A 72089-nucleotide genomic window follows, 5' to 3' on the forward strand; every position below is an offset into this window, starting at 1 on the left:
ACTAACTTCAGTTAAACAATAATGAAATTAACATTTTCACATCTTCAATGAATGTTAAGACACCTGTTAATGTTTTTCGATGTGTATTATAAGCTATGCCAATTTTAGTAATTTTTAAAGACCTGTCATCCTTCAAACATAACTGTGGCAAAGAATTGATGGTTTTTTTATTTCAAATCTCTAACTTGGCTAGTGACACTAGGAATGTTCAAGTCTACAAATGTTCATACAACATTCAGTTGTGAGTGCGTTGTTTAAAATAAAGACAGAAAGCAATCTAAATGCCCAGCACCAAGGGATTCATAAATGAAGTGTGGTCTCTTCCTATTTTATTAATTAAAAACACAACTTTATAAATAAAATGAGGAAGAAAAGTAAATTCCATGGAAGCTGGCATGTAATATACTTTAAGGAAAAAAAAGAAGTTTAAAACAATATGTCTGATATAAGCTCAGCTTTGTAAATAATTCACAGATACAAACAGAAACAAGACCAGGATAACAAATCAACTGCAAGATTTCTGGGTTGGTTTGATTTGGTTTTAGTTGTTTATTTACTTGTCTGCTTCCTAGCTGGTACACAATTTTGCAAATCTCTATTTTCTAACTATCATAGCAAAAAAGAATTAAAACAAGTAAATTGTTTGACGAAGAAACCCAAATATGATTGGCATTACTTTATTTTGACACTTGGTTTCATCCCAAACTCACAATAGACATTAGCAGTTGTTTCTAGGGAGAATAAAAAGTCCTGAAGGAAGGAATAAATATGAATCTTATAAATGCTGCATGCATTCTTGTCTCGTCTTTGAGAGTCCTTAATGGTATCTACAGGTTAATATTTGTCTAGATAGTGCTAACATACTGGCAAATGTTTCCCTTCTTTAGTTAAACTTCATGTCCATCTTTAATCAACCTACTTCAGCAAGGATCACAGATTTAATCAAGACAGTCATTCTCAAAGTATCACTTTTCTGGGCCTAGAGAATATTTTTGGTCTGTCTTACCTTGTATTTTCTGTACTGGGAGTTCATTTTGCACATGAACATAGACTGACAAAGAACTTATTAGAACTCTTCCTACATCTAAGACTCTGAACTCTGGGATCACAGTGCCTGGGTTTGAATTTTAGTCCCATGAGCTGTAAACAAGCTGTGTGGCTTTGGGCAAAATAGTTACCCTCTATGTTTTGTTTTCTTCTTCTGTGGTGGGAGGATATTAGCACTTACCCAATGGGATTGTTAGGGTGGCAGAAGTTAAGACTTAGTGGCCTTGAGATAGTGGCAGAGTGTATGTGCTCTGTAAAGAACAAGCTGACAACCGTTCTCTACCCTCCAACATCCATTCACAATACTTCTTCCCTTTGCTCTACCCTCAAGGGAGCATTCCACAAGTTTGAGCCACTGGCCTCAGACAGTTTGCCAGGAGATCTAGGATAGGATTAGCTTTCTAGGCTTTGCTCCTCCTGGAATCCACCTCCTGCAAGAGACTCTACTATGGCTGGGTCCTTTCTTACACAGCTAGTGTGAACAGCTACAACACATGAGAGGCAGGCCATTCTCCTGCTGCCCATTTCATGTGGCTTCTCCAGCATCCCACCCTTCCCTTGCTTCTTAAGGCCTGACAATGATAACACCTCCGGAGCATTACTAACCATTGGCTCCTCACTATGCTTGTGCTTCCTGAGTTCCAGGATTCTCGCCTCCCACCTCTATAAATTGCTTCTTCACTAAACGCATTTTAGTTCATCCGTTTTGAGTGAGCCAAGTGCTTCCTGCTGGGACCCTGGCTGACACAGCTGAACATTATTAATATATGTGTCCTTCTGCTCGCAACAGTATTGCAGTCAGAAGAGGTTGTCAAGCATAAAGGTGATCATTTTATTGAGCATGCAAGGCACCAGACAGCTTTCAGGTTCTTCTGAATTATGAATGTCCCAGGTTTTCTACGCCATCAAAGAATCATAGTAGAGAAATTGAAAGGAAGGAATCACTAGTTACTGTTTTATGTGCATAAGAAGGTGTCTGCTGCTTGGAAATCATACTAGTCTGTGCATTGTTGTGGGTCATTTGTTTGACTGTCCTTTTAAGATTCTTGTCAATTTGAACTTTTTCTCTGTCCAAAGCATGTATGAGAAATGCCTGTCTTGGGGTTACTAAATTTCTATGAAGCTGTATTTACCAGTCAACTATCTATTCCTTTATTTAGATATGTACTAGAAGCTGAAGTCCTGCCCCGAATTAGGAAAATATTTTTGCAGAAAAAGACACTATTGGCAAGAAGCAAAGCCATCACAATTCTTGGAAAACTTAACTATATAATTGGGGGAAATAAAATTTGATCTTCTAATTATACTAACAGAGAGAGAGAGAGAGAGAGAGAGAGAGAGAGAGAGAATATGTAAAATAGTGGCTGTAACATGTACTATGAAGGGAGATGCATGGTACCAAAAGGGAGGAGAGAGAGAGAGAGAGAGAGAGAGAGAGAGAGAGAGAGAGAGAGAGAGGATTTCAGAAAAGGAGGAACTGTGTACCAGGACCTTTTTATAACTGGGGGTGGGCTTGGGGAGAGAGGAAGGACACTAGAGAGGTTCATGGGATCAGCCAAGCTTGAGAAGAAAGACAAGGGTCATGGGGTTGAAGGAAGCTAAAGAGAAGACAAAATGGGGCCAGTAGATTGCTTAGTCGCTAAGACAGGAAATGGTCGGAGGATTTTAAGTAGGTAATGACTTTATTGGGTTTGAGTTTTGAAAACCTCATTTGATCTCTGTGGGAGCTGTTCTAGGCTCCAGGATTCCAGATGTCCCAACCTCCAACCACACCCCGCATCCCCTGACTGAAGTACAAATAGGAAATATTCACTAGTTGTCTTGCAGGTGATTAGACTGGAACTGAATTAATTCCTGCTAATCAAAGGGATTCTTCTCAAGGCCCTGGCAGTGACAGGTAATTTCAAAATGAAATCACTCCTCGAGTCTGTGTCTAATCAGTCCCCGCGACTGCATTTCGGCTAGTCAACACTGCTACATATTTTTGTAACTTTCCAGTCATTTTCACATCACAGCTGTCACTGGGCTCCCCGCTGGACTCAAGTACACATAACTAATTAGTCAATCAATCAAGGAGGAGAGAAAGTCTGATGCTACCGTGAGAGGCTCTGCTGGCTAAACTCAAGGACCCAGTTTCAGCCAGAATTAAAGACAAAAACAATATCCTCTTAGTGGGAAGCAGAGCTTGCAGATTAGAGATAATTCCTAATTTGGGGGCTTGTAATTTAGAGTGTGGGCGATGTGGTTACTAGGTTAGAGGGGCGCAGATCAAGGGCTGGAACTCCGCTGTTCAGTGTCCTTATGTGGTGCTAGAAGGGGAGCTCGGGGGTAAGAAGAGCAGGTGAAGGTACAGGCTCCCCAGGGAGGAGTCAGTTCTTCTAGCTCTAGGAAAAGGCATAGTCCCACTGCCTGAGTAAGCTGGGCCAAGCACCTCTGTGTTATAGTACCTTTGCCTGTGGAAAATATTCATGAAAATAAAGAGACAGTTCTTCCTGGGAAGCACGCTAGTCACTTTTCTATCACTGAGGTAGCTGGTGTGTGTGTGTGTGTGTGTGTGTGTGTGTGTGTGTTTTAGTTGATAATGGAGTAACAGGAGGATGAAATGGATTTTTTTTTAGAACACTGTGACAAAGACATTGACGAGTTAACCATGGCTTCTGCGGGTATCTAATCAGCTTTTCAGATTGTTTGTGACTCTATGGATGTCTGTAAAGTGTAAAGTTTTGGGTGGTTGTCATCACATATAGACCTAAGAGGACCAAATGGAGAAGAGGCCGAGCTGCTTCTTGCCTGCAACCAGCATCCCCAACCCTGCTTATTCCCACTTAATCCCTGACATCCTGGTGTGCCCAGCCCAAAACCCCTGACTACAGGCCTGATGGACTCATTGCATCCTCGTTCGCAAGGCCATCTACACTTCACATGGATATCTGGCCTGTCTGTCCCAGACCTTCCAAGACCTTTGCTTCCATCTGCAGGGTCTCAAGAGAAGCCATCTAGTCCTGACATCAGGCTTGTGACCATAGACATCAGTTTTCTGCTTTATAAAACTTGTTCATCACCCCAGTATATAATTTCTCAGGCTTTTAATACTTATTCTTCTTATAGTAACAATTTTAATCCAAGTCATAGGGTACACTATCTGTAATTTCACCAAAAAAGAAGGAAGAGGAGGAAAAATGAAGAGAAAAATATTCTGGATAAACAAGGTTTTGTTGTTATATTTGTTTAAAATACACATGGAAGGGACGAGGAGATGGCACAGTTAGTAATGTGCTCCTCCTGTAAGCAAAAACAGTCTTTAACAAAAGCAAGATGGAGATATAAGAGGATCTCTGCCACTTTCTGGCCAGCCAGCCTAGCTTAGGTGAGCACCAAGCCAATCAGACTTCCTGTCTCAACAGGAGCTGTGTTCCTAAGGTTGTATTTTGGCATCCACATTCATGTGCACACACACACACACACACACACACACACACACACATGCAAATAAGCCTTGCACCTAGCAATTGTCAAATTTCCTATCCTAGAAAGTGGTAACAACTACTGAGGGAGCAGAGGTGAAATCCGGATGGATCTGACCTCAAACCAGGGATGACATTCGAACAGCTCAGCTCTAGCTCCTCTCTCAAGTCCTCTGAGACTGTGACAGGAGAACGCAGCAAGTGAACAAGTGAGAAGAGGAGTGTGGGTAAGGGGTCATCAGAGGTGTGGAGGGGCATGTAGGGTAAGGGAGCCTGGAAGAGAGATTGGGTGGAATAGTTAGGGGAAACCTCACAGTGAGGAGTCTGAGCAATGCCTTTCTCCCTAATTCTGAAGGATTTCTCTAAAATCTGAAGGGCATCAGAATGTTGGACTTGAGATTCTCTAAGAGTCTGAGTGTGGGGTGAAATACGAAGAACCAGTTTGGAGCTCTGGAGACGTAGAAGCTGAGGCAGAACCCTTGGCATGTAGAATAGGAAGATACTGCATCTCTGCACAGGAGACACCGTTATGGCCCATGAAACAGTGAAGGTAGACAGAAAGGCTGGGCTGTGGAACCGTCTATGGTCAATGTTAATGTGAACATACTTAAAGTCTCAGTACTCACTGCTGAACACTACATTACAGCACGCACTACAAACAGCCCTTGTGAATGGTGGAGATCCAAACCCGGTTTCCGTGTGTGTGTGTGTGTGTGTGTGTGTGTGTGTGTGTGTGTATTTTGGGGGGAATCACCTTCTGAATGTAGAGGTGTCCAAATCCCTGCTGAAGAATTAGGCTGCCTTCCTAATTGCCTTAGACCATTTCAGCCTGCTAGAGAAAATAGTGAAGGCTTTGTCAGAATAGAAATCTCTCTCTTGGACTAACAGAGAATCATTTTTCCCCCTTTTGCTGCAAGTTTATCTCAAGAGAAAAGAAAAAGCTGAATGAAGCGAGTTTAATAGCAAAATGAAAGGCAGTTCTTCTGAAACATGGGGGTTTTAACCCTCTAGTGTTCCCAGCCAAGGAAAACTGTGATATATGCTGTGCTTGTGGGACGCTCAGCCTAAGTGGCTACAAATTAATTGAAAAATATCCCAGATAACCCACATGGCACTGAGAGGCGGGGGCCGCTTCAGAACAAAGGCAGGAGAGCAGGAGAGTGTGTTTGTTTGGTTGCAGGTGTGGGTGACCTTGTAAGAAGCACACTATAAATTGCTGAAATTGTGGGATGATAAGCCAGGTTGATAGATTCCTGTCACTCTCCCTCAGTAACAAATGGCCTCACCTTCCTGAAGTCCACAGAGGCACATACATCAAGAAGCCCATTGCTGTGCCCAGGCTTCAGAGACATGCGCATTTACAAACCCTCAGAAGAGAGAGGCGGGCCCGCACTGCGCCTGTCCACAAGAAATCACCGTCCTCTCCACGTCCTTCTGTGGTTGTCCTCTTGGGATTTTACCCTGTTTCTCTTTCCTCTTGTTCCTGGAAGTGGCCTTTAACAGTGCTGTCTGGAAAGAGGAAGTAGTATGCGTAGGGGAAAACTCACAATTGGGAGCGTACATTCTTTCTTTGTTCCTCGGAGCAGGAGAGAGGGTGGGTGGTGAGAGATCACTCAAAAGAAAGAAACAAGGGTCACAGGAGGAGTTTCACCATGAATTGTGTGCTGCTATGACATAAAGCAGAGGTGCTCTAGACTTCTGTCAAGAGAAAAGCCATGTCAGGCTTCACAGCCCTGATTTTATACTTTCTTTGGGAAACATTTGAATTTTTCTTCATCCTCTGTATGTTCCACACAGAAACGATGCCCCATGCATCCTTCTGAGCTAGAGCTAGAGCAGAGGAAACAGCCCAGCAGCAGGGAAGCCCTCGTGCCTGAAAACTAGGAGTGACCATCTGTGACAACACACTGACATAAATTTCCTAGGAAATGCATGTTGAGGAAGTAAAAGAGAGTCAGATCAACAGGGACATAGATGCCAGCTTCACTGTAGACAAGCTATTTTTCATCCTGTAAGTCTGTTTCCCTGAGTGTCAAAAAGAAATACCTACCTGTCTTAGTTGGGGTTTCTGTTGTTGCAAAGAGATACAATGACCACAGAAAAACTCTTACAAAGTAAACTATTTAACTGGAGCAGGCTTACCGTTTCAGAGGTTTAGTCCAAGTCATGGTGAGAAGCATGGAGGCATGCAGGCAGACATGGTGCTGGACAAGAAGCTGTGGGCATCTACATGTGGATCCATGGCAGCAGGAAGAGACAGCCACATTGAACAAGGCTTGAGCACCTGAGACCTCAAAGCTGGCCCATAGAGACACACTTCCTCCAACAAGGCCACACCTCCTAATACTACCACTCCTGTGTGACTATGGGGGCCATTTTTTATTCAAATCACCACACTATCCAACATAGTTAAAATGAAGATGAGATATGCATATGGAGAGCCCACCCATACCCTCACGCAGAGTGCACACGGCATAGAAAGCTCAAAAACTCATAGCTTTCATTCACAAAGGAGGACATCAGTATATAAATGTACTTCTAGTAGAATCTATTGTATCATATGAGAAAGCATCATAGCAATATAGAAAAAGCATTCTTTAAGTAAGCATAATGTGTTTGCGTTCCGGAGACAAACAGCTTCACAGAAGAACCACATTAGTTCTACAGTTTCTAGAAAGTTCTCAACCACCTGGATCTGAAGATAAAGGATGATCTGTTTTCACAGATAGTGTTTATGAACATAAATAAAAGTTTTTCAGATTCTCCAGAGAATGGGATTGGATGGAATATATGTTACTGTCTAAGAAGGTTCATTTTAGGAAACTGGCTCTTTTGTGGTTAGGGACAGCAGCGGACAAGTCTAAAACCAGAAGTGGAGGCAGCCAGTTGGAGACACAGGGAGACCTGATATTACAGTTCAAGTCCAAAGTCTGTGACAGTGGACACTAGGAAGGTCTGGGGTTGCCGCCCTAGTCTAAAGGGCATCCGACAAAAAGGTCCGCTTTTTCGCACAAGATCTGTCTGTTGTTCTATTGGGCCTTTCAATGCCCAGTGTGAGGCACACTTATGTTAGAGGACAGTCTGCTTCACAGATGTCCTTGTACATGATAACCTACAAAAGCTGGTGCCTTCCATTGACAAAGGACTTCAGAACATCAATCTATCATGCTGTGTGCAGAGCATCACACGAGGCCAAAATAAGCCCTGATTCTATGCTGCCATTTGACTCAGGTCTGCCGACGTAAAAGCAAATGTCTTCAAACCAACCAACTGAACCCTCCCAGAAACGTCCGGAATAGTGTTTGAACATGTAACTGAACACGGTGACCCAGCCAATTTGACAGGTAAAATTAACCATCTTAAGACATCTCCAGAAGACCCCCCTTTTAAAACAATGCAAGTGGCTGATTAAACCAGCTTCCAACACTCCACCTCCCACTACAGGTAAGCCTTGGCTTTGGGTCAGATATGAACGTCTCCACCACTAGAGAAGAGCAGCCACTATGGCTCCACTGCAATGGCTCTTATTGTCCTTTCAACATGATTCCTAAAGCAATTGGGAAGTAGGCGCTGTTACCTGACTGTAGCTTAACGATTAAAGACAAGCCTAACCTTCCTGTGGTGTGACACATTCTAACGGTGAGAAGAGAAACGGACGGCATTTTCTGGTGTATTTTCAATAGCATACACTGCCTTTTGCACATGTACTGATCACTTGGAGAATGCCTATATGATACCAGTGTGAGTTGTTTCTGCAGGCTGTATACTGAGACACCCTTCTAAAAGCTCTGCTTAATTTTCCCCCCACATTGTAATTCATTGTTGGCCTTTTCTACAATGAATTGCTGGAATTAACCAATAAATCAGCTGGAAAAGGCATGCCAATTTCCTTCCCAGTTGATAAATTACAGTGTGGGGTTGCCATAACATGTTTTATTGTGTGTGCGTGTGTGCACCTGCTCACGTGTGTGTGTGTGTGTGTGTGTGTGTGTGTATGTGTGCTCAAGCTCACACATACATGTGCACATTTGCTGTATTCCTATACAAAATTTACTTTTCAAGCAATGCTGAAACTTTAAAGTTTTTCTATTACACACTAGTTTTAATGGGCTATATATAATGCTATATTTCTATCTTGTTACATAAAGATCTACTCAATCAATCATTGAGTGACAGTTATTGACAACTGGAACATAAGATTATTCTACTCACTCATAAGCATTTACTATAAAAATTAATTTGCTTTTAGTTCTTACACTAATGTGGTACTGGGCCTCAGGATTCTTTGCCTCTCGGACTTTAATATTCTTAGTAATTAATACATTAACCCTTTTAAAGATCAATGCTCCCCAGTAATGCATATTTCAATAAGTCTTAAATTATGCTGTAACACTTTTCCTTTAACAAAATATTAATGTAATAAAAAATAGTAAGAATTTCTTTAGAGTTGCAATATTTAACTATTCTAGGAGACTAGTTAAGAGAATATAAGAAATAGGATTGGTACCTAATAACTTACTTAGGCACTTAGACAAATGCAAGAGTGTGCCGCTCAGTAATGATGAAGATGGCTTTGTGTCCTCTTGGGAAGCCTGTGTGTCATCTGTACACATACATCAGGCCTCTTGCAGATTCATCTTACTAACACATTGCAGTGCAGGCAGAGAGGTCACCCAAGGTCTTCCAACAGAACTAAAGGAAAGGGAAAGGGAAAGTAGCTAAGGATAACCAGGATAGTCAAAGCAAGGCAGTTACAGGCAAGACAGACAAGGCTGTGCAAGCCAAAGACAGTGTCTCTGAGACCTCACAGAGTCTAGGACAGGAGGACCCTATATCTTCTTCTCTAAAAGTGTTTTCAAAAATAATTCGTCCTATGATCTGCCACAATTCACCACCATGTTATTACCAGGGCCAGGGCTTCTAAATGATTCAGTCTCCTGGCAAGGAGGGAAACATATGAAAAAGACCTGGCTTAATAAAATAAATAAATAAAAAACATTAAAACACATTGCAAATCCTCAGAACACACTTAAATGGTAGGAGTAGTCACACACACACACACACACACACACACACACACACACACACACACAGAGCTGTAACCCTGGTGATCTCTGAGGTGAAAACAGGGATCACTGGGGCTTGCTTTCCACCAGTAAGGACTAAGCCAGTTGGCTTCAGGTTCAGAGATACAGGGGAATAAGGTAGAGAGCAACAGAGCAGAACATCTGGCACCCTCTTCTGACATTTGCATAAGTATTGCCTATATATATTAAACATACACACACACGCACACACTATGCATCACACACATACATCACACATCTGCACACACAAATTGAAAGAAACAGCACAAAGGACACCCGGGTATGGAACCTAGGCCACTATAGGTGAAACTTCACAAAGCATCTGACCTAATAGAATAGAATCTGTCCAAATACAAAAAGCAAAACAGAGCACCAGAAGACTTAGCAACTGAGGGGAAGTCAAGGAAACAGGCGCTCCTTTTGCTTGTGAACCAGCAGAAACCCCATCAGAAAACAGAATCTACTTCACATGTCTACAAGGCTTTAATGAAGTATCTGCTCATAGAAGTATGAACAGAGTCAAGGAATTCTCTGGCTGTTAGTCACAGAAGGATATAAAAACAAGTCCCAGACACTATGAAGAAGCAAAACCCAACCCTGTAGCCTCTCCTTCATCACCCCCAAGTTCCTCTTGGTCCTTCTTGTTGACCAAACCCTACTGAGAAACAGCTGGTGAAAGACCAGTTGTTGCCACCATGGGTTTTGGCATCACAGGACCTTGAGAGGACCATAATAGATCCTGGACTGTATGGAAGAAGGGCACCCAGCACAGAAAACCCAGGCTGACCTGGAAGATAAACATACTCCAAATACATGTATGTGAAACCTTATAGGACAGCAAAGATTATCATGTCAGTGGTCACAGGGGAAAAAGCCACTGGTCCAGGACACTGAAGGACCTTCTAATGATTGGAGCTGCCCAACCACAGAAGGTGTGTGGTGTGACTGACAAGCTTCAGAGTGGAGCTGATCCGCTGTTCAATGATTGTGAGTGCAGCTATGGATAGAATCTCTGCTCAGGGTACGTCACATCCAAAGACACATTGGTCATTCACCTTCACTGTTTTCTGTATTTCTTTTAAGATCTCCCTAACGCATCATTCAACATTTGAGTCATCTATTACCTGCTTTATTTTTCTACTTGACTACTTTTAGGAGTTCTTCTGTTGGTGGCTGAACAAAGGGGAGTTGATATTTCATGCGGAACCATTACTTACGTGTCATGAATCACAGTAAATTCTCCATCTTATAAAATGAGTTATTTTTCTAGAGAGCCCTGTAACACCATTCAGTTGCCTTCCACTACTGTTCAGGCTTCTTAGAGGCTGCTGCTTATAGCTGCTGCCACCCCACCCCAACCCCAAGCTGTGCTCCTTGTCCTCAGGTTTGTCCGAGAAATGTGACTTTGGGGGGGCGTTCATCTTCAGAAAGTGCTTTCCCCACCAAATAGTCAGTGTGTCTCGGTGGCTTTATTTGTATGATTTCACTTTTTATCTTTATTTTATTTTATTATTTTACTCTTTATTTAATCATTTTACTCTTTTACATTTCAAATGGTATCCCCCTTCCCGGTTACCCCTCCACAACCTCCCTCATCCCATTCCCTCCTCTCCCCCTTCTCCTTTGCCTCTATGAAGATGCTCTTCCCCCACTCACCCACTCCCACCTCAACACTAGCATCCCCCTATGCTGGTTTTAAAAGCAAAGATGTAAGAAGGAGAAGTAAGGGAAGAAGGGGCTCCCATCCTGCCTCTGCTACGGATTAGTCTTCTTGTTCATGTCCCTAATTTTCCGGGAACATGTGGCCTCAACCCAGTGAATTGTTGATACCTGAGAAGACTAAGGTCAATTCTATTTTAGAATCTCAAACTTTCTGCATTGTTGGCTCCCCAGTTCCCCAGTCTCATCACTAGACCCCTCTTGATTCAGGGTTTTCTGGAATAAGATAAGAAAGCATCCTATTTGTATTGTCTTTACTTGACCTGCATCCACCTACCTACCCGTCTGCTTATATTGTAGGCAATAGAAATCCTTTTTTTTTTTTTTTTTTTACCTACAGAAACTCAGTTGGTTATTGAACATTATCACACAGATACTTTCTTTTTCACTTGTAACATTTGTCTTCCTAGCATTAGAATGTTGACTAGGGTGACATATTGCACATAGTGCATATCAATGTGTGATAATTGTCTCTCAGTGTATTGCCCTAGAATCCCAGAATAACTTGCTGAGTGAAACCTTGGTTTGAGAATCTGAATCAAGACCATTTCACTCTCAACCATCTCATCAAAAATTAGTTTGGATTTCCCCAAATAATGTAATACAATACAATACAAAAAAAGAGAATGCTTTCTTATCTTGTTTTAAATTGAGTTCAGATACTCAGCCTCTACATGAAGTCAGATGTGGTAGTGTGCATCTGTATTCCCAGCATTCCAGTGGTGAGATGGAGGTGTAGACAGGAGAATCCCAAGAAGCTCAAATGCTAACTAACGTGGTGTGTGCACTCATGAATAATGAAAGACTCAGTCTCAAAACAAAGGTGAGGCCCACACCCAAGGTTCATCTCTACCCTTAGCACCTGCCCTAGCATACAGGAGCCTGTGCTTACATCCCAGTGTGCACGTGCCACTTAAATAAGTGTGGGTGGAGCCTGTGACAAGGGAAATGAGAAATCAGTACAAATTGAGAGACGGGTTCATTCAAGCTGTGGGTGCTAAGGCGCACATCTCCCCTGACTTTCACCGACCGCAAGCTCCAGCCCAGAGTGGCAGCCTCTCTGGGATGTTCAGTGGTCCCCCTTTCCCATCCAGCTCTATTACAGAGTTCTGCACACACCCTGGGTCCTTGATGGCTATTTTTCACTGGCTCTAATAACCCACACCTGCAAGCTTAATTGATGCTTATAAAATCCCTCAGGATTTCAGAATGAGAAGAGCTCAATGCTCAAACAGGAGATCACAACTACTGTGATTGTGCCTTTCTTTTTCACCCAACACAGTCCTCGGTCACAGGGTATTGGTGACCTGCAGGCTCTGAGGTGCATTAACATCTGCTGGTGCATAGGAGGACCTTTTGAGGCTGTGTAAATGATCCTGGGAGCACCTCACTTCAATTTCGGTACAGTATATTATCTTAACACATTAAAAAATTATCAGTGGTGAATTCTGCTTAATTTAAATTGACTTCTTTGTAGGGGGAAAGGCAATTAAAGTTAAGATTATTTAAAAGGACTCCTAGGTGCAGGAAATTATTTCAGTGGAAAAATAAAATAGCACCTTGCCACGTAATGAGATTCTTGTTTTCTCTGACTGGGGAAACACATTCTCCCTGTAGGTTCTTCTCGACGAAGCTTTTCCCACCAGGTTGGCGGTGAGCTTGTGACAAAGGGAAACAGTTTTGAACTAACTGCTTGAAAATAATCACAAAGGCTCTTCACTTTGCTTATAAATCAACACAGGACTCAAATTGATAACTTAATAACAAATGGAGGTCATTTTTTTAATAGAGATGAAAAAACCTCTGACATAAGAACTTTACCTTACATAAGGAGATGTAGGTGACCAACGAATAGACCCAGCTTGTCTAGAAGTGCCCAGTTTTAACACTCAAAGTCCCTTATTTCCCAGAATTTCTTATTCTAGGCCAATGGAGAGGGTACAATTTTCACCTTAGAAATATGGTGACCCCTTACAGTTCAGGGTGTGAGCCTAGAGGAGCAGAAGGGGTTAGACCTTGCTTTTCTAAGCTTTCCCATACTCTGCACTTGAAAATACTGAAGTATAGAACTTTGACTTAAAAAGTTCAAACTCTCACTATTTTATCATAGTAGCTTAATAGTGTATGGTCAGAGGAGAAGTGGGGGCCAGGAAGTGCCTGCACAAATCAGCACTGGAGGAAAAGTTGAGTGGTGTGTAAAGGTGTTCATGCCGATAGCAGAGAGCCTTCCGTACCCCAGAGGACTGCTTCCTCCCACTGTCCTCCTGGTTTGGTTTTTCCTTGTTCTTCAGCACATCAGATAACTTCCTTTCCAGTCATTGCTTATTTTCAGCTTTAATTAATAAGATTTTATGTTCTCTCTCTCTCTCTATTTAAGGTTTTCGCCAATTAAGCCAGAATTTAACTTTCATTTTTTTTTCTTATTTTTTTTCTTAAGGTAGAAAACACAGTATTATTTATTTGTTTTAGGATAAGTTTGCAAGATAAAAATTTAGCATGATGAGTAGAATTTGAACATCAGATAAAGAACAATTAGCTCATACAAGCAGGTTTTTTAAAATTATTACTTACTCAAGATTTAATTTTAACTAGTGATTCTATGTTCTTATTTCTTAAATCTAGAAATCCTTATTTTTAAATGTAGGGTTCCCTCTGCAGCTCCTTACCTCAAATTATAGGTGGTATAGGGAGCGGATCAAGAAATGGAGCTGAACCAGGCTGGGTTTGTTATTGGAGCTTGTGGGTTATTTTCCCTGGTCTCAGTTTTCTCCTTTGCAATATGATCATATAGGGGCAAGTGTCCTTTCCACTGATATCCAGCTCAGTAATCCATAAATTAGATGTGTCTTGTTTGTGAATGTCCTTGACATAACCAAAGATACATCATGAGCCAGAGTTGGGAACTGTTGATCTGAGCTGACTCTCATGAAAGTGCAGGCAGAGCGGTTAGGCCAGTTTCCACCAGGGAGGTTTCTGAGAGGCTAAGAGTACAGGTCACATTTTATGGCTGTTTTGGAATTTGGCAGCAAGAGAGTCTGCACTAGACTTAAGAGGTCAAGAGTATTTCCCATCGAGTCTGTGTGCAGAGGAAAGACAAACAGAGTATCCTGTAGCACTGTGAGCCATGGGGTATGCTGGATACAACATGGTGACTGCCAGAACTATGTGCCAGGGCTCCAGATCCCAACAGAGATGACTCATCTAGCAAGACTGGCTTTGCGAGCTCCACATTTTAATGGGTAAGCAATTTCCACACATGAGCCGAATACACTGTTTTGTGTTTTTAGCTGGGAGTTGATTCCATGGGAAAAGCTTTGAATTTTGTCAGCTTGGGTTGCAAATCCTTGGTTCATCCCCACGCTGGGTGTGACCTTCAGCAATCTGCTTCGTTAGAAGGGATGCTGTAAGTTAATGAGTACTTACCATGGTCTAGAGAGACATGTTTCTTCTGATCCTACCAACAAACTGTCACATTTCTGAGTCATCACTGTATCGATTATGGTTATAATAATTCTTGTCATATAATCTTGTGTTTTGTTGTTTTAAATAAGGAAGCTAATGTTAAGAAGGGATAAAGTCTGGCCAAGGTCTCATGGCATGTAGCATAGAAGACTTAAAATCAAGTCAATATGATCACAAATGTATGATCTTTCTACTCATTGCTGCAGACCTATACATTTTCTCTTTCCTTTCAGGCCTTTCCATCTCTAAACATTTATCTTTCCAAGAGTGTGAATCCCTCAGTTACCGTATAAAGAAGACAGCGTAGAACCTGGCACATTTTATCATAAAATTGTTACTTCCTGCATTCTACACTTGGCAGTGATTAAAGTGAAAAGAGAAATCAGTAGGCTCCTGAAACTCGGGCATGTGTGGACACAGCTGCCTTCAAGGGTGGCTAGATTCAGCGTGTATAAAACAACCTGTGGCCCTTTGCACTGCTTCCCATGATCGGGTCCATCTCAGGGTGTGTGATATTTGTTCTCATCTCTGAGCACTTTGATGTGGCCATAGACCCTATCTCACAACTGCAACCCGTTCAATTACAGGAGAAAAGAAGAAGCCTTCCATCTTAGTTAGGATTCTATTGCTATGATGAAACACCATGATCAAAAAGCAAGTTGGCGAAGAAAGGATTGAATCATCTTATTCTTCCAGATTGCTGTTCATCACTAAGGAAGTCAGGACAGGAACTCACTCAGGGCAGGAATCTGGAGTTGATTGCAGAGGTCATGCAGGGGTGTTGCTTATTGGCTTGCTCAGCCTGCCTTTTTGTAGAACCTAGAACTATCAGCCCAGGGATGATACCACCTTCAGTGAGCTGGACCCTCCTCCATTGATAACTAGTTGAGAAAATGCCTTACAGCTGGATCTCATGGAAGCATTTCCTCAACTGAGTCTCCTTTCTCTCTGATGCCTTTAGCTTATATCAAGTTGACATATAAAACCAGCTACTACACCTTTTTTTTTCCTCCAGAAACGAGCCAACTTCTTCCACTGGTCAATTCAAAGCTAGGACAAGGAGATTTAGGCATACCTTTAGAGGAGAATTGGGTCACTTCCATGCAAACCATGTTGGCTGGATGTTAAGAGATGGGTTACCCAGAGGAGTTATAGAACCATTGTTTAAAACAAAGCAGGCAGAGACGAATACCTGGTGTCTGCAGTGAGCTATATTCTCTGTACTTCAGAAGCAGATTTCAAGCTCTCCGAATAGCCTTAAGTATAGAATTACACAGAACATCAAAGTCTAAAGTATGTTTCGGAATCAGACCCCCAAGAATGAAATCCCAGCTCCTGTTACTTGTTAGCATGTGATCTTAAGCAAGAGCCTTAATCTCTCTGTTTAGTATTCCTATTTTACAAAACAGATAAAAATAACACTTTACAGGGTTGTTGTGGACAGAAACAGAGTTAATATTCTTAAAGAATTTCAAACAATGGCTTATAGTAAGCTTACATATGGATATATATATCATATATATATGGGGGGGTGGGTGTGTTGTTTTCTATGATTAGGTTAACAATTGAAAACAAAGAAAATATGAACAGAGCTGCAAATATGTTTTTCTGTTTCTATACTAAGAACAACTAGTTCATTTTCTGTTGCAGTGAGTGACAAGATGACACTTAGCATAAGTCCTTTTCATATTAATCAGGATAGATTAGGATCCACTGCAATAAACAAGCAATCTCCACACCCTGGTGTGTTCATACAGTAAACTATCACATCTAATTAACACCACATGGCCACAGAAGGTCACCTAGTGACTCTAAGCTACATGGTTATTTTAACGTTGAGATACTAAATGTCAGAAAAGTCAGAATCTAGGGCACTGTTTTGTTTTGTTTTGTTTTGTTTTGTTTTGTTTTTGTGGCAGAGAGCAAGATAAGACAGTAGAGATTTACAGAGTGTTTTTATTACATTAATTATAAATAATAGTTGATTTCATTCTGAAATTTTTATACACGTACATAATTATTTCAGTCATATTTACATACTCCATTACCCTCTCTGCTCTTTCCTGTTCCAGCTGTCCAATTTCCCTTCTCACTAGCGCCCAATACCCCCTCCCCTTCCACTTTCAAATCTGTTTTTCAAAGACCCAATGAATTCCATTAGTGTTGCTTGCTTACAGGAGTGAAGGTTGTACATTCTTAAAGCTCCTTCCCTCATGTAACACACATCACTCCTTATCATTCCATTGGGTAAAACAACTTCTGCAGCTTCCTACAGCGAGAACATCAGTTCATGGCCAACGTGGAAAATGAAAGAAAACTCTGTGGACATTCCTAACCATCAGAGTATTATTCATTGATATTGATACAATGAAGCTCCATGCCTTCAATAGGCCTTTTGATGTATTTAATTCTGTGGCTTTTCCACTGTATCTACTCCTTATCTTTATTCAAAATTGAACTGCATTGACTTATTAAGTTTGGGATTATTTCGGATTTGTTTCTTATTAAGGAAGGTGAATGAGAGCAGGAAACAAAAAAGATTGATGCTATGAAAAAAGACTTGTTAATAGAAAGATGTCAATTACTTTATCTTTCATAAGAATAAATTATAATACTCTTATAAAAGGTTAAATGAGATACCATGTCCAAATTTTTAAGTTTTGTTTCTAGTGCACAGTTAATGCATGGGTGGAGCCCCATCCTCAAGGAACACATGTGTAGAACAGGAAGTCCTCACTGAGACAAAGGGTAGGAGCTTTGGATTCATCGAAGGTGGGAGGGCGTGGCTGCCTTCAGCCATAGACCATAACTAACAAAGCTTTCCTAGTTTTGACCACCTTGGAAATGTGATTCCATCTTGGAGAAAATTGTAGCATGACTGCTGACAGGCAAGAAGGAAGACAGATGTGTATGTGACATAGTACAAAGTGCTAACACTCAGCGCCTGAAGCAGATAGGTTTTTGTTTTGTTTGCTATAAGTTGTTCATCTGGGAATGTATCTATGAGATACATTTCTGTTATGGTGAAAATGATTACAAGGGTTTTTAAAAACAGAGTAGATCAGAAGCAACTTCAGGCTTCCAATTAAGGGGCCTCTGCAAGGTGTCAGAAGGGACAGAAGGGCCAAAGAGCAGATGGAAGAACCCATTTACAACTTCCAGTTCTGTGTGATATACACAGAGCTTTGGGAAAGCCACTGGATAGTTAGCATTGTAAAGCTTGACACAGGAGAGACCTCAGCAAGAGGCAGAAGACATGCCTGAATTCTTAATCCTTATGAGATAGGAAAAACATTTAGAAACATGTAGAATAGACTACAAAGAATATATTTCTAATCAGTTCAAACCTAATCAGTTCTAATAACCTCATTAGTCTTGTCTCCTCTTTTTCTTTCTCCAGAGAAAGTGGTGGTATAAAAGCTACCATTGATCTGTAAGGCGGGTGTTCATGAAGGATGCACAACATCCTACCAAGTTGAAGCTTTTACTAAGGGTCCTTCACACTTAGTGTCTTCCAATATGCTTTAAATGCATCTATGTCGACAATGAACTATTCATTTTCATTGGTAAGCAGCATCTCACTGTATGAATGAACAGACATACAATAATTCACATCTCTATATGAATATATAGTTTGCAGTTGTAGATTATTATACTTGTCATGGATAACCTTCATCCTTGGTTTTTCTTTTCCTTCTCACTTTAAATACTCTTTCAAAAAGATTAAACATTAAGTCCCATGTTTTCTAGAAGATTTTCCATGTGTATTAAGAAAAGTTATTTGAAATTTCTGGATTGGTAGCAATTTTTATTGTTTACTAATTACTTTTTTTTTAATCTAAAGAGGTGATCATTTCAATGTTCTCTCACTTTGCTGCCTTAGTGGATTCTTAGGGTCATAAGGCAGATGTTACATGTTGAATAATAATAACTCGTTGCTCTTGCAGATGAAATCCTGATTTCACCTGGGGCAGCACTGACAAGAGGTAAATGATTACACACCTTTATTTTTTTCACCTTTCCCTTCAGCTAGAAGTCCAGTAGAGTCAATGGCTTGTAAATGAACTGTTGTAAAGACGGTGGTCGGAAGCTGGGGGAACACATAGCAGGTAAAACCCTTCGCTTCTAACTGCTTCCTTGAGCTTGGGATCCAGGTTGGAGCAGGCAGCAGCTTTACATGAGAAAAAGGCTTAAAAAAAATCACTCCTAGCCACACATGGTAGTGCACACCTGTAATCTTGGCCTTTGGGAGGCTGAGATGGGAGCATTGTGAGTTTGAAACCAGCTTGTACTGTAACAGATCATCCCAGAGGAACTGGGGAATCACTACTGATGATAAATCAGTAAGCGAGGACAGCAAATGGGCCTCCAAGTTTCTTGTCTGAACAACATGAACAACTATTTAAGCCATTGTGAACAACTTTACTTTGCTTAAACATGAACACATGCCTAATAGAGTTTCAATGATTAATCTATGTGTCCTTGAGTGGGCCTTACTCCTCCACCATGCATTGAAAATACAGGATTCCGTGTACTCATCTGGCATTAAGGGTTTTGTGTCTGTATTCATTGGTGAGAGAGAGCTCTAGTCTTCTCATTAAATGAAACATTTAATGAGAATATTTCCTCTTTCCTTCTAATCTTCAGAACAGTTCATAGAAGTGAATTCCAACAAGTCAATAGCAAAGGCATTTTTGGTGAATAAAAGTCTCATTGTTGGCTTAGTTTTCTAAACAGTTTTGTGTGTATACATGTGTTTCTATACACACACAAACAAAATGCTACTATATAATCTGCCTTATTTTCTTTACATACATTCAAAGTATATTTGGGAGGCGGTCAGGAACAGGGTGAATACATCTATCTCTATTGTTAGACAGAATGAAGGTAGGGACTGGTTTTCTGAGTTTTCTCCAGAATTATGGTATGACTCAGTAGTACCAATGGTTGTCTGTAATCTCAGTGTATATGGGAGTGAGAGGAATGGGAGTTGGAGACAGGAGAATCTTTGGACACTCACAGACCAGCTTGCCTGACATATATGAAGCAGTAAGAACTGGATAGAACTGGATAGAACACAAGGACCAACATTCAATGTTGTCCTCTGACTTCCACATGCATGCCCACAGTCATGTAAGGACACATGATATGCACACACATTATACACGTATTTTTTACACATATATATCACATACATACATCATGCACAAGCATGCAGATGGATCAAGAAGTCACCAATTTTTTTGTTCCTGAAAGTTTATTTAGTCCAATGATAATATCAGTATACCAACTTCCTTTGCAAAACACATGTTCTAAATAATTACTATATAGTTTCAAACGCTCCTAGAAGATGCCGTGCATAATATTCCTGCCCATTCTTTTACTTTCTCTTTCCAGAAGAAAATTCATTCTATGTCAAATGAGCCATTACTTGTATTGTAATGCTAAATTCCATACCTGACGGTCTAGGCCCACCAGTGACTTCTCGTGTTTACAAGCTTTTGTGTAAACCTTGTTCCTTGATTTATAACTATTAGTTAAATAAATTTGGCTACAGCCAATTACTGAAGGGATTAGAGCTGCATGAGGTTGGAGTGATCTGGTTGGAGGGGGAGAGACAGGGGAAGAAGGAAAAAGAACAAGAAGAGAGGAGGAAACTGACCTAAAGGGGTATGGACGATGAGCACGTGGCCAGGAGAAACACAAGTATCTGGGGTACACCGCTGGGGAAGTAGCCAGACCAGCAGTTAAAAGAGTAGATTAGGGATTGCCCCCCCAGTAATTATCAAAGCCAAATGAAATAACCATAGTCTGAGTCTCATTTATTATTAAGCTAGTTAGGGATAAGTTTAAATTGGTTGTTCTATATTTTGGTGCACCTGAAGTTGTACATAGTACCAAACTATCTGAGACAAGCTGCCGGGTAGATAGACAAACAAACGCAGTTTTGAGGCTACACTGCTTGGGACCAGCAAAACTACAGCACCTGGGAGGAAACTCAGGCTGCCATTCTCCCAAAAGCTTCAATCTGCTCTGGAAAGCCAGCTCTCTGCTTGGTGGAACGCACAGCTTGAGGCCCCTGGAGAAGAACAGCAACCTAGTCTGGGTCCACTGAGTCCCAAGCCCGCTGTCTGGTGAAAGGTGCTGGCCCAACCAAGCATGGCAGGGAATGTGGGCCAGAGACTACTGGCAGCTGTCCGGGGATGAAGGCCTAAAGCCACGCAGTAGCTGGGCAAGTTGGAGAGACCTGGTCAGGGCTGGCAAAAGGCTGAAAAAGGAGCCCTGAGCTATCTGAACAGCTGAAGCCAGGCTAACGAAGCACAAAGTAGGAATTAAATGCCCCAAAAGTCTAAACTGGTAAGTATTGAGTTTAAAGAACAATGAGAGAAAAAGAAGCTAAGTGTAAAAATTACAGAGACATATTTGATTTAAATGTCATAAAGTCCATAGGGATAAATTTTGAAATTGTAAAAATATTCTCTACTTGGTGTGGAAGGAAACACAATGACACAACACTTCTGGATCCCTTATGATCTTGCCTCACTTATCAGCATACAAGTGGCTTTTTTTTTCTCAATGATTACAGTTTTTTTATGTCATCTTTGGAAGAAATCAAAATAAGTCAGACTTAGAGAAAGAAGAGACTGAGAAACTAGATACTAAATTAGAGGCAATAAAACAGAGGTTAGAAGAATCTTTAAATCGAAATAGGAAACCTTCAGAAGAATCCAATCTGGAACTTACAAAAACATCAAAGGATGTAGTTCCAGACAGGAAGATTCCACTGGGGCTGGAGAAATTAAAATGGCAGCCCATAGAGACGCAATATGTTGAATTAAGAATCTGGATTCTGCTTATTGATGCTAAGTTAAAGCAATGCCATACAATGGATTTTATGTTTCATTTTATAGAGTTTGGAGAAGTGAAATACGTGCACAGATTGATACATAGTACAATTGATAGTTGTTCCGAATTCCAACGGACATCTGCCTGGAGTCCGATTCTGAGATTGCACATTTATTAGAGATGATGGCTATCTTGGAGATGCCTTTGCAAGATTAAAACTGACAATGCTCAGACATACATGTCCATTAAAATACAATGATTTTATGAACATGATGGCATGAAGCCTATTCTGGATATAGCTTACAGGTCAAGCATTATAAAAAGACTTAACAGCACTTTGAAGGGAATGCTCATAGAACAGGAGGGAGGCATGATATCTCCCAAGGATGGTTTAAAATATGCCTTTTTTGAAGTTAAAATTTTTAAAAGTCAATGAGAAAAATAGCACAACTGCTAAGGTGTACTGGATTTTAGAAAAGACTGCTGAATTAGATCAGCCTATACAAGTCCTATTTCTAAAATGAAGAATGTAAATGTTATGTTGGGGAGGAGAGTCTACATTTGTTCTAACAGGAAAAGAAAAGCTATATTTTCCATCCAAATAATTGAAAATAAGACCCCCTGAAGATCTTGGCTACAGACAAAAAGAGGGAGGTTAGCAAGATCAACAAGACAGAACCAAAGTTCAGGAGGGCACCCCTGACAGGACTCACTGTCAAAGTTCAGGAGGGCACCCTGACAGGACTCACTGTCAAAGTTCAGGAGGGCACCCTGACAGGACTCACTGTCAAAGTTCAGGAGGGCACCCTGTCAGGACTCACTGTCAAAGTTCAGGAGGGCACCCCTGACAGGACTCACTGTCAAAGTTCAGGAGGGCACCCTGACAGGACTTACTGTCAAAGTTCAGGAGGGCACCCCTGACAGGACTCACTGTCAAAGTTCAGGAGGGCACCCTGACAGGACTCACTGTCAAAGTTCAGGAGGGCACCCTGTCAGGACTCACTGTCAAAGTTCAGGAGGGCACCCCTGACAGGACTCACTGACAGGACTCACTGTCAAAGTTCAGGAGGGCACCCTGACAGGACTTACTGTCAAAGTTCAGGAGGGCACCCCTGACAGGACTCACTGTCAAAGTTCAGGAGGGCACCCTGACAGGACTCACTGTCAAAGTTCAGGAGGGCACCCTGTCAGGACTCACTGTCAAAGTTCAGGAGGGCACCCCTGACAGGACTCACTGACAGGACTCACTGTCAAAGTTCAGGAGGGCACCCCTGACAGGACTCACTGTCAAAGTTCAGGAGGGCACCCTGACAGGACTCACTGTCAAAGTTCAGGAGGGCACCCTGACAGGACTCACTGTCAAAGTTCAGGAGGGCACCCCTGACAGGACTCACTGTCAGGGATGCTGAGATGCTGAGACCCAGTGTTTTGCCTCTCTGCTGGATCATACCTCAACTGCAGCAAAGCTGTTTCCTCTAAAGACATTTTCAGAACAGCTAGCTCACTTGATCCAGCCCTTCAGCCTGTACCAATCAGGTCCTCAGTTAAGCCCTGAACTTTCTCAGCACATGGAGACTGGACAACAAATGACACCAGCTAGCTTTCATTTTACTTAACCATTTTCCCAATTTCCTTTTGGGGTTGTTTAAGGCTTACTATATATATAAAGGTTGTGTGTGTGTGTGTGTGTGTGTGCCTTTTATCAGGGAACTGAATGATCAAGGTGGTATAGAAACCACAGATTGGGGTTAAAAATTTGTTTGTGTGCATGCAGGTACACATGTGTGTGAGCTAGAAGACAGCTTGGGTACAGTTTCTTTAAAGTAGTCTATCTTTTCTTTAAGGGTAGGATTTCTCACTGGCTTCATATTTGCCAAGAAAGCTCAGTTGGTTGGCCGGTGAGCCTTGGGATTTGCCTGGCTCTGCTTCCACAACACTGGAATCTCAAGCACAAGTATACTTTATAAAAGTGGGTTCTGGGGAATTGAACTCAGGTCCTTATGCTTGTTCGAAAACACTTCACTGACAGCTACCTTCCAGCCCATGTTGACAGGTTTTATGTGTGACTTTATTATTTTTTTAAGAAATATTAGTTATTTTGCTTGTTACATATGCTGCCTCTACTTTATCCATTTCATTAAAAAGTTTTATTGTGAATCCATCGTTTTTATACTTTAACTATTTTATTTTGATGGTTGAGAGTTTTATTAAGATTTGTACACTCACATTTTTAAATGATATGGGGAATATTAAAAACATAAAACATAGCACTTTACTTGAGAAGAACATCAGGAAATAAACAAATAGCACCTTGGGAAGAGGGACCAGGCACTTGAGGGAAATTTGGAACAGCCCTCTGCCTGGTTCTATAATATAAATATATTACATAAAATTATGGGCAAACTTGTTGTTAATAAACATTTTTTTTGCATGCAAGGGTGAGCACTATTATTAAAACTATCTTGAGAATGGGCATTTTAGTAAAGGAAATCATTGCTGATAGTGTGAGCTTTTTTTTTTTTTTTTTTTTTTTTTTTTTAAGGAGCTATTAGTGTGTGGTTTTGTGAATAGTACTGTGAATCCGGTGTTGAGAAGTGTCCCTAAAGAACTCATCACAGCAACAGGAAAGATTTGTGACTGCCACAATGTCAGGAGCTCCCTTACAAATCTGTCTCCAAGCTGCCCTCAGTTCAGCTGATGGATGCAGTGCCCGGTCATTTCCCATTTGAATCTTACTATTCTCAATTTCTATCCCTGTTTCTGCCTCCCTGAGCCTCCCTCAAAAAATTGAGGCCCTGGATCTAACTAAATTATAGGTGAACTGGGGAGAGCACTTGACATGGCAGCTACTTCCCCTTAGCACTTTGGATATATTCGTAGTATTCTTTGGTCTCTTGTAGAATGTATACTATAGAAAAAGTCCCAGGCAGACCATAATTCATCCTGTGTTATTGTTCTCAAATTACACATGATGAATTACTCAGAAAGTCTCTCTGAGGCTACATTTGATGAAACTATTTGCATCCAATGTACAGAATTCTAACATCTCCAGCACAGGTAGATGGCCTTTAGTTGGGAGGCAACAAAGTCTTACATCATTTAAAAAAAGAAATAGCAATGGAGCTAAAGTCTTGGTCCTTTTCAATATGTACACAAGTTATAGACACAAAGACTCTTGTTAGCTGCATGGGGACAAAGGATCTACAGACAGGAACATTATTTTGTGAGCTTCATCCATATCATCATAGGATAGATGGCAGGTTCTGAGGCTTTTCTGAACAATGCCATGGTTACTGGAGGATGTTCATAAACTCTTATCTGCTAAGAAATTTATTTATTTGACAGGCATAGGTTCTGTGATCATGCTCATAGAGACTCAACTTTGGGCTGTGACAGATTTGGGTTTATATCCCAACTCCATCACCATCACAGTTATACATATAATTTTGAGCAGAATATTATTTATTTATAATTATTTTATGGTAAAATTAGGACAGTTAGAACTCTCTCACAGATTTTTGGGACTAAAATGGTTTAAAGTCTTACTGATATTTTTAAATGAAGTTCGTGGGTTCCCAAATCCCAACCCTGCTGACCATTTATGTCAAAGCAACTTTATACTCCATATGCATATCATACAGTTAATATCAATTAGGACCATGCAACCTAGCAAGGCAGCACCTTTATCAAATGTTTTATATTTTTCCTGCTTTGCTTCTAGTTACATTCTTCTATAACTATCATATTCACATAATTTTAATGCTAAAATAAAACAATGAAGCACAGCTCTATAAATAAAACAATCATGGGGCAATATAGTTTGTGGAAGCCAGTGAATGGCATTTCCAGATGTTTCTAAATCAAAACTCTGTCTTGGGAAGTGCTTGTCAAGATCCATCTTTAGAACAGTAGAGATGTCACAGGAGTCCCACTCCTGAACCCTCGTACTCTGTGGCCAATGAAAGACTATGCCAGTCACTATAACCAACATGCATGGGGAGGAGGGCACAAAATGAGAAATCCTAGAATGTTACTCCCAATGCAGTGGGTCCACATATGCTTGGTAGACTTACATAGCACTTGCCTGGCACATGAGATGTTCAATGAACAAAGTTATCACAATTCCCTACTATGTCTTTCTCATTATTCCAGTCAAGTCTTATATTTGATTCTGAAAAAAGATAAAACCTAGATTTTTTTTCCTTAAAAAATTGTCATTTATAATTGATTTCATGTCTAAATAGCTCTTACTCAGCCTTTCTAAAGGAATTTAGATTTAGTTTGCATCTCCTCTATACAGTCCCGTTCCCATCTCTCCACAAAATGAACCTATTTGTAGAGATATATAATTGGCTTATGGCTTCAGCAGGAGCCAATATGTTATTAAGTATTCGTATTTCCAAAAGAAGATAAATTGGTATGTTAACAATGTTGTATGATATAAAAGTTGGAAGTCAAATCATTTCCTGTCTTGAATTCTTTTCGAAAGAAAAAGTCTTAAAAACTCATTAAATTTCTAACACATCCATACTTGTTGCTATATTCAAATTTCTCCCTACGTTTTCTTTAACATGATTTTCTCTTGTTTAAGTGACCTTTGTCCCAAATCTCGGAGATGGTGTATAATGAGCAGGAGACCTGTTGTCTGTGGAAACTGTGGAGACATAGCATCAGAGATTTTAATGAGAAAATAGCAAGAGAAAAAAAAATAATAGGAGAGTTCAATATTCATTTAGACTGAATTAAGGATAAATATTTACTTTAGGAGCATAGCAGGATCAAGTCTGTGGCTCCCTGGTACAGACGCTGTCCTTTAAACACGCCTCTGTCAAGTCACAGGGAATTGCGCACAGTAACTCTTTGTATTCTTCCACCTCTCCTGGGCACCAAATGGAAAACTGAAGAAGCCTTGCCTCTCCACATTAATGTACAGACTCCATTCTTCTTAAAAGAAGCAATGGGTCATGACTTCCTGTGAAGTCACCTGGTGATGATTTTGGCTGTGCGCACTGCATGGCGGCAGTGAGATTGTTGCTGCCTGGTACACACTGTCTGCCATGTCTGCCAGCAGAGCAGTCACCGGTGGCCCACTGAGTCAGCAGCATGCACCTGTGGCTATAAAGCATGTCTTCAGGATTACACTGTGCAATTCTTCTTGTGCTTAATGGTGAATCTGCAGACTCTTATAGCCTTCTAAAAGGATGCTCACAATACAGGATGCTCAGAATATAACTTGACACCGGGAGATATGGACATAAGCGTAACTGATAGGAGTGATAAACATGAAGAAATTCAGATTTGCAGGACAAAATATTCATAATCTGTGGCACATGAAATCATGGTTTAAAAAGCTCTTGATGATGTGTGCAAAAAAGTTAACATTTGTCATGTGAATATTAATACATCAAAGAGGAAACAAGCCATTCTATTGTGTTTCAGACCCAACCACGGTCTCAGCTGGATTATCCACTGAGAAGCAGGAAGCTATGTGGGGGTCGATGCTGCCAACCTGACAGTGCAATGGTGAGAAGGGAGAGTGAGCCTGGCGCTGCAATCCTGCAAGACTCTCAGTCAGATCCCAGGAGAGCAAGAGCATTCAGGGATCATACACCTCAGGATGTAAGACTGAGAATAGTATTTGGCTCCCCTCTGGATAAGCAGTTCATTAAGTATGAGAATAAGAAAATAAAGTCACACTGTGTTATGGTACACACACACACACACACACACACACACACACACACACAAGCAGGTAGCGGTACCTGGATGGCCATGCCAAGGCCTCCCCCTGAGAAATCACACCATGAGATAGACCTGGTATGAGGGTGGGGGTTATTGAGGGAAGGATGGGGAGTGAGGACCTGAAGAAGGGGTAGAGGCAGACATTCAGAAGCAGAGCCATAGGGCAGACAGGGGTGGAGGTTGGTTCAAAGAAGTACAGAAAGAAGGACAGAGAGACCGGGAATACATGAAAACACAGAGAGAGAAAAAGAGAGTGAGAAAGGGCTGAGGTAGCAAAGAATCCTTTTTATAAGGCAGCTTGTGCGCCACCACACTTGAAAGCAGGTATTGGCAGCAGGTGATGATAGAAGCATCCGCCATTGCTATACTGGGAGGAGTCTAGCGGAATCACCTGCATGCCAACATACTGACTTTTACATTTCTTTGGAATGTAAAAACAAAATTAAAGGGCCTTAACTAAATTTTACTTCTATCATTTTGTGAACATTTATCATTCACAAAATCCTTTTAAGTCCGTCACCTGGGTGGGTTGCTCTCATCACGTCCCTGGTGGGATTGCGAAAGACTATTGTTGTTCCCTCTTTATAAGTGGATTCGAAAACATGCTTCAAGGGCTGAAGTGAGTTGTTTGCAATCAGATTATCCCTGTTTAAACCGAGATGCTGACTTCCACACCCATATCCAGGGCATTTTGTCCCCAACCCCACAGCTGTTCCTTTCTTTTCCGGGCTTTTGACACAACCAACAAAACTCATCACACCCAATATCCCCACACAATCTTCACTGCAAAGGATCCATAGAGTTTCTAGCCACTCTAATGGCTGTCAGTTTGGTTTAAGTTTTACATTAACGGGATGGTGAAGACTTCTCTGCCAGGCCTGTTCTTGTCTAGAACAAGCACTTAACCAATGTCCCTGATAATTTGTGGTAGGTACACTGATCCAGCAAGATGTGCTGTCATTTTTGCACATAGAAGAGTGTCCTGAAGTCAATGTAGGACAGTTCTTTGCAGAGTGGGATAAATTTAGGCTCCCACTGTGGATTCTCTTTGGTAACATCTCCATTGCAGTCTTCATGAGCATGGAGCCAAAGTCCAGGGGCTTCTCTCAGTTTCTCTCCACTTTCCCCATCATGCTGGGAAATAGATGGCAGTTGCTCTTTTGTCCTGTTTTGTTTCATTTGTTTTACTTTAACAATGTGTTTAAATGGAAATAACCCAACAAATAGACCACTTTTCATAGCAAAAATAATAGCATTTTTTCTGCAGAGTTCATGATCCCATTAGTCAAGATGCACAAGGTTCCATGTTTTAAAAACAGAGGAACAAACACCCAGCAGAGATATAAGTACAAATGAAGGCCGAAGGACAGAGTTGTAGGAAAAGTTAAAGGCAATTTATTCCTACAGGTTTTGACTAACAAATCCCAGTTCTTATGCAAATAGAAGACAAGGTGTGTGCCCCACCCCGACCCCAACCGCAGACCTCAGACTGCTCAGCAGCCTGTCCTCTGGTGATTAGAACTGTTATGCAGTCCTGCTAGGGAAATTACAAAGAAGATTTGTCACAGAGTCTGAGGTGGTGATGTGAAAATGGAAAGAATGACAATGAACAGACCAAGAAGGGTCAGACAGCCACTGGCTCTGGGTCTAGCCCTGATCCTCCAGGGAAGCATCAGCATGAAACATTAAGGATAAAGGAGTATCCAGGTTCCTCACTTCCTGGATAAAGATACTAGAGCTAGGCAAGAGCCCTGTCCAAGGTCCCCTGGGACCCAGAAATAAATAGTGTGACCCTGTCTCAACACAGCAAAGAGCTGTAGTGGGAAACACAGACATATTAATTTCAGTAGTAGAACCTTTCTAACTCTTTGCTTTGAACTTTAGTGTTCTTACCAGTAAAATTGCAAGATTGGTATTTTCTAATTTCTATCAACTGCTAGAGACAGTGACAGGGCAAGAATTGGGCTTGAAGTTCATTGCAAGACATTCATATACAGCAATGGAAGGATGACATGGTGCATCTTGTTTGTATATGGGCAACCATGGTAGAAACATTGAGATATTGCTCAGGAAAAATGGACTACAGAGTTATTTTTGAATTCATAAACACTTTACCTTGAAACATCATTTCAAGCAGCAAACTGAAAAATAATATTACTGTCAAGCTGGGGCTACTGAAAAGTATTTTAATGTTAAAACTTAGGCATTCATATTAGTATGAGAAACTGAAAGTTATATAAATTAACAAAAAAGGGAGGTTTAGTTCAATAAACCACATTGTATCCATATGGAAATATAACTTTATTAAAGATGTGTTAAATAAACTCAATGACAATGAAAGGTGTCAAGCCAAGAAAAAGAAATAGGAACCAGGAGATGCCTTAGTTGGTCAAGTGATTGCCACACTAACACAAAAAGCTGTGCTTGCATCCCCAGCACCAGAGTATAGGGACAGCGGCTTACTTTAAAGCCAATGCTGGAGGAGGGAATGCTTAGACAGGCCTGCCAGCCCAAGTAGTCCTCAACCTCTTGCTGCTGCAAATGGACCACGTAGTAAATATGCATATGAATCAGAGTTCTTTGAGTCTGATCTAGAGAGACAGTCTGAGTATCTGTAAATTTATCAGAAATGATTCTATCATTAACTGTCAACAAATGCTCTCCCCATCTCTTACTGTCTTTGTTCACTTGGCAATCATCAATCAAATTTCTACAATATGTCATAGACGGTGCCAGATGGTTGTATTTTTTTTAAAAGACTTAGATTTGGTGTTTATTTTCCAGAAACTGTTTATCCCAAAGAGGAGAAAGACCACTTACCCAAATCATCATGGCCAAATTAATTAAAGCAGGCAATTAATAAAAGCAAGCATTTTATTTGTGAACAAGTGTTGATTCCCCCTAAGGTGGCCTTCAAGAGATCAGCATTAGACATGGAGACGGTCAAGGGGTCAGCACTGGACACGGAGAAGATACAGTTTTTATAGCTCAGGGGTAGTGGGTTTCCAAATGAGGGATTTCACGGGCAAATAGGCAGGCTTGTAGAAACTGAACATAACAAGGTGGTCATAATAAGGTGGTCAGTCATAATAACCTTTTGAAACAAAGGTAGGATTTCAAGATGGTTGTAACAACTTTAAAAACAAAGACATGGTTGCCATTTCCTGAAAGAGACAATACAGGATCATTTGTAGATAAGGGTTACATGTTGGACATAGCCCGATCCTTGAGCAATAGAGATCAATCATAAATAGGAATGAATCTAGTTTCTCTCCCTGTAAGATGGCGTTTAAGTTTAAGATACAGGGAGGATAGTTTTGTCAAAGCACAGGGGTGATATAAGCAAGCATATGGCATGAAACAGGATTCATCATTAACACCCAATGGGATGAAGGAAAGGAAGGAAGGAATGAAGGAAAGGAGGAAAGGAAGGAAAGAAGGAGGGAAGGAAGGAAGGAAGGAAGGAAGGAAGGAAGGGAGGGAGGGAGGGAGGAAAGAAATTATAAGGCAAAAATAAGAGAGACCAAAGTACAGAGGATTTGTGGAGATGAGCCGAGAAGAGGGACAGGGGTGTGTTTCACAGATAAATCATGATCCCAGAAAGTTCTCTGAGTGACTAGATGTTAGGGAAGAAAGGAAGAAAGCTCTTTAGGCAAGAAGCAGTTTTGCGACTGGTTCTGTGTCCTATTAGGTAACATTGCCTTTCAACTGTGAGAATAGAAACTAGCAAGGAATTGTAAGTATGAAGATCTTAAAATGTTTTACGTTCATATTTAAAATGAGTTGAAGCTCCAGTTACTTGAAGAAAAGTAGTTTGAATCCCACAAGCATCGTTCTGAAATGTGAAACCCAAGACTTACCTGCTCTGATCTTTCTACTTCCTTGCTCTTCACCCTCAACCCTGGCAAAAACCGTTCTGGTTGGAATTCATAACTGTCTTCCTAGCTGACATTTAATTTTTGTTTCTTCTTCAACCTATTACCCATATAAGTATCTTCTAGAATCATGAACAGAGCATGCCAATTGTCTGGTTTAAGCATCCCTCCATTGAGTGCCTTTTGATACAATCCTAAATCCTGCAAACCCAGGCAAGACGTGGGGCTTCTGATCTTCTCACTCTTCCCACTCCCCCTCTCTTTTCCTTCCCTTCTTCCATTCTTTTGTGGAAAGCAGTTCACTGTAGCTCTAGGGGAGATCTATCCTTGGTTTCTTGAGCTTCTGTAGGGTGTTCACAATTTGTGACACTATTTGAGTTGCAGATGCATCACTGTATCTCTTCATCACTGTATGTCCACATCACTGCATCTCTGCACCACTGTGTCTTTGTGTCACTGGGTCGCTGCCTCACTCTGTCTATTCTACTACATCATTGCATCTCCATACCACTGAGTCTCTGTATCACTATATCTCTGCATCACTATATCTCTGCATCACTGTGTCTCAGCATCACTTTGTCTCTGTACCACTACATCACTGTATCCCCACAAGTCTCTGCATCACTCCATCTCCACACCACTGCATCTCTGCACCACTACATTTCCACACCACTGTGTCTCTGCATCCCTTTTACACAGCTTTTGACCTGGGAATATTTGTCTGTCTTCAAATAATCTCTTCTCTCTTTCTTTTCTTTTCCTTTTTTAAAATTATTTTATATTTTTGAGATTATAATATAATTACAGTCTTTCCCCTTCCGTTTCCTCCCTCCAAACTTTCCCATACATCCCTTTTTGTTATCTTCCTAATTCATAACTTTTTTCATTAATCATTTTTACCTACAAATATTCTTAGATATAAGTCCAACTTGCTCGGCATGTATGTTACTTGTATTATGTTTTGTGGGCTGAATATTTTGTATTAGATAACAAATTGTTATGCTTGCCCCTGAGAAAGATGATTTCTCCTGCTCTCAGCATTCCTTAGTTGCCTGGAGTTGGTTGAGGTCCTGTGGGCTTTTAACATTTTTGATAGTATGTCTGTTGTTCCCTTTATTCAGCTCATGCGTAGGCAGTTGAGTTGATGAAACTTTATGGTTCTAACATTCCTAAAGACTCAACCTCACAACAAGTTCCCTGTTCCTCTGGCTCTTACAATCTTTCTTCCTTCTTTTCTGAAATGATATCTGAGCCTTAGGTGCAAAAGTTGCATTGTAGTTATATCAGTTGGAACTAGGCTCTATCATTTGATTGGTTGTGATTTCTTGTTATAGTCTCTGTTGCAAAAAGAAGTTTCCTTAATGAGAGTGAGGATCACAATTATCTCTATGTATAAGGAAATGTGTTTAGTGTATACTTAAGGATTCGCATTCTTCTACATGATAACCACCAGTTGTGCCAGCACCATTTGTTGAAAATGCTGTCTTTTTTCCACTGGATGGTTTTAGCTCCCTTGTCAAAGATCAAGTGACCATAGGTGTGTGGGTTCATCTCTGGGTCTTCAATTCTGTTCCATTAGTCTACTTGTCTGTCACTATACCAGTATCATGCAGTTTTTATCACAATTACTCTGTAGTACAGCTTTAGGTCCGGCATGGTGATTCCACCAGAGGTTCTTTTATCCTTGAGAAGAGTTTTTGCTATCCTAGGTTTTTTGTTATTCCAGATGAATCTGCTGATTGCCCTTTCTAATTCGTTGGGGTTTAGTAAAGTGACAGATGTAGGTTCCTCTTCAAGATCCACGCCTTTCCTAGCCCTAGGTGGCTGGCTAGGTTTCCAATACCAGGCATCATTGTTTTCTTGCTGAGCTGGTCAAGTCTTCTGCTCTTAAAGGGACACAGTCATTGGCCCAGATCCTTAGCGTGATTTGATTTTAAATGATGATATGATTTGGGTTATATCTATATAGTCTCTGTTTCCAAATAAGGTGGGCTCTATTCAGATACTGGCATTAGAATTTCAATGCGTTTCTTCAGGGGCAAATTGAATGTTGTCTCTTCCTACATTGTTTAAGTGTAACCAGTGCAACTAAGAGAATATGGGGGAATTCTGACATGTGATTGGTGAGTTTATGTGTCTATCTTGCCCATTTTGTAGGTTACTTGCTTAGGGAAAAAGGAAGTTATGTTGAGAAGACATTCTGACAGTCCAAAGTCGTCTGAGACCTCCTGACAACAACTCTGACCACAGCTCTGTGTTCTAGGCACCTAAAGCAAACTCATATAGACTCTTCTACCTGCCTGCATCTTGAGTGTCTGATTCTGGTTATATTGGTTCTCAGCTCTTGTTCTCAACTATCTTGAGAAGCATTGTAGTAATAATTGATGTACCAGTATCTCACTGGTGAGTTGATTTAGTATTCTTAGAATTAGTACCAGGAATAGTATAACTGGGGGTCAGGTAGTAAAGCAAATTTTAGTTTTTTGAGAAGCCTTGATACTTAGTGCTATAGTGGCTGGACTACTTCACACTCATACTACTACTGTCAAGGGCTCCCTTTAGTCTGCATCCTCACCATCACTTGTTGTTACTTGTTTTCTTAAAGAATGCAGTTCTGTCTTACACGCGTTTCGGCCGGCCAGGAAAGACGCAACAAACCGGAATCTTCTGCGGCAAAACTTTATTGCTTACATCTTCAGGAGCAAGAGTGCAAGAGTGCAAGAAAAAGAACAAGAACAAGAAAGCAAGAGAGAGCAAGAAAGCAAGAAAAAGAACAAGAACAAGAAAGCAAGAGAAAGAAAAAGAACAAGAACAAGAAAGCAAGAGAGAGAAAAAGAATGGCAAAACCCCGTCCCTTTTAAGGAGAATTATCCTCCGCCTAGGACTTATTACTCCCTGATTGGCTGCAGCCCATCGGCCCAGTTGTCATCACGGGAAAGGCAGAACACATGGCGGGAAAACTGCCCCTGCACGTGTGCAGATTATGTTTACTACTTAGAACACAGCTGTCAGCGCCATCTTGCAACGGCGAATGTGAGGGCGGCTCCCCACAGATCCCCCTTTTCTTTTAATAAGAGCAATAGGCCACCCATATTAATGAGAGTGGAGATAGAGGTCAAATCCCCAGTGTGCAGGTAAAGGAGCCATGTACAGGATTAGCTCTTAGGCTCACAGGATTTTACCCAGAGCAACCCTGACCTGCTCCCGTGTCGTTTTTCCTGGGGAGAAGGACACATGGACACTCAACCTTCTTGAAAGATGACATGTCTCCCTAGAATAGGCTCATATGTGCCGCAGAGCCCTTCTACTGCAGTGCTTAGCCGTGCAACTCTCTCGGGCTGCTGAAGCACACTCACTCTATCCCGTGCAATGAGACTAGCCTCATGGGGTGCAAGAGCTGAATGGCCAGCGACCTATTGCTTAAGCATAGATATATCAGGGGAAGCACCATGTTCTAGAGCTGCAAGCGCCTGGGCAATAACCACCTTGTCTCTCCTAGTTTGGGCCTTAAGCTTACAGACCAACCAAAGAAGCAACACTAATCCACAGCAAAGTGTATCTCCAAATAATATCAATCCCACCCATTCTTTAAAGAAGGAAAATGCTGAGGAGATCCAATTGGGTAATCCTTTGATCAGGGACAGGTCCAAGCGCGTGGAGTTGACCTGAAGTCTCAATTCCCGAAGGGTCTGTTCAAATTCAGCCGTCCAATTCTGTAACATATACTGAGAAAGACTTTTTGACAAATTAGCTGCCCTAGTAAATTTCTCATACTGAATGGAAGTAACGCATAATGAGAGGTCCCCCAAGCTCCCGACAAACCCTGAGCCAGTCTTGTAAACCTTTGTTCTTTCTTGAGGCTATGGCCGCTCTGCATTCCTGCGTGGCTTGCTCATAAATGAGCTATTCTACCAGAGGTACGGCTTGCTCCAAATCTGCAAAAATACGCTCTGCTGCCTCTGTCATTCTGGCCACAAAATCTGAGAATGACTCCTGAGGTCCCTGGACGATCTTTGTTAGTTGTCCAGTGGCTTCACCTGCGCGGGAGAGCGCCTTCCAGGCCCTAATAGCCTTTTCATCTGATTCAGAACTATTAAGAACTGGCTCCTTGAGCTCATCTAGTGATGAGTATAGGCTCCTTCTCCTAGAGACCTCTGCTAATTGATCTTTTTTCTTTTCTTTTTCCTTTTCCTTCCTTCCAATCTCTCCCCAGGTATTCTTACCTGACCTAAACTTTTCCTCAGGTTCAAGACCCTTGGAAAGGCCTGTATACTTATTTTGTGTACCATATTTCCTCTTTGCTCCTACTCTCTCTCCCCGCTTTACTTCTGATAGATTGCCCTGAATTTCATCCAGAATTTTCAGCCCTGCCTTAACCACTTGATAACATGTGAAAAGGAACAAAAAGGCTCCTAACACTAGAGAAAGTTCAAGGCCAAACATACCTTGTAAAGCTATTTCCCACTTTACTTCTGATAGACTGTCTTGAATTTCGTTAGAAAGTTCAAGGCCAGGCGTACCTTGTAAAGCTATTTCCCACTTTACTTCTGATAGACTGTCTTGAATTTCGTTAGAAAGTTCAAGACCAGACTTACCTTGTAAAGCTATACTTACGGGTACCCTGTTCCCCAGCTGAAGAGTTCTGAATTCACGCAGTTGAATCCTTCTCAACAGTCTGTGTTACAGGAACACTTCATTACCATGACCCGCAGTTCTGGTTCCGGAATGAGGGATCTTCCTTGCGCCGGTGATGGTAACCGTCCCAGGTTTTCTCGTCCCAGGTCTTCTCGTCCCGGGTCTTCTCGTCCCGGGTTTCGGCACCAACTCTTACACGCGTTTCGGCCGGCCAGGAAAGACGCAACAAACCGGAATCTTCTGCGGCAAAACTTTATTGCTTACATCTTCAGGAGCAAGAGTGCAAGAGTGCAAGAAAAAGAACAAGAACAAGAAAGCAAGAGAAAGAAAAAGAACAAGAACAAGAAAGCAAGAGAGAGAAAAAGAATGGCAAAACCCCGTCCCTTTTAAGGAGAATTATCCTCCGCCTAGGACTTATTACTCCCTGATTGGCTGCAGCCCATCGGCCCAGTTGTCATCACGGGAAAGGCAGAACACATGGCGGGAAAACTGCCCCTGCACGTGTGCAGATTATGTTTACTACTTAGAACACAGCTGTCAGCGCCATCTTGCAACGGCGAATGTGAGGGCGGCTCCCCACAGTTCTGTAGGATTTGAAAGGAAATCTCACTTCCATGTCGTATTAGATGATCAATTTTAAAGAAAGTTCCATGAGTTGCTGAAGAGGCTTTGTATTTTGTAGTCTTGGGTAGGTTGTTCTGTGGATGTTGGTGATATCATTTAATTCCTCTCTTCAATCTTTATCAGGTATGACAGACATGTTTATTGGTGAAGTTGGAAGCATAAGTCATCTGCTAATATTATGTTGGGCTTAACCTGGGCCTTTACATCCAGTGGTATGAAATTGGAGTGCCTGTGTTTGTTATGTATATGTTTAAAACTATAATGTTCTTTTGGCATGTTTGTCCTTTAGTCAATATGAGGCGAGTTTCATTATCTGTGACTAATTTTGATTTTGCCAAATATTAAAAAACTACCTGCTTCCATTTTCTCAGAATTCCTTTTCCTATAGTTTCATGCTAAGGTCAAAACTATCTTCAGTGGTGAGGTACATTTGTTAAAAGCAACAGATAGATGGACTATGTTTTCTAATCCATCCACTAGTCTGTGTTTTAGGATTAAGGAACTAAGATCTACTAGATATAGATTCTTTAGTATTCAAACAAAAACATCTTAGGTATCACTTAAATTAATCTTCGTATAATTCACCCATCCACAGTTACATATGAAAACATTTGGTGACCTCCAAAGGCCCCTATAAAGACAAAAATGTGAACTGGACTCAAAAACATGCTGAGCAAAGGAAGCCAGACACAAAAGAGCTTATACTATATAGCTCTGTTTATATAAAACTAGAAAAATATACCTGTATATTTTATGAGGTCGTTCTAGCCCTGGCCCTCTGAGAGCCACTCTCACATGGAATCAGAGAAGCCTCTGTTTACAATGAAAGGCAGTGAATACATAAAATTATAACTGCCCAGGAAGCAGAATGACTTTTGAAAGCTCACTTCTAAACAAGACATCTTAGCAGCTCAGCTAACACTTAGGGAGCACTGCATGGGAAGCTGAAATCAGGAGTCTTAACTCAGTGCTTGCTACTTTATTCACTGGGACATGGCCTCTCAACTGAACCTTGCTCTCATAAGTCACTCATTCACCAATCTACTTTTCTACCAGAGAATTTATTGAGCTTCCACCCCTGCGTTCAAAATGCTATGCTAAGAGACTTACCAGCTGAATTAGTCAGAGATTTCTAGATAAACAGAACCAGCAAGATGAGCATATATATTATGGAATGAGACTTGTTAGCTTGGCTTCCTCAACAAGAGCAGTTCAGCAGCCGCCATGCGCAATTCGGAGGTGCTGAGAGCCTAGTAGTTGCTCATCCCACAGCATCAGGTGTCTCAGCATCCCAGTATGGTACTGAAGACCTGGAGGAGTCCTGGAGAGTCATGAGTGTTTACTTCACATAAGAAAGTAAAAAAAAAAAAAAGGAGAGGTTCTGATGTCAGTGAAGGATTAGAGCAGAAGTTTTTGCAACAGGTCAGGTGTATTTACCAAGTGTGGAATAAAGCCCCCGGGCAAAGCAGTTAGCATGGCTATTCCTCAGATCTCCTGCTATTGGATGGTGCTGAGCACACTCAGGGAGACTCTTCCCCAACATGTAATTCTTCCCGGAATGTCCTTACACACACAGAGAATCACATCTTTCAGTTGATTGCAGGTTTCCAAGCAACCTTAGCTCTTACCTGTTGTAGGCACTGTAGACTGTCCTTTTGAGTTTCCACAGTAGCAGCTCCATTAGCGTCACTGGCCCACTCCTTTTTTGACTTTGTCCACAGATAAAGATGAAATCTTGCTCTATCATCTTGTTTCTAATGATATCCAATATATACCTAAAACTTTACTATAGCCCCCATGTAATGTTGTCTGGTCTGATAATTGTTTAAACATATCTGTCTTAACTTTCAGGGTAATTTATGTGGGATTTTGGAGTGGTGTTAATATATAAAAATTGATTGTCCCATAGTACATGGCACTCAGAAGACTCTCCACCAATTTTTAACCACTGATAATCGTGCAGTCTTGAGATAGCAGCATGTCTTAGGTTGCATCCCTAGAAATTGAATCTGAGGTAAGGATTTAAAGATAAATAGTTTATGCAGAACATAAGCCCTGCAAATGCTGGTGCAGATGTTCAGAAGTCAGTCAGGCAAGAAGAGAAAGGACATGAGGACAAGGAATCTTCCTGATCAAAGGCTATGTAGATCAGAGGTCAGTCCCACTGGATCCGAATACACCTTTGTGTTGTACAATCCAGGAAAACTGATCCTTGGGTCTTCATTTTAAGGACTATCTCAGCTGGACTTCAAAACAAATGGAACATATTCTAGTAGCCAAGGGAAGTGTCTGTAGTAACAGGTGCCTCCGTCAACTGCATGGTTGTCCAGAGGAGTGGGGAACCAAAAAAGAAGGTGTCAGGGCACTATGAATTTACTCTTCATAACCAGTGGAAGGCTTTATCCTGGCAACGTTTATTTTGTGTCAACCATATGATTCAGTTCTGTTACATCCAAACATGACTAAAACATGTGTTATGCTACTGGGGACAAAAGAACCTACTTCTATTAACCACAGATGGAGCAGGCAAGAAGAAACCAAAGACTGATTCCATTCGAGTCCAGATTTGGTATACTATGAGTGATGTTGAGTCACTCACTTATAGACACTCAAGCATGAGTGACAACTCACAAAATTCCATTTCTGAAGTCCTCTGGATGGCTGCCAGGCCATGACATCACCATCTCTCCTAGTAATATTTTACTGCTTACATAACTCTGACCTTGTAATTTTCATGAGCTTCCTGAGGCTTGCAAGCCTCTCCTTCCTCCCTCAGAGCATGGTGTAATGCTTCAGTGGGGGAGGAAATGCAACGTGTTTCTTGCTTGCTGGGGATGTAGCTCTGTTCTTTAAGAATAGGAAAAACAGAAAATACAGAAAAGAACATGAGAACAGCCCAGTGTTCATTCCTGTTTAGTCTAGTATGATGAAAGCCTAATGTCGTTGGCCCCAGGAAGTCACTACAGTAACCACAAGGAAGTAACCCTCACATTGAATGGCCATAGGCTGAGTGGAATGGATTTTCACTAGAGTTTGAGGAAGCAGCAGGAGATACAAATGCTAGGCAACACGGCCTTACTACTGCTCCCCAGTGTATCTTGGGCAGACTTCTAAAAATCCCACATCACTGTTTTATTAATACATACCAAATATGTAATATGATTTTATATTCAAATTAAACTAATATTTGAAGTGAAGTAAAAGTCATAGGAATGGGAGTTACCCCGGGGACTCTGCAAAGAAGTGAAGTGGGAAAGGCAGCTATATTTTTGTGCTTCAGCAATAAAGTGAGCAGGCAGCCTGTTTCGTAAGTGCCATAATTATAAAGCCATTTGCCACCTCTAATAAGAGGACTCTTCTTTCATAAAATATTTACTAAGTATAATGTCAGGATAATATCTTAGAACTATCTTATTTTCTCTGTAAAAAGTCAGCTAGTAACCATGGTGAGTATCTTTAATGTGAAGTGATCCCAAAACATCCTCCAAGCCCATAGTCGCTGGGCCTTGAATTAAACAGCACATTTCTCCTGTTCTCTCTAGGTGATTTGAGGCTAAGTGCTTTTCCCTGTAAATATGTTAATTTGTTAGGCTTTTTTCTCTCCTCTCTCTGAATGCTTCTCAACTGAATGCACTGCAGTTGTTTTACCATAAGGGTGGTTGCCCTGGGAAAAAAAATTGTCAAGGAGGAAAAATGCAAATTTGAGTTGGGGACATAATTTGGAAACCCCCAATCTCCTTAGACTATGGGATTTCTTGTGGCAAATGACAGAAAAGGATGCTTGGTCGTGAGACAGAGGACCATCAGGATGAGTGATGTCTGTATGGTAAATGCATTTGAGGGTGCCCAGAGTCCCCAATTCAGATTCAACAGCAGGTTGTGATGGAGGAAGTTCTGCTGCTGCTCTTCCTGCTCCTCTTCCCTTTCTTTCTTCCTTTTTTTTTTTTTTTTTTTTTTTTTGGGCTTCTTCCTCCTACCCCTCTTCCTCCTCCTCTACTCCCTCCTGTTCTTCCTCCTCCCCTTTTCTTCCCCCACTTCCTCCTTATGTTTTCCTTCTATGCTACATCCTTACATAAATATTTGTACATTTTTGCTGTGTTTCATCTTACTATTGATGCCCTGAAACTTGCTTAATGAACTCAGTAGCTGATCCCACCATACATCTTGGTTAGTATCTTTTCCTATCCAGAGGTAGCAGCCACTTCCTACCTAAATACCTACCCTAAGTTGTTTTTCTAAGGAAAAGAGGCAATCCAGGGTGGAGAGGGGAGACATTTATCTCACAGCATTATTTCAAACATGATGCTGTTTCTTCCTGACACCTCAAGTTAAAATGACAGAGAGAAAGACCACCAAGATAACAGAAAACCAAGAAGCGTCAGAAGGGCTCTGCCTTTGCAACCTTCTTCAATAGCAGCATTGTGTAGAAAATCCATAGTTGCTCTTTTGGAAATTGTCCAAGGGCCACATCCATGAGCACATACTCTTTGTTGATTAGCACCTCCTAAATGGTGCCTCAAACTCTATTGATCTTGTCAGCAAAATCCTTTTAGTTTTCTAGATCTTAGCAATCTCCATACTCTTCAGTAAGTTTTCAAGGTAGGTGAGGACTTGAGAACACAGGCTTTATTAACTACAGTCTGAACACAAGCTGTAAGTGGATCTCAGCCCTGTCTCCCATCAAGCATGGCTAGATTTCGCTTTTCATTAGCACACAACAGATTTTCTGAATAAGTGATTGAGTTCATAAGTTGAATCAAATATTCACATAGAAATATTGGAATGCTTTCAGATAAGTTATTAGTGTTATATCAAGAATAAGAATTTGAATATATGTTATATACTGAATTATTATATGGATCATATGCTTTTTCATTACCACATATAACACCAATGTTTATTTATGGCAAATTATTGCATGGATTATATTCTTTTTCATTATTACGTGTAACACCAGTGTTTATTTATGTTGTATCTACGTAAGTACAGCAAAGGGAAATAATCAAAAGGGAAACATACCAATATAAATCATAAAATTGGTTCTGCAAGATGAGATTCATTTTATTTGGGGAAAAACTTCAGTTGTGAGCTCTTTTAGCAGCCTCATACAGGAAATACAGAGTCACCTCTCAGCTTTATTGAAACTACCAAGCATTATGCTTCATTTGACTAGATGTAATTTTTTCCAATTGCTTTCTTTTTCTTTATGTGCATTTGTGTTTTGGCTGCATGTATATCTGTGTGAGGATGTTGGATCCTGGAACTGAAGTTGCAGACAGTTGTAAGCTGTCATATGGGTGCTGGGAATCGAACCTTGGTTCTTTGGAGGAGCAGCCAGTGCTCTTAACCACAGAGCCACTTCTCCAGCCTTATCATGTCATTTAAAAAAAGAATTTATTAATAATTAGATATGTCAAATATAACTTTTCTGTACCATATTTCTATCACATTTGAATTTTATACAATAAAAATACATTTTCTTAGAAAATTAATAGCAGTTTTAAAGTTAATATTATCCAAGCCAAACTGCGGGGGACAGAACTGTATTCCCTTTTTTCTGGACTCTATTACTAACAAGAAAGAAGGAAACCTGCCATTGCTCCTGTCTCCTATGGATTCTCAACTGTCTGGCGATGGGGATTTGTCAAGAGGTAAGGCCAAAGAAACCCAATGTCAACTTAGGTGCTGGTGGGTTGGGCAAAGCACATGTTCCTATTTATCCCTGTCAGCCATGGGCCCTATCAACTCTTTTTAATGAATCACCACTGCTTTTACTTTTGCCATCAGCCATGACCTTCACCATCTAGAAACACATGGTCCCTCATAAACGATAGCCTGCGACATATAAACTCAAGAAGGATTCTATCACAGCTCAAACTACAATATCTATCACTAAAACAAACGGCTCATTCTAGCTGAAGAGACACTCGTATATATCACGGAACCAACCTTCCATATTTTGAAATTTACTGCCCCGTGTTGGCTGATTTTTTTTTTAAAGGAGGCCAGGCAACCTTGCTCACTTAATACTTTTGATAAACTTCTGCTGACAAGGAGTGTGATTAATGATAGTTAAAAGAATTGAATCAAGACTGGGAGAGACAGAGCCAAAAACTGTGGACTGCTGGTCTGGTAGAAACTAACGTCTCTACAGAAATATATGATGGACCCTCCTTTTTTTACCATGCCAAGTAATTACTTGCACAGACCTGTTGTAATAATTCCTATTACAGCCAAAACGGAAAAGTCAGTAACTCACCGCCCTGGGACAAGGTGAAGGCAAGGCCAGAGTAGTACGGATCAATATTTCATTTACTCACTGACGTTAGCTTCTATCCCTGTATCAAATTCTTTTACAGAAAGCCATGAAAGAAATGAGGTTTGCTGCAAAACACCAATACAGAGGCCTTGCTTGCTTGGGGTGCTTATGAAGGAAGCTGAGCAACAAGGCCTTTCAGGAAAACAATATGCACTCAAGGTCACTCATTACTTGCTACTGTTGGAAAATAAAGTGCCATTAGCCTGATATGGGAATGCACATCAATCAACTGCACACCAGAAAAAGTGCATTTTCAACGTGGTGGCACTGCTGGAGATGAATGAGCCATTTGAACATCGTCTACACAATTTGACAATCGTGAAAAAAAAAATTCTGTTGACAGGGAATCATTTGTTTAAAAAAATAATAATCTTATTAACATTTATTTCTGATTGACTCTCACCTCAGTCGGTAAATAAATAAATAAATAAATGGGAAGAGAGAGAAAAGACCACAATCATAGCTTCTGGGCACTAAGAAGTTCTAGTCTGGCACTGATCCCTAAAGAGAAATGGAGTTGGCTCGACTGTAAAATGCTGCACAAAACAACAACAAATGAAATACATCTCGTTTCTCACCAGGTTTCCCATTAGAGAGGAAATGCACCTTTCTCATCTTAAATTACCCATGATGCTTTCTAGGTAAAAGGCTTGGTATTAACCAAGTTTAGAATCTGTGTATATGTAACTGAAGTAACTTATCCTCCACTCAAAACTCTTGCAGTGTCAACCTCAAATCAGATGTAAGTAGTGCTAACAATCATGAAATCTATATTGGACAGAAAAACATGACTGTTTCTTTTCTTTCACACATACTCTTCCATCCTACTGCAGATCTGCCTTGCGCATTGCCTTCATACTTTATGGGTCTATAGGAGTGGAGGACATTTGCACTGTGCCGAACACAAGGATGTGTGTTGTTTGAGGATGGTTCCAAGAAACTCAGTTGCTTTTCTCCACATCTCTTTATAACTATTTCCTCATGATTCCAGGGAGGAAGGCGTTGGAGAAGGATGAATGGACTTGCTGAACACAAGCTACTGGCCATCATATCTGGTCACCTTGAATGCTTCTCACAGTTTGCTTTCTGACTGAAATAAATCCCAGCTCCCTTCCCTGGAGCTTCAAAGGCACTTTCTAGCAGACCTTTCTATCCTCAGTGCCATGGAATGAAGTGCAGATCAAGGGTGGGAAGTCCTTGGCTGTCACTCCAGTGTCAGATCTGGTCTCATCTAAAGAAAGCAAAGGTCAGCTGGACCCAGCATTGATCCAGGTCAGCAGGATTTGCAGCCTTGCTGGTCGACAGTTTAGAAGTATTTTCAGACATTCTGTGGCTGCAGATTTTCCCAAGATTCTTCACCCCTCCTCCATTCCACCCCTTAAAACTTGAACCCCAGGAGTATTTCAAGGGAAATTCAATCCATATGTGCCTGATTCGTGTTCACTTAACTCATTGACATGTTGTTTTCCAGGAGCTGATTGATGTACAAGGAGTCTCCTGACCTCTTTTCCTGAACCTTGCGGTACTGCCTTTCTTTGAGCTGGAAAATTGCCTTTTACTTGGGGTAAGTAGCGCTTTTCAGAGTTGAAAGTTTGGAGCTCAGCTTGACACCCAGTTCCCAAATCTGTGTGGGATTCAAGGTTTGACAAATGTGGCTTCAATATATAAAGTCTTTTCTCGCCTCCTTTCTTCTTCTTCTTCTTTTCTTTTTTCATATGTGCCACCAATAGCTAGAGAAAAAAGAACACAAAGGCCATGCTTACTTTCAGGGCATCCAAGCAGGTATCTTTGGAAGTTAGAGTATCACTTGGATGGTTTAAGACGTGAGAGTCCATCTGTTCTCTTTAACCACCCTTCCCCTGCCTTGATTTCTTTCATGTGCTCCCAACCAAAAGAACTTCCTTTGCCAAGTTTTAAATGTGCAGTAAAGGCAGCAGCTGACTTTAAACCCTGCTTTGATTTTGTTGGGCAACATCTCAGCTTGGGTTAGGTTCCCTGGCAGAGTATTTCAGTAGACTTTCATAACGCTGCCCCTTGGAATACATCCTAAATTATACCACTGAATAGACAGGTTATAAAGGCAAGCTACTTCCTCCAATCACTTCTGCAGAGTGAAGAGGTATCTGACTGGGACTGTGCCATGAACAGCTGATAGTTGGTCAAGAATGGCTAGAATAACATCATGGGATGATAGTCTTAGCTCCTCTTCTAAATCTCTGGTAGAAGCAGGAATAGAGCCTATGATATCTAAGGCAGTCTATAACAGTTTGTGAGGCTGTCTTTAAACTGGCTATTCCTTAAAACACAAATTTTCTATTTGCAATCCTCAATGTGTTCCACTTATTTATAATTCTGTAGGCATTGGGGTTTTCCCTTATTCCAGCCACTCCACTGTCCTGCCTTCAAATCCAGGAAGCAGACTCCTTCCTTGATGGAGTAGACATTCCTCTTGAGGTCAAGGCACTAGGACCTCCGCTGTATGTAGTTCAAGTTCCAGCCAAAGGTCAGAATCAATACCACAAATCACTGCCAACTGGACAAGAGGACTTTTGTCTCTCTACCCCCTCTTGGAGATGCTGTTTCTAATGCTTAGCAATTTCATTAAGTAGGACTCATTAGTCAGTGTCTCCTTAAGAGGCCTGTACTCCTGAACACAATTTTTGGTGTCAGACAGACCTGAGAGCTACACTGTCACCTAAGGAATGACAAAGCACCTCAGGAGTGACAGTGTATTTGCTGCAGCAGTGCTTTGGAACAAGCAGCCTCAATATTCAAAAGCTGTCTGCAACAAAAACAGATCAAAGGCATTTTGGGGGAAGCATCTATCTCTGCTTCATCAGCTACATGAATCTATAAGGACACAATGTCAAAGCCTTTCAGTAGACATGAAACCTCTCATAAAGTTATCTTTTGTGCAAAATAATGTTGCCATTCACAGAAATTTGAGTGGCTTTAGATGACAATATGTATCTTTAATTCCCACAAGTAGATAAAAATGGACCTAAGGCACAAAGACTGGCTGAAAGTCTAATTTCAATACCTTCCTAGTGTGTAACAGTAAATGGGGCTTTAATCTGGGTTTAAAGAGTAAATGGGGGTTATTTGTCTTTTCCTGCTTCTCAACAGGCTATTTGGGGTTTGTTTCTGCACAATGCACACACTTTGATAATGTAAAAACCCAGGATGTGATTTCTGATCTCAACTTTATGATTTAAAATAGTTGAATTATTTCATCAGACGTATTTAGGCGCTCTGGCTATCACAGTCTGTATAGAGACATGAAGCCTATGGGCCATGCTGGAAAACTGGAACCAACCAACTTATCCAACTCAGGATCTAGTAGATGAGCTACATACAGCAAACAGGGCAGCTGGGAAACTGACCACTATGCAACTTCATAAGGGGTCCCAAGAGGAGGCTGACTGTGCTGAGATCACTGTAGTTGCATTTTTGTAAGAATGAACTAGATTGAGAAAAACAGAGGTAGATCTCCAAAACATACTGTTGTTCAGAGACATTTTCAGAACAGAGCATCTATGATATTATTTCAGTTAATGCACACTTGAAAACAATACTGAGTGTATGTGCACAAGTGCGTTTCTATGTACATACTTGCAAAGATCTTAGGAAATATTTAAACTGTTGTTGTGTTGAGGTAAATCTCCAACCCCAATACGCCCATGAAAAGAACACACAATTCAGTTATAATATTTATAAACAACACACCTAGATTGGGCAGATACACCACTACACTCCTGTATTCCCCAGCTATGAAATCCCTTGTTAGTTGCGGTTCCTCCAGGCCACATGCTATTGCTCCATCTTCCTTCCACCTCTTCCTTTTCTGTCCTCCTTTTTCTTCCCTGTCTCTCCTCTTCCTTCCTCTCTCCCCTATCTAAAACTCCCAGGGCTACCTTTTCCTTGCACTGCCCAATCACAGGCTCTAGCCTTTATTTGACCAGCTGAAATGAAGAGCAGGTTCACATGGAATCACCTGAGTATATGACCGGCTCCTCCTCCTGGGGCCGGATTAGCATCAATATACAAACAGTACCAAGGCAATCTACAACAACTGACACTGTGATGTTATTTGTGGTGAAGAACCAGGAGTGGGTAGGTCTCACCTGTGTGCTGATCTCACAGTTCCCAATTCGTTTATGTAACAAACATGCACAAAGTGTCTACTAGGAGCCTAGAGAATGACTTAGGGGATACAACCAAGATGGTTTACATTCTATGAGTTAAAGAATGTACAGACAGTGGAAGGAACTTTCCAGATACCATAAAACCCATGCCAAAAGTATTCCCCAAATATGTAATCTATTTATCAGTTCTCTGGCTTAGAAATTCCATATCTCACCAGTCATTTCCAGAGTTTACACAGCATCTCTGTTTTGTGTGCATTTTGGTCCATTCTTTTCTTTTTAGCATGGATATTATTGGCATTGATAGCTGGAAGCCTGAAAAGGGGTCTATTCGATTCTCTTCAGGGTCACATTCTTTCCCTGCAAACAAGATTGCTTAAAATGTCTGTTCTTTGTCTGACATGCTGTGAAATGTACACTCAGAGTGCTAATAACCTCTCAGAACAACAATTTGCTTTACTCTTACCAAACATCTTCTATACATCCTTATGTGGCCACAAATAGGAGTTTTCTTTTATTTCTAATAGAAGAACTAGAGAAATGTGCAAGGCACTATTTATTTAATAGACACATGAATTAAGGCCCAGTGATGCTAATCATCTTTACAAAGATTTAACAGCTAAGAGCTGCTAGCCACAGAATTAGAACTGGGATCTTTTGAGTTAAAAAACTGAGACTCATCCCATATGCAGCACTTTCATATTTAATTCAAGAATCCTATAGCAAAAATTCATTTGACTTTATTATACAAGTAATATAGAAATGCAAGTAATCTCAGAAAGCTGAGATAAAGAGAACTCTAAGCAAGGCTTACAAAGTTGTAAACTTCTGTGCTTTCTCTAAGTCAAATTGTGTTAAACAACTACACTGGAGCTGTACACGCCCCACGTGTAGGATCCATGGCATCTTGGCACTCACCATTGAGATTTCAGCTTGTGAAGGCAGTCAGGACAACAGTAAAGACAGTTCTTACAGCTTTCCCTGCACTCCTGTGCCCCCTATTTGATCGGCTGCCAAGGTGGTGAACACTGCCAAATCAAACAGTGTGCAGCATCTCCCTCAGGCTCCGCAGGGAGCTGAGGAATTCCATACTTGGAAAACAGGGGGGAAACAGAAACGGCAGGACTGTGGTCTTTTTTGAAGAGTGCAGATGAAGATGGTTAAGCTTATTCTTTTGGAGTTTCAGATGTTAAACTAGTTTGTTGAACCGTCTGCTTTCTGGCCCAGTTATCTGCATTAGCATCAATAAGTGTAGACACCATAAAATGAGAAAGACTGGAAAGACCATAAGCCTTTGTGCCTTCTTCAGTAAAGTTAAAATATATATGTATCTTTGAGTGGGGGCCACACTGTGTGTACAAAGGCATGTACACAGACAATACCAGGTCCTGACTTTTGACATTGTTTGAGGCAGGGTCTCTTGGTTACCAGCCTACCTGGCCTGAGAGTCCTAACTTCCAGGAACTCTTCTCTGCCCACCACCCATCTCTTCTCTGGAGGAATGGGGTTAAAGATGTGCATTACTGCCCACCTCCACCCCAGCTTTACATGGGTTATGAAGATCCCAACTCAAGTCCTCATTCTTGTATGGCCAATGCTTTACCGAGCCATTTCCCCAGCCTTCTTTGCCCCTTAAGGAGAACGCCATGGGGGAGCATCATAGAAACCAACACCAGTTCCAAGAGCAACACTGCTTATCTGAGAAAAAAGTCCAAGGCCTCTCATTACAAACGATCTGTAAGCATCCCCTTCCTTTGGTTTCACTGCTAGGAAGACTCTATTAATGTATTTGATGTGCTGTTGCTTTTTTAAAAGTTATAAAAAGATTAGTCAAAGAAATTGTATTTGAAGTTTTTGGCCTGTATTTGAATGTTCTCTTCCTGGATGCTTTTTCTTACTTTTTAAGCTATAGAATTCCTTCTTGACCTTACTCTGTAAGTTCAGCCAGTGGTGTAAGTCTTCTCATTCTGGAGAAAGCTGGCAAGCGCTGTGCCAATGTTAATGCTTCTATAGACGAGTGAGGCTGCTCCACTTTCATCCAGTGAAGCAGCAACCTGAAGCCAACATGCTTACAGTTTGTGTTACTGGAGTTTTTTTCTTACAGATACAGGATTTATATTAATGTTCTTAGTGAAATTTGTCTACTTAAAAAGTATTACTCTTCATAATAAACACTAAAGGCATATTGTTAAGTATCCTGAGATTTTGTGTAATCAGATCAGGATGGTTGCTGTTTAACATGACTTAGCAAGACAGCCTAGATGCTTGTTGAGCCCCTTCCTTTGCTTGAGTGAACCTGCAGCTCTGCCTCCCTCCTGCTAAGGCTACATGATGTCATCAGAAGGACAAGAGCAGAGATTCATTCTCTCTCTCTCTCTCTCTCTCTCTCTCTCTCTCTCTCTCTCCCCACCTTCTCTATGCTGTGGCCCCCTGTGCAAGTGGGACTGGGATGTTTAGGGAGAGAACACACTGAGATTGACAGCTTCGGCCAGCCTCGGCCCTTGGATGACATCATAGAACCCAAGCAGCTAACGCCACATCTACCCAGGCAGCTTAGGCTGTTCTCCTACATCAGCTAGCCAAGTGCTAGGATTATGTGTAGCCACCACCGCATGGGGTTTGAGAAATAAATTTGCTGTATTTAACTCCTGAGATCCAATTGTTGTAACAGTTAATTACCCAGATTAATAGCATCCATTTATGATCAGCATCTGGATATGTCTTCTTTTAATTTAGTGTTACAGATGTTTGACATCTAACTTTAAGAAAAGTGAAATGACATGTGGTAAAAAGCTTCTGAATTCCCTGAGGCAGTTTTAACAAGGAAACAGAAATAATAAATAAATATTCATGATAGTTATTTACAAATAAATACTGTAAGCACTGTGACTCACATTTCCTATCAAAATAGTGAGAGGACACTAATTTATTTCTATCAAATCTTTTTTAAAATGTCATAATCTATTGCGATGGCTAATCTTGGTTATTGACTTGACCATATTTGCAATCAACTCAAGCCTCAGGGTAGACCTTTGTGGTATTTTCTTGATTGGATCATTTGAGGTGAGAAGATGAAGCCTAAATCTGGGCCACGCCTTCTGGTAGCAGCCCACAGCAGCCCACAGCAAAGGACAAGCAAGAAGGAAACTCTTGCCGTTGGCCTGCTTTCGCTCATTCTCACCAGCAAGTTCATCTACCCTGCTGCTCAGGCGTTTCTTCACAAGTGCTAGAACCTACTCCTGGATTCTAACACACGCGGAAGACCAGAAGCTTTCTAGGAATTCTCCGGAGTCCATCACATATTTGGACTGAAATATCCAGTCTGGTGAACTGACAATTACCAGATTCTTGGCCTCTCTCCATTATGAGATAGCAATTGTTGCACTAACCAGACCAGTGTCTGTCCACCGCTCTAATCAACCCCCTTTTAATAGATATGTATTTTTCATCCTGTCAGGTCTGTTCCTTTAGTGAACTCTGACTAACACACCTGTGGTGGTGAACTTGGCAAAATGAGGCCGTTGATACCCACTGAATAGAGCACACTTGTAATGTCTGGAGATGCTCTTAATAATGTTTATCAAGGTCATTAAAACACTCAGCTCTTTGCACACAACATTCTTCTTGTATGGATGCTTGTTACCAGAAAGATGTTGATCTTGGTGTTTTCTTTTAAATTTCATCTGATATTATTTTTCTAATTTTTTTGTATTGCTGAGATCAAACCCAAGCACCTGCCAGGCAAGTACTCTACCACTGTGCTACATCCACAGCCATCAGTCTTGACTTTTTCCGAGGAGGGCAAACCTCAACCTGGGAGATTTGGCCTATCTGCTACCTGCTTTTATGACACTTTATTGAAAGGGAGCCATATTTATGTACCACCTATGATTATATCTGTCACAGGAGAAATGAATGGTTTGGACAGGAACCTTCGGTACCACAAAAGACAAAACAATGCTTGCATTTGGCTTCTTTAAAACAAGACTTTCTTTTAAAGCAACACAGCAACTGTACCTATCTTCAAGTACAGTCTGACATCTCGATACATCTCTACAGTGAAGTTATTCTCCTGTCTCTGTATCTTTTGAATATCTCTGTCTGTCACTCTCTACATCTTTCATTGTCTCTAACAACACAACTTCTTAGAGATCAAGTGTTTAAATGTGTGTTTTACTACATTGAATTGTGTAGTGCGTGTGCATCATGCTGTGACACGTGTGTATAGATCAAAGGGCGTCTTATAACAGTCAGTTCTCTCCTTCCACCGTGCAATCTGAGATGCTTGGCGATACACACCTTTAGCCACTGAACCATCTGATCAGCACCTGCTCAACTTTAAACCTTTCACATCTGAGTAAGAACATGAAAGTTTTATGTTGTGTGCATCTGGCAGTTCATTTAAAAAAAAATTCTTTTCATATCAATCCCTAATACACAATAATAAAATATTAAATGTACTGAATATCTAATAATGTAGCAAAGTTTATGCTATATTCTTATAGTTAAGCATCATAGAAATATTGAAATACTTTTGGTATTACAATATTACAACATCACAGCCTTCCAATAGTATTGAGCTATTTAGAGATAGTGGAACATGTTGCTTATATAATGCTAAGTGTGAAGAAGCAGGATTCAGAATGGCTTATATAATTCCTATTTGATTTAAAAATACTCATGCACATATACACAAATAGATGAGAGGAGCCAGATACCAAATGTTAGTGGTGATAATTTGTAGGGGTAAAAATGCTATCCGTATTTTTGTTCTCCATACTTGGTTATGTTTTTAAATGTTCTAAGTGGTGTTTTTATCATTGGATAAATATTAATTTTATTTTAATTCCTGAAAGAATGAATTAAGTGGTGTAATTACTATGTCACAGAATTCTTTCTCATATTCTCATTTAACTAATAGCAGGGGATGAAGTGCGCACTTAAGGAGGCCGCATACATGGCTGGGAATCAAGCTGACAATCACTAGTGCTACTCTGTGTTTAGCCTTAGAGCTGAGCCCCAGTGACATAGTATCAAATTGACAACATGTGCATCATTTTCTACCTGTTCTTGAAGAGGAAGTTGAGAATTAGATTTTCAAATTACAGAATTTGAGAATTCAGGAGTGAACATTCTGACTTTGTAACTCCTCTTTCGTAGACAGGAAGTTTAATGCAGACAATTGGCTATTTACCAGTTTACTAGGGTTGTTGGACTGTACACAGGTACCTCTGAACAGACATTTTCTTACCAGCCACTAGCTCCCAGTGGTCGTTCCTGCTGCCGTGAAACTCTTCAGAGAATTCAGATGTGTTTTCAAGTAAGTTTGCTTCCTCCTTGGCTTCCTGTATCTCCAACCAGTTAAGTCTTTCTGCTTAGCTGTGTTACATTTGCAAAGATGTCTTTTTGATTCATCTGTCCCTGGATCAACTGTAAGTACCTGTCAAGGGTAAAATTTTATTACTCTGGAAATGTTTCTCCAACTCAACAAGTAGGTTATGTAACCTCCATGTAATTGCTGAGGAGGGAAAATGTATGTTCAATGTCATAGATACAGAGAGAGGAAGGAGGCTGTTTGCATGGGAACTTCTTGCAGCTGCCTACGCAGAAGGAAGCAATTAAGAATCTCAGGTGTAGAGCCCAGAATTCAAACCCCTAGAAACGAAGCTGATAGGGGAGAGATTAAGGATGGGAACCAGTGCATTAAAGTGAGATATAAGGCAAGAAGAGAACATAAATACTACGAAATAACCATCTCTAATGAGATGTGTTTACTCTCTGCATGTTACAAATGAAAAAGAACGGGTAGAACAAAGATGGGTTACTTTCCTGCAGACTCACGAATGATTGGGCCAGAAAATAAACTTGGACATTTTTGTGCACCAATGAGTACAGTCTGTGTCACAGTTATCTCACATCTGTCTATCTCAATGAGATCATGGCTCCTTCAAGAGTGATTCCACATCCTTACTCTCAAATATATATATTAGGACACAACAGTCGCAGACATCATCTTTCAGAAGCAGCTTTTACCTCAGGGTTTCCATGTCAGGCACCAAAAAGATTCTACAGTGCCTTTCACCCCATAAGATGTGAAAGAAAATAAGGGGTGAATTAAAAACCTGATGGCTCATTTGATAATACTCTTATGTATATTGCCCAACATATTTAGAGTATTTTACATAATCAGTTAAAATCAGAAATGGGGAGAGGCCATAGCAAAAATCGTGACATAGCTTGGTAACCCTAACATCTCTGGGACTGATTTTCTTCACTTGTGAATTGAGAACAGTATTTATAACATCACTGGGATATAAGACTATATAAAGGAGTTTATGGGAAACTGAAAGGTAAAGAGATTATGTTCAATTAAAATGGGTATTTCCTTATTAACTTGAAAAGCTAGATATAACCTGGAAAATTGGCTCAGTGGTTTAAAGCACCAGTTGCTTTTGCAGAAGACCCTGGTTTGGCTCCTAGCACCCACATCAGACTCCTCACCACTATCAGTATAACTCTAGCTCCTGGAGATCAAATTCTCTTTTGTATTCCAGAGGCAACCACATACACATAAATTAATAATACAATGCATATTAAAAGTACAGTTAGAAACATGCACTCCGTGCAGAGCCCTAGATTTGATTCCCCAGCACTGAAAACAAGCCATCGAAATCTCAGAACTAGGGCATGGACCCCTTAGGTACGTTTACCATGCTACCACTATTTTCTACACTTTGGGGGTTGCTACTCTTACCAAAAGTGTTTTGTTTCTTTCTCCTTACAAGAACATGAAATGAGACGACCCTAGGTAAATCAGGGTCTCTATTGAACACTGACACTGGACAACCTTGGCAAGCTCCCATGCCAGCCACTGCTAGGAAGTGGTTTAGAAAGTTGGAACATGATTGTCACAAAGCCTGCCTCCCTGAAATGAATGGGCTGAAATCCTAGCTTCCAAGGTGATGCTATTGAGGACTCTGGATCCTGAGAATGGTTCCAGCAGGGACGCTCCTTTTTAACATTTGCTCCTTGTTACACAATGACCAAAAGGAACTCCCTAGCCCATCTGCCACACAAAGACAGAAGAGAAGGTAGGGTCTTTTCGGAAACTCAGTTCACCAGTGCCTTAATATTGGACTTCTTGACTTCCACAGTTACGAGAAATGAACTCTTGTTCCGCAAAAGCTACCAAGCTTTCTGGGACTTTCTTGGAGCAACCCAGAACATCTTTCAGGGGGTAGCCTGCACCTCCTGGTAACTTGTTAAAATACAAAACCCCAGGCTACACTCTGGTCTCACTGAGTTGGAATCTACAAGTGATCAAAAGTCCAGTTTATTCACCACAGGTACTTTCGAGTTTAGAAAACTCTGCAGAATGCCTGTTAGGAAAGGAGGGTCTACTGGGACAACTAGCCAAGGAACAGCTTAGTTATACTGTTGTTCTAATGTTCAGCAGAGCAGGGCATAATTCCTGACACAGTCATTAAATTGACAATTGCTCATGGATACCCATTATATGCCAGCTAGAAGCACTCTGGGTTTGGAGAAAGGAAAGTTCAAGAACAATTTGGTTATGCTCTTAGAGTTCACATCTTTACCTGCTTTAATCATCTTGATCTCCCCTGATGGCCTCTGTCTAAGATCACATCTATTTCTTCACCCAGGAGGAGCAGCAGAAAACATCCCAAGAAGGCATTGAGTTGGGACAGGAACATTGCTGAATGTTTCAAACACTATAGTGGGAATCTCTGTTTGAGGGACTCCAATCTTTATTTGTCTGCTTGTTTGGTTGGTTGGATTTTGTAGCAATGTAACATGTCCCTTTGGGAAATAATGGAGAAAACTACCTCTCCTGCACCCTCTGGTATGAAGCAGCACAACTCAGAGACCTCCAAGGTCAGGTTAATCTGAAAGTTCTTTTCTTTGATCCCCTTTTGGAACCTATGATCCAGTATCCAGAAATGAGATTTAATCCCAGGACTTCTGCTAGAACTATAGAATTCTGGATAAAGAGCTGCTCTTTTAAGAGTTTCTCTACATGTCTCTCTCCAGTTCTCTCTGTCTCTCTGTCTTTCTCTCTCTGTCTCTCTGTGTGTGTGTGTGTGTGTGTGTGTGTAGCATGTTCATGTGTAAGCACTGCTGTGTTTGGCAGACTGGTTGGTTTTCGACTTTCCAGGCATTCTCCTGTCTCAATCTCTCATCTTGCTATAGGAGCATTAGGATTCTAGATACCTGAATGTACATGGGCTTGGGATTTGAACTCAGGATCTCACACTTGCACCATAACAGGTTTACCTATAGAACCATCCCTTCAGCTGCCTAGAGTTACTCTCATTACATTTGCTAGACTAGTAGAATATCCATTGGAAGCTAGGTGCTACATGCCATCCTTGCCAACAGATGAAGAGAGTCTCCGGGAGAATAAAGCCAACCCAAAGAAAAGCAGAGCCAAGAGCTAGCAAAGAGGGAGGTTTAAATAAATGCACCAAGCATCTCTGTGCAACAGCGCATAAAGGCAGCTTTGTGCTCTGTTCTCTAATATATGAATTGATACATTCCCTTATTTATTTCAGTGAGTTTGACATGGATTTTTCATGCTCTGTCACTGGCAACACACATAAATGTTTTCAATTAAGTCCTTAAGCACACCCTGAAACAGACACTATTAATGTACCCATTTTCCTGAGAAAAAGACCGGAAACTTTGAAAGCCTCTGATTGAAAAACAAATCAAATTGTTTGCCTAATAACATATAACTGACTAAATGGTAAACCCAACATGAAACCTCACAATATATCATTACAAAGATTTACAATTCATAAGACTATTTTAAATACTATTTACTGTATGGAATTACTAAACTCTGCATTTGAAAAAGACTGAAAGGAGGTGAATATTCTAAAAACACATTCTAATGATCTTCTTACTGGAAAGTATGGCCCCAGAGGACCACACGAATAACTGGCCCATTGATAACTTCCCATAACTGGACGTCTTTGAACCCAGTTTATTACAGCACCAATCTTAATTCAGTCCATGCTATAATAGGTTACAGGTTTATAGTTACAGCAATAGGTAATTTACCAAGGTCAAAGCTAGCATAGGGTATACTTGGGAAATAAAATCCTTTTCAGCTTCAGAGTTCTCCTCCGGTGTTTTTCTATTTCCCAACAGTGATAGCCCTCTCGAGTACTTTTTTTCCTGGAACCAATTAAAAGTTCTTTAATAAAAGAATCACAATATCTTTCGCGTTAATTTTTTTCATATTTATGATGAAAAACTACCTTCCCCTGGACCTTAAGTCATCTAGTTTAAACCCACAGGAATGGCCTACTGATGCTGGAAATCTGTGATGAAGGAATGCAAACTTCACATTAGAGGTTTGCAGTCAGAACACTGACCCCAAGAACACATAATCAAAATCGCAGCAGCTCTGTGGTGCTTCTGGGCCTGAAAACAGTCATACTAACCAAAGCAACCATTATAGGGTTAAGTTCACTTTTTAAAAATCTAGGCATGTTATGGTGTGAATAATAGTGTCCACACAGATTTATATGTTGAAGGCTTGGTCCCCAGATGGTGGTACAATCTGGAGAGAAGGCAGAGACTTTGGAAGGTAGGACCTGGCTGTGTGAGAGAGTCACTAAGGACATACCTTGGGAGGATATCTTGTCCCTTCTCCATGGGAAAACTCTATTGTTTTTCACTCTCTAATACAACCAGAACCATTAATAAAATATATGTATAAGAACATTTTCTTGAGCCTAGAAAGATGGCTCAGCAGTTAACATGCACTGCTCTTGCTAAGGACACTCCCTAACTCTCTCCTTGATACCTGACTGCTCTTCTCCATCACCCCTCTCCTCCATGGTCTTTTACCTGAATGAAGGCACATGGAGGATGGGGCCAGGCATCCATGGACTGAATGTTCTAAAACCACAAACCAAATCAAGTTCCTCCTCATATTAAATCACTCTCAATCTCAAGGATTCTGTGGCAGAGATAAAGGGGGGGGGGAGCACACTGTAAACCTGTTGTTCCCAGAGTAACAGAGAGCTCAGGCAGGGGGTGAGAAGAGAGCATCATGGAGACCGTGGAAAGGCAAAATGGACAGAGTTTGGCAGAGATGTGCCATTCACTAGGATGAAGTCCTGCCAGCAGAATGAAGATGTTCATGCTGCCCGCATGTTTCTGTAGGTGGTCCACTCCACTCCAGCTCTCTCTTCCTCCCGTCCTGTTGCTCTTATACTTACAGAAAAAGATAAATTGTTAGTTTGTCCTTTTAGCAGATTTCACACACATCTGCCACACTAGATCTTCAGCTGCTTTGCTCTGAGGTGAAATTGTTGGGAACTACAAGTGAAAATGCAAACTGCATCTTCCTCTGCAGCATCTGTAGAGAAAAACTTACATCCCAGAAGTCTCCCTTCTCCTTAGGACAATTCTGCTGTTTCTCACCCTCTAATATGATGAGAACCATTAATGAAAGATAGGTATAAAAAACATTTTCTTGAGCCTAGAAAAATGGCTCAGCAGTTAACAGCACATACTGCTCTTGCCGAGGACCCTGGATCAATCCCTAGCACCTATGTGATGCCTCACAGATGTCTGTAACTGCAGTTCCAGGGAATCTGATGCCCACTTCTAATCTCTTTGAAACCAGGCACATACATGGTGCATAGACATGCATTTAGGCAAAGCATTCATTACCTACAAAAGTAAAGTAAGTCTAATTTTTTAACTTACTGTAAACACACATTTATTTCTTCATTTAACAAGCATTTCCCATGGCTTCTGTCAGTGAGATACTATGAATGGTGTAATACTGAAAGACATGGAAAGTAAGGAACTATCATCTGTGTCCTTCTTTTATTCAATAAGTATTTATTGAGCAAATAAAAACAGTCAAGGAATTTCGGGACAGAGCCCTGACCAACTTCAGCAAGGTTTCCACCTTACCAAGGGTACATCCCAGTGGGAAAGACTGGTTATAAAAGGAAGTTTTGCCAAAGTAAGTTAATTTCAGAAATGGTAAAAGAGCAAAGAAGAATAATAGACTATTAAGCAACCTGGAGAAGGCAGATGTGTCCAGGTAGAGTTTCATATTTTTCTCATAACTATGTTAAGGTGAGGTGCTATATTTGGGGCAACTATATCACAGAAACAGGGAATGAGAGTAGAACCAGGAACTGTAGAGAAGAGTCTGGCTGTTGAGAAATTTAAGCTAGTAGCACTGTGCAGCCCAGCAATTCATCTTCTAGCAGAATACACAAAGGGCATGAAGTCTGCACCCACACAAACATCTGCGATCCCACGTTCTCTACAGCATCATTCATGATAGTCAAGGTATGTGCGATGCTTAGTGTGCATTGCTCCCATGTTCTCTACGGCATCATTCATGATCATGATAATCAAGGTATGTGTGATGCTTAGTGTGCATTGCCAAACAGGCTCTAGAAACCCCAAGGAGACAAAGGCCTGGGTGTGCCTATGAGGAACTTTCTAGATTGGTTTCACTGAAGTAGAAAGACTCACCCTAGCTGCCAAACTGAATGAGAAAGGTAAACGAGATAAGCAGTAACATCCCTCTCTCCCTCTCTGCTTCTGGGCTGTGGATGCAATGGGACCAGCCACCACCTCAAGCTCCCAGTGTCATACTTTCCCCACCATAATGCACAGTAGACAAAACAAGACCTTCCTTGATCTGAAGTTGTTTTTCTTGTGCATTTTGTCTCAGCAATATGTGAAGTAACTAATGCAACATGAAGATAGCCTAAGTACCTATTGAAGAATGAATAAACTACATCTTCATATATATGTGACTATATACACAATCAAGTTTTTAAAATGAAACCACCATTTTTTGTAACAACATAGAAGGTCATGGACATTAAGCTATGTGAAAGAAGACAGATACAGAAAGACAAACATCACATAATTTCATTTTATATGCAGAAACATAAGCAAGTCACTCACACAGAAATACAGTAAAAGAGTGGTTACAAGAATAGAGAGATTCAAGGTTGCAAAACTGCAGTTATATAGGCTAAGAATAGGCATATAATGCAAACCATGAGGGCTGATGTCAATAGTATTGTGTTTGACGCTGGAAATGTGCCAAGGCAGCATATTTTAGGTGCTCTTTTCACGGTACATTAAAAGAGAAAATATGTGAAGTGATGGATAAGCTAGTTTGCTTGACTATACTAATCATTTCATTTTGTATGTGAATGTCAAAACACCATGTTTTATAGCATGGATAGTATATACAATTTTTAGAAATAAGCAACACAGCAATCATACTGTCTCGAGTCTATCGCTAAGTAATTTATGGTATTCGTGTATTTATTAGTAATGTAACCTTGGTCACTTTGCAAACTGCCTTTTAGAGAGAAGATCCCTACATTCTGGTACCACAAGTAGCACAGCGCCATCCTTCAGCTTCTGTTTGTCTTGTGTCTCTGGCCTCAATTTTAAATTCTCTCATTGCTCCTATGAGTTCCTTTCATTGGAGAGTGGTGTTTGAAATCAAGAACTGCTGTGTGCATTGCTATTGAGATGTCATTGGCTCTAAGCCGCTAAGCAGACAGAACTAAGAGAGGCATTATATATCTAATGCACTGTGCTAGTGAGTGCTTGGCAACTTCATACAAACTGGACATACCTTGGAAAAGAGAACCTCAGTTAAGGAGGCATCTTCATCAGATTGGCCTACGGGAAAATCTGTGAAATGTTTTCTTGATTGCTAATTGATATAGGAGGGCACATTCCACTGTGGGCAGTGCCATCCCTATGCTTGTAGTCCTGGCTTATGGAAACAAGCAGGTTGAGCAAGCTAATAAGAAGAGTTCCTTCATGGTTTCTGCTTCAGTTCTTGCTTCCAGGTTCCTGCCTTGGCTTTCCTTGATGACAGATTATATAACCTGTAAGATGAGATCAACCATTTCCTCCCCAAGTCGGTTTTTTTTTTTTTCATTTTTTATTAGGTATTTAGCTCATTTACATTTCCAATGCTATAACAAAAGTCCCCCATACCCACCCACCCCCACTCCCCTACCCACCCACTCCCCCTTTTTGGCCCTGGCGTTCCCCTGTACTGGGGCATATAAAGTTTGAGTGTCCAATGGGCCTCTCTTTCCAGTGATGGCCGACTAGGCCATCTTTTGATACATATGCAGCTAGAGTCAAGAGCTCCGGGGTACTGGTTAGTTCATAACGTTGTTCCACCTATAGAGTTGCAGATCCCTTTAGCTCCTTGGGTACTTTCTCTAGCTCCTCCATTCGGAGCCCTGTGATCCATCCACTAGCTGACTGTGAGCATCCACTTCTGTGTTTGCTAGGCCCCGGCATAGTCTCACAAGAGACAGCTACATCTGGGTCCTTTCGATAAAATCTTGCTAGTGTATGCAATGGTGTCAGCGTTTGGATGCTGATTACGGGGTGGATCCCTGGATATGGCAGTCTCTACATGGTCCATCCTTTCATCTCAGCTCCAAACTTTGTCTCTGTAACTCCTTCCATGGGTGTTTTGTTCCCACTTCTAAGGAGGGGCATAGTGTCCACACTTCAGTCTTCATTTTTCTTGAGTTTCATGTGTTTAGGAAATTGTATCTTATATCTTGGGTATCCTAGGTTTTGGGCTAATATCCACTTATCAGTGAGTACATATTGTGTGAGTTCCTTTGTGAATGTGTTACCTCACTCAGGATGATGCCCTCCAGGTCCATCCATTTGGCTAGGAATTTCATAAATTCATTTTTTTTTAATAGCTGAGTAGTACTCCATTGTGTAGATGTACCACATTTTCTGTATCCATTCCTCTGTTGAGGGGCATCTGGGTTCTTTCCAGCTTCTGGCTATTATAAATAAGGCTGCTATGAACATAGTGGAGCATGTGTCCTTCTTTCCAGCCCAAGTCGTTTTTTATCTTAGTGTTTATCACGGCAACAGGAAAGTAAATAAGACTCCCACATATGTAAACATAACTGTCATTCCACATCTATTGATTATCTACCTATCTTTACATAAGAAGTTTCAATATGATATATATGTATCATACATAAGATTTATTATATATGACACATGTATGTACATATGTATGTGTGTATTGTGTATATATCATGATGTTGCTTTTTTTCTGGATTGAAACATTCTTTCTTGAGGAAAAAGAGAAGACTCATGACACAATTAAGGAAATTACAAAGTCAGAAATCCCCTTCTCTATTGGTATAAGTACTAAACCAGTGAAGGCAAAGAGATTCTCTGTGGAGCTGCCTGCAAGTCTGCAAGCTGCAGCTTTTATACGTTGTATACATTGTCACTGTCCTACAGCGGGCTTTTCTAGGATGCTAGTGCCTTTGAGTTACCCATGTTCAATGTGGAGTTGAATGGTTTCTTCGGTCTGTCAACTGTATCCTATCTGAGTTGACTGGATATTTGTTCATATCTCTCTTAGAAAAGTCATGCCATGTAACATGGCCAGTCCTTTATACTTAAAATTCATATTCTCTATTTCAATCCAACACTTCAGTCTTCACTTTAGTTTTTATGCCTTGCTGTTCATAAATTTGTTCTCTTATAGTAGGGAACCCAATTCTTATTATCCACAACGTATTTACCTATCTGTTTAATTTTAGCATGCTCTAAAGTAACAGGCATTTAAAGAATGTATTTACTGAAAGTATTATAGAATTTATGCATTAATAGCTCATTACATCTTTAGCCTTACAATACAGTTTTCCAAAGTCAGTTCATTCCTGTCTTTATCTATTCATTCAGAGTAGGCATGTTGTTCATCACTGTATTTAGGACTCATGTTAATGTTTCTGATCCATCTTGTATTCTGAGTACATCCTAGTTGTCCTTAACAGGTCATTATTATTTTGGCTATTAGTGAAGCAAACATCAGTATAGTTAAAGCTCTTATGTCAATACAGAAATGTCATCTGGGTCTCAGCCCTGCTTGGCTTTTCTGATTCTTATTTCAGTTCAAGCCTTTCTTCCACTCCAATTAGGTATCCAATTTCTTTCATTTCTGCTTTACTCTTCCTGAATCTCTTCTACACACACACACACACACACACACACACACACACACACACACACACACATTCTCCTTTCTTATTTTCAGGGTATCTGATTATAAACACACATTTGTATTTTGTTTCTTAATGAAGCAGTATGTCTTGGAAATTAACAGTATAGTAGAAAAGTAGAGGGGAAATGTCATATTTTCTCAATAATTTAAATTTTTCTCCTACAACTTAAATGCATGATATCTTTGAATTATAGAAAAATAAATTTTAGTATAATATATTCAAGCAAAGCACACTATTTAAGCATAAACCTTTACCATGTTCCTGTTTTGCTTCCATCTATATTTCTGGCAGAGAAGCAACTATTTCAGACCAGACCACAGACTCGTATACTCTGGGCAGCGTTTGCCATTGTTAAGCTCAGATTTCCTTGAAGGCCAGCAGACTTGACATCTGCCGTGAAGTCAAGCAAATTGTCTTTCCATTTCCACAGTTGGAAACTATGCATGGTGAGGATGGAAAAAAAAAAACAAAACAAAAACTAAAAATGACTGGCTGTATTTGGTTTGGACCAGGACCACAAAAGTGAGGGTGCCCAGCATGAGATTGGCTTGAAGGAAGTCTGAGAGCCTGGCTCTGGGGTCTACCTCTGAATCCTAGCTATTGCACTTTGACTACAGCTCAGATACATAAACCAAACAGCTCTGCTTTGGCCTCTCTTGAGTCAGATCAGTCCCCACCTCATCAAGAGCATGAGGTTTAGAAGAACAAGGGACCAATTGAGCATCCGAAACCCAGCTGTTAATTTTGGCCTTCGGGGACATCAACAAATGGGCTTCCAAGGGTTTGCTTAATCATGTTTCATTGGTACCTTTTGTGGCTAGTAAAAGGAATGGTCTTTTCTATTGTCAATATGAAGAATTTATATCTACCCATGCCAAGTTTTAAATTTGGGTTTTTTTCTTCAAACTGCCTTTATAAAAAGAAAATACTTATCCAGCGAACTCCTGCCAGTGAACGCTGACAAAGATTGATTTGTTTGGAATATTTAGAAAACCAATTCCGTTTCTGGTCATCCACTTAAAAGATCTTTTTGGGTTCCTAATGCCATGTTTCAAAACTTAACTTAATGGTTTATCTACATTCAGAAAGATTAACAACTTAAAAAGTACATCTTGAAGAAAAGCAAAAGTGGCTTTGAACATTACAGAATTTAAACCAGAACTGCAAATACTACATTCTAATGCACTTCCTTCAGAAACAGGAAATCCTCTGGAAAATGCCATATAAAATACCATATTGTTGAGGTTAAGAGTGTTGGAAAGGAATTTCCTGACGTATCACCTACTCTCTAGCTTCCGTTTGCATGTAAATGCCTTGATATTGTCAAGTTTCCAACTTAGAAACCTGTTTTAAGACATCTATATTGCCACGGACGGGACCTAATCGCCTCCCCCCCCCTTAATCCAGGGAATCAGGGGTTCCAGCAGATGGGCATAGAGTCAGCGGGAATTGGGGTGACAAACAGACTCGACACAAGGGAGTGTACAGGATCTGAATGTAATTTGTCTCAAAGCGAGCATCAGTTTTATAATACAGAAAACAAAGGAGTCAGTTATCATAGCAGGCAAGGTACATCTGTCACAAAACAGAGGAATGCCTACAAAGGACTGGCAGGAACCAACTGGGATAAAATTCAATGTTAACAACTGGGAATCAAAAGCAGCCCCACCTAAGGTCCCTTTAGTCTTAGAAGTCAGGGGCAAGGGCTTCGTGCCCTTGCTATAGTTCCTATTCTAGTCTATTGTATAGTCCACCTTCTCCCTAGGCCATTGTAAATACTTGTGTATGGGTGTAACTCAGCTATCTATAGTTCTAAGTATCTACTCTGGTTCCTCCTTAGGTCACAAACTTCCTTCTTCCTAGATAATGCTAAATTCCTGTGTAGGGCAGCAACTTAGCTATCCATGCCCAGGGTCAGTTCAAGGACTGCCTAGAATCTAACTTAGCTATATGTCAAAAAAATCAATCCTTAGGAGCACTTATAATAAAGCAATATTAAGGGAAAGCACACAGATCCGTTTACCAACTAAAGCAAGGACATTGGAGGATTCGTTATACAGGATGCCACGGTTCCAGGAGACTAAGTTTCCATGAACTTTTCGCCTTAGCACCCAGGTTTTGGGGGCCTGTTGTGCTTGTCACTACTGGAGTGGATGTAGCACTATGTGATCCTGGAACTTTGGGGTGTGTGTGTGTGTGTGTGTGTGTGTGTGTGTGTGTGTGTATAGAAACATTTGTAAACCATTTAAAAAATAATCATCAAAAGCTCATATCTCCCTTAGACGTTGATTAAATCTAGTCCTGAAATCTGCTTTTATAACAAGAGCTACTCTTAAGGAGCAATGTTCTAGACATATAGGCTATAAGGAGATCCTGGAGTAATCTAACACATATGCTCTATAGACAAAAACGTTGAAGCCATAAAATTGCCTTAACCCATTTAAACATATTAATAGAAATTTATCTTTCATGTGGTAGGCACTGGGACTAGAATAGCAGATTTTAAAAAATGACATTATGGATTTTACCTTTATAACCTAGCAGGATCAGTTGCAGAAACAAGGGTATGAGAAATTGATTATTTTGGTTTAAATTATCATTACAACGCAGTAATGTTAATGGGAAAAATTATAATAACATCAGCAAAGTGTTTAGAGACTAGGTACTTGGGAAATAGGTAAGGGGTAAAATATGCAAACTGCTCTTGCAGAAGGCCCAAGTTCAGTTCCTTGAACCCATGGCATTTGGTCCCCAACCTCCTATAACTCCAGCTCCAGGGGAATCTTAGGCCCTCTTCTGGCCTCTACAGCTAACACATTCACATGCACATACATACACATGGAGACACAATCTCTATAACACATATGCACATAATAAAATAGTAAAAAATAAAATGCAATCTTTTTTTAATAGAGAGACTAGAAGAATATTGTTGAAGTAAATTGTACCAGGAAATGGTCATGGCAGTTTGCCTTTAATTTTACAAATAACTTAGGTGAATTCATGAATAAATATGTCAATTTTAACTGCTAACAAAGGTTCACGTTTCAGATTTTTCTTGAGTTCTTACAAGATCTACTAAAGTTTCACATTATAATTCTTTCCCTTCTTCCTCCTTTGAAACATTTGAGGTTTATATTGACATGTAGTAACTGGAAATCATTTGTCTCTTAGCCATTTCCCACCTTTAGAACTCAGAGTGGGTCCAAGCTAACATGACATCTAAGTTCTATCCAGCTTCCTTCCGTTTATGCTAAGTAAGGCAAGCTTGTACAATATTATAAAAACCGATTACATTTTTTCATATTGGTAGGGGAAATAATACAACACTAATACTGAGAAGAGTTCTGGCTATCTGTTAAAAGTTGATGTGTTCAGAGTGGACTTTAAGAGTAAAGAAAACCTCAAGATGAAGACCTGGAAGTATTCAGACTCTAAGATATGCCAGTACAGGGTTCCTGTATGAAAGATGACAATTCAGATATTAATTTAAATTCTGAGGCTAATAGTTGGTTTCACTGTTGCTAAGTCTGAAATTTAGAGTGCAGTAAACCTCTGCTATCAAAATTGCCATCACAATTCTTTGTTAACATGAAAGATTCCCTGGGTCAGAGTCCATTGCATGAATCAATAGAGAATAGCAATGGCACCATTTTCAAGAGAATTCTTAAGAAAATGTTAAAGAGGGGAGTGGGGGGTAGGGAAACTTTTGGGATAGCATTGGAAATGTAAATGAGGAAAATACCTAATAAAAATATTAAAAAAGAAAAAAAGAGAAAATGTTAAAGAATTTTAAAGTAAACTATTAGTCTTACTATCTACTATTTCAGTTGTAGACTTCACTGAAGGTGCTAAGTGTGAATTTCCTAAGCATACTAATAACAGTATTAACATTTGATTTTATATTAACTTAATAGAAGATATAATATATTAAAATAAATATTAGACTTCAAATAGCTTCATTCATTCCAATTAAGTTTTCACTTATATTTAGATAGACTTTGGATGGAATTTCATACAATTTTTAAGAAGAGCAAAGGCACAGAAATTATTTCATTGGATGTTGAAAAGTTTGCATATTTATTCAGACCTTCTTAACCTTGCAAGACTGCTAGAAGTAGTATGGAAATTGTTCATGAACAGACTTTCTCGTTAAATTTTGGCATCTTTACATCAGTCTCAGCCAGAACCCTGAACAGCACAAGAAAAGTTGGAACACATTTATCTAAATATTTCAGGGTCTCCAATGAGAGTATATTTCAAAGCTAAAGGAGGGTCGTGGGGATCCTTTTTCCTAGTTTCTTCTTCAACAAAAGCTCTCATTATCCAAATTCATTATGGGAAAAAAATGCTATCTCTAAAAGTATGCTTTATTTGTAGAATGGCTGCAGGGGAAAAAGAAAAATAAAACAGAAAGTCTTTGGTTGAGTTTCAGGTCCAGAAAACAATCTTGTTAAACACTTCGGCCATCCAAGTGCAATTTAAAGATCCCATGGCAATTTTCAAAAGGAATAAGGATTAGTCCCAAATCCTGGCCAATATCAATAAAACTGTTTCTAATTTCCACAGTTGCATTGAGCTACTGTCAAGAACCTAATGACTTTCTCCATTAGCACACATAGTTTGTCACTGTGAGTGTTTAACTCATTACTTTGTAAAGCACTTTAAAGTACTTTAAAATACCCCAAGTATAAAAACTGCTCTTTCAAAACAATGCCATGCTGTTCTGCACCACATCAGAATAACCTACCTTGCCCACCTGAAATAACACTAATGATGCCTGAACTTGGGGCCTTATAAAAGCCTTTTCTTCCTCCACCAATTTCAAATAAAATGCATGGCACCATATAGAGTGCTTACAACCCATATCTAATTAACATGCTATAGCTTAGACACACTTTTGGAAATGGCCATGACTGGTATCAGTCACTTCATTGACTATAGACATACTGAAATCAAGATTGAGTTGTAATCCATCTTTCCAAGAGCCAGTCATAGTATCTTTCAACTCAGACATTACACAGATATTTGGCATAAAATTGTCATCTATCACTTCTTTCCAATACCCTTTCAACATTATCTATCTATCTATCTATCTATCTATCTATCTATCTATCTATATCTACCTACCTACCTATTTATCTATCTATCATCTGTCTTTCATATATGACAATTTTGAATGGGGCACGAGGATAAAGAAATAAATTTCAATAGATGAAAATCAGGAAAATAAATATGCCCCTCATAGATCTTATTGTTGGAGACCGACACTGAGCCATAAGCCAAAGTTCCCCTCCCTTCTTGAGAAACTTCTGACCTTTTGAAATGACAGCTGACAGAACATCAAGATCAGACAATAGTATCTGCAAACTTCCTGAGAAAAAACACAGAATGTCCCCTGAATTAAGAGTAGATAGCACCTTCCCGGGCAGTTATGTAGAACCACCCCCGCCCCCCTGGCTGAGGCACGGGCAAGTTTCTCCCTCTTTACTTCCTCCTTCTTATCACTTATATTCTGTAAACTTGCTCACAATAAACAGACCTTGACAATCATTGCTTGGTCTCGCTCCTTCTTTCCCGCCCGTTTTTCTTTCAGGCATAGTCCCCCTCAGACCCCCCCACCCACCCCGAATAACTGAGTCCTGCTGGTGGGGACATCTTATAATGAATGATGTTGAGAAGTGATAATAAAATGAAAGCCATGAAGCCCTACATAGAGAGTTTCATGGAAACACATGGATGCCTGGATAATAGACACCGAGGTACATCGCTAATGAAGAGTACATGATAGCAAGAACAGGCAGAGAAAAGGAATTCCACATAGAGAAATGAGACTAACCAAAGTGTGCAGAGAATTCTAAGTACTTAGTATAAGCAGAGCCATATTCTCTATTGGAGTTGGGACCACCCCAAGATCCCAAAGGATTGTTTAAATTTTTGATGGGGGTTTTTCTTATTATAATTACTGATAGGCACTACAGACCTAGAAATGATGAAAGGCCAAGGGACACTAATGTTTTAGAATCCTGCGTAATAAACAATTTCCTCAACTTCAAGTTGGGATGAGTTTGGAACATCACTCCAGGCAGTGTGTCAATGAAAAGCCTGTTCACAACTGTCTTGGCATAGAGCCTAATTCCTAATAATGCAAAATAGTTTTTTACAGTTTAATATACACTGGATTTTCCAGGAATGCAATTTTGTATGAATCACGTTAAGAGAGTACCTTAAGCTATTTGTAACTTTGTCAAGACTCATCACCATTCTAGAAAATCACATCAACGGTGCCACTCAGCCAACTGCACCAGTCTCTATTTGTAGTTATAGTCAAGAGGAACCTATTTTCTAAGTCCAAGTATTTCACAACTCCATAAAGTTCCAGTACCAATGTGTCCAAAGATTTTATATTATTACACAGGAAGTTTTTTCTTTAATTATTCTTAGAACTTTTAAAATTCAATAATAAGATGGATTATTTACCTCTGAGCTTAAATTCCAGGATAATAAAATTGTATTACTTTGTTTGTGCATGCCTTTACAATGAGGGCTTTAAGGTGCAGAGACAAGTGTGGGCTCCGGTATAACAGTATCTCTTTCTATACAATCCAAGTTTTAAGCATGAACTTCTAATTTCTATGTCTCCAGTTCTAAGGGTCTGGCTGTGATTTAATACTTTCTGGAAAGATAAATGAGCAAAATCAAATTAGGAGACCACTTATTTTTCCCTGCATGAAACATTTTAATGTGACTTTATACTTACATTTCCCGCAATATAATAGCTCTATCTAATCTCAAGAACCAAATGAAGGAATTCAAGAGCTGTTTTTATCTTAACTTTCCTAATTAGCTCTTCAATATAAATCACAGATGGTAACAATAACATCAACAAAGTTGAATTTATTAAGCACCTACTCCGTGCTAGGTACTATGGCACGTATTTGCCATATATAATCATCTGGCCTCACAGTTAACCTTGGAGGTAAAACAAACAGAAAACAAACAAACAAGCAAACAAAAACACTTTCATCATCACATTGTAAATAAGCAAAGAGGAGCAACAATGCTGGTTCTTTACAAGCTTTACGAGGATAGTTCCAATACTTTATATAGCTAGGGTCCAGAGCTAATCATTTTTCTATACTAACAAACTTTGCACATTAAAGATTGTTTTTTCTCATCTTGTTTCTATGATAGCTCACATTTGAGCAAAGCAGGGTCAAGTACCGGGGTTAGGACACAGCATCATATGAGTCCAAAGGCTGATGGCCTCTACCCTTGTAACGCTCTCTTGCTATTTTGGAAGCCAGAAGCTGCTGGCTGCTGGCGACTGAACTCTCTCTTGCTATTCGGGGGCCAAAAGCTGTTTTACCTTTGGCAATTCTTCTGTCTTTAACTCTTTGCTATTCTGTGCCCAAAAGCTACTTACTTTTACCAATTCTTTGAAGAAAATAAAGGCTTAGAAACTTGAGTGTTATTCTTTCTGGATCAAGGGCCCCTTGTTGGCCAAGCAAGAGGCTCAAAGTTCATTAACTCTTTATGAGCCAGTGAGAAAAAAAAGGATAGAGAAAAAGTCATGCACACACACACACACACACACACACTGGTCAGGCCTGACCACATGTCTCATCAATTTCACAAGTGCATATGCATACTTATATACATATACATATGCCTACATGTGTATGTATGCACATACATATAGACAGACATATATACATTTGATGAATGGGACTAAGCCCCAAATGCCACACTTTCCTTTCTCTGGCAATTTATACCTTCTTAGACAAAAGTGTTTTATAAAATTAACTCATAGATAAAATGTAACACAAAAAGGCAGTTACAGAAGGATGTCTATTGTAAGTTCAAAGCATTCTACCAGCTCATTATAAGTTCAAAGCAACAGTTTCACATGGCCTTGATTTATCGTAGTACACACCTGTAGCTTCATCCTAGGACCTGACTTAGAATGAATATTTTCCCCTGATCACAAATCTGACCTAAGCCTGTTTCTCTTCCCCATTCAACTTATGATCGCTCATTATGTATTCCGTATTATGCATTCTTTACTTACTATTCTATGAGGAAAGGACACATTCTATTCTTAACTCTAACTTTATTACATCTTTCTGGTTAAAACAAGAAAAAGCATCTCCGTAAACTTTCTTCTTAAATTATTTGAATCAAATCAGGAATGCTTGTAGAAATTAATTCATCTAAACAGTATTAAATTCATGAACGCCCATCTTCATGTTAATCTATGGGAAATCTGTGCAATGGGGGAAGGAGGGGATAATGCTAGGAATCATTAGGCTATGTAATAGTGACAGGAAAGGCATATCAGCATAGGATATGCCTAGGATGAAGTCTCTAAGGACCCTGCATTCTCAGAGATCACCCATTGAAGGCCATGCAAAACAGTGGGCCATTGTCCTTAAATATGGGATCCTATGGAGAATATTCTCATGTATGCCACTACAGCTATTATATGGCATCATGACAAAATAGCAAGTCTACAGGCCTCTTAGGAGATGTAATAGCTGCCAAGGACCAGCCTCAGCATGGAAAAGGGTTCTGAGAGAAAAGGTGTCTGGGAACAGGAAAAACAAATGACTCAAAGTCAAATTGTAGACCCAAACTGACAACCTATGTGCTGCTTGATACAACTTTTCCAGGCTGCTTCTCTCTGTTCTGCTTCCTCTCTGGAGATTTCTCTGTCTATGTTCTATTTGCTTGCTATTCTAAGAGATCTCTCTGTCCCTGCCCTGTTTGTTTGCTTGTGTGTGTGTGTGTGTGTGTGTGAGAGAGAGAGAGAGAGAGAGAGAGAGAGAGAGAGAGAGAGAGCATATGCACATGCTTGTGTTCATCTACCTGTCTATTCTCCAAGTATAGACCTAAAATTCTCTGGATTGCTCATCTCCTGCAGAATAAGGTTCAGTCTTTTATTTTGCATATCAATCCAGTCATTTACTCCAAGTTCCTTTTGGTTCTTAGAGACAGCAAACATTCATTTTTCTTAACATTGCAGAATAATTCAGAGATCTGTCTGCCTTTGTTAAGCACAGACAATAAACTAGTTGGATGGGATCCTGCACTGAAATTATCATTTCTACCATACCTGTGCCTAACCTTGATCTGCCCTAGGCTGACCTTAAATTTAGGAATCTGCCAGCCTTTGTATCTTTCTGACAAGCTGCCTCATAGTGTAGATGCCTTTGTTCCTTTACATACATGAAGTCCCCCATAATTCATATTGCAGCCTTATATTTTGCATAGTTGAGAAACTGTATATTTTGAACTCATGTATTTAGAGCTTTTTTCCACAGCTTTAAGGGCTTCCCTGAAGGTGCCAGTGTTTACCATTTTGCTGAGACATTACCCACACCTTTGCCTCCTGGACTCATGCTCTCTCAGATTATCATGGAGTCATTAACTTTAATAGAGAGGACATTCCTCAAAGGGATGTGAAAATATCTACATTATTACACAAACAAGCTTTATGTCCACAGCAGCCTTTGACAGTGTGGAGGCTCACACCAGAAGCCTTGCCCCAGGGGCAGAAACCATGTCACTGCATTTCTACCAGGGCCATGCTGGTCTCAGCAAATAACAGCAAGCCAAGTAGAAGCATATTTATCCTGAGCTTACCCATAGAAAACTAATATTGCTGAAAGTCTGGACTAATTAATTGGTATTGATCTAGCTGGCACCAAACAGGACTGTCTGAAATAGGGAGTATGATAATGATAAGTTAAAAAGGAATATGATTCCCACCAGAATATCTTAAGAAGAAATTACTTTTCTCTTTTTGTTTCATTATATTAAAAATAAAAGAAGACATGACATTGAACTCTTTATTGTATGAAGTGATCAAGTCATTTATGGTATAGGCAAAGGAGTTACGTTGTTAGTATGGTAAACAGGTATCTATTCTGAGCTATGTAGCATTAAGATTTCAAGTAAGCTATGAAACAGATTGGGACTAGGGAAATTGCTAAATAGTTAAGAGAATTTAATGTTTGTCTAAAG

The 72089-nt window shown here is 40.4% G+C and overlaps 1 long non-coding RNA gene across 1 annotated transcript; it reads left to right on the forward strand.

Moving 5' to 3' along the window:
- Positions 1 to 14397: 14397 nt before the first annotated feature.
- On the forward strand, positions 14398 to 33932 carry Gm36544. Its single transcript, XR_374854.2, has 4 exons — positions 14398 to 14556; positions 18180 to 18345; positions 18727 to 18765; positions 33848 to 33932. It is a non-coding gene; the product is annotated as a predicted gene, 36544 (long non-coding RNA).
- The last annotated feature ends 38157 nt before the right edge of the window (positions 33933 to 72089 follow it).

This window comes from Mus musculus, chromosome 2 (genome assembly GCF_000001635.26).
Source record: "Mus musculus strain C57BL/6J chromosome 2, GRCm38.p6 C57BL/6J".
NCBI classification, from domain to species: domain Eukaryota; kingdom Metazoa; phylum Chordata; class Mammalia; order Rodentia; family Muridae; genus Mus; species Mus musculus.